The sequence below is a fragment of the Hippichthys cyanospilos genome, chromosome 12 (genome assembly GCF_059441005.1).
Source record: "Hippichthys cyanospilos isolate Australia breed blue-spotted pipefish chromosome 12, RoL_Hcya_1.0, whole genome shotgun sequence".
Lineage (NCBI taxonomy): Eukaryota > Metazoa > Chordata > Actinopteri > Syngnathiformes > Syngnathidae > Hippichthys > Hippichthys cyanospilos.
In genome coordinates this window covers 17,006,818-17,078,906 of record NC_142380.1, presented here as the reverse complement: position 1 = coordinate 17,078,906, position 72,089 = coordinate 17,006,818, and the positions used below count along the sequence as shown (strand labels likewise).

General features: G+C 40.2%; 1 protein-coding gene and 1 long non-coding RNA gene across 3 annotated transcripts; both read left to right on the top strand.

Moving 5' to 3' along the window:
- The first annotated feature begins 35,584 nt into the window (after positions 1–35,584).
- On the top strand, positions 35,585–57,119 carry LOC148415139 (uncharacterized). Of its 2 annotated transcripts, none has more exons than XR_015867473.1 (4): positions 35,585–36,619; positions 47,911–47,994; positions 48,452–48,560; positions 56,909–57,119. It is a non-coding gene; the product is annotated as an uncharacterized LOC148415139 (long non-coding RNA). The 2 variants fall into 2 exon arrangements; XR_015867474.1 differs by having other exon boundaries at positions 47,911–48,066.
- Positions 57,120–68,117: 10,998 nt separating this feature from the next.
- LOC148415138 (serum amyloid P-component-like) lies at positions 68,118–71,741 on the top strand. The gene is made up of 4 exons (XM_088429567.1): positions 68,118–68,330; positions 69,905–69,965; positions 70,099–70,201; positions 71,231–71,741. The coding sequence occupies exons 1-4, from the start codon at positions 68,328–68,330 to the stop codon at positions 71,739–71,741; spliced, it is 678 nt and encodes a 225-aa protein (XP_088285693.1). The 5' UTR covers positions 68,118–68,327.
- Positions 71,742–72,089: the final 348 nt, after the last annotated feature.

The following is a 72,089-nucleotide window of genomic DNA, read 5'->3' as shown; positions in this document are numbered from 1 at the left end:
CCATTAGAATTTAGGTAACTTGTGTCGCCAGGCTGTATGAAATCTGCCTGCAATCAGACCCATTTGAGGGCATTCCAATCGAAAGGTGCAAGCTTCTCATGCAGTGGGCAAAGGCATATGTGCCGTGAGAAAAGGCATACGTGAATGAGAATATACAGTTAATAAACAGTTCCAGTCGCCAATTGAGTCATAAGGTGGCCTAGAAGCCTCATGCCTTGAATGTGACATGATCGGATGCTCATTGCGGGAGGCGGTGCTATGTTGATCAACCGTGTTTAACGTTGGAAGTCATTGAATAAAGTCATTTAAAAAAAATAAAACAAAACAAAATAAACATGTTGCTCAACCAAGCATTGCCTTGCTTTTGTTTCATTTCTGCCTCACCCTCTTCCTCTATAACCACAACAGTATGTTATGCAATATACAATGAAAAAATGCATTTTAAAGTACCATAATTTCATTTTATTAACACACACCATGTGTTTTCATTGAAACACCATGATATGTGTATCTCTTACACTCAGGGGCAGACTCACAATTTAGTAAAATTCACCCAAATTGAAGTAAAAAAGTTTCGACTTATACGTGAGGTCAACTGGTACACGGAGAAATACCGTATTGCCACAGCATATAAAAACTGCTTCTTCCTGCCAGTCCCTGCCAGAATGTCTTGCTTCTACTGACACTGACCCCCTGATGCTCGCTGTCCTACTCTGTCTGTCCATACTCTGACCTCGCCTTCTCCAGACTACCCGAATACCCATTGTCTAGTTCTGCCTGCCTGGATTTTGACCTATCTTGTCCCTGACTACCCAACCGATTATGCCTGCCCCCTATCTGACTCGTTGCCTTGGCATGGCTCTGCTGCCTGTGTCACATCTCCGAGCCTCTCAGCGTCCTCCTGTTTTCACAATCAATAAATCAGCTCCTCTCCACTCCTAACTCTCTCTGTGTGCACTTGCGTTTGCTCTCTGGTTTTGATAATACTCTATCTGAAGAGATAACATGCACACATATGCGCACACATGTACACGCATCAAAGTTGAAGAATTAAAGAAAACAAACACCATCTTTTGAAACGATGACAGGCATCTGCATTTGGGATTCTGCATTCCAGAAGGTTTAACAATGCATAACCTGGGCACACTGAGATGTGTGATGCAGAAGGGCTTTTCACCGGTCTCTAAATTAATAATATAAGTCTTCACTTGCCTGTGTCAAAGGATATTTCTGGCTAAAATCGCAAGTGACAATTGCTTTAGGGGTATTGCTGCCTGCATGGGGAGTGTCGTAATGACTGCAAGCAGTCTTTCTAATCGTGTGACCTTTTTGATGTGTTGAAGAACACTGAACATTAATTATGATTTGATTCTGACTGATCATGTAAGCGTGTAGAAGTTATAAATAATCAATGACGTTCAGGTTCTGCTGTGCTCTGTGCATGCATGTTTATTTCCTACTCTCTTTAAGGTCAGAAGCACTCAGCATTTCTGTAGTGAAAGATGCACGTATCTGTTTATAATGAATGTGTACTGTAAAGCTTGAGCCTCCTGCTGTCCAATATGTTAAAAACAACTTTAGACAGCGAGCCCAAGGTGAAAACATCAATCGAGGCCATCCATTAGAGCAACATGAATCAACCGGAGCTCTCTTCAAGTTAAAGGGAGGGGTGCCGGTCCAGCTCCTGGCCTGGTTCTACAAGTGTAATTTAACACAGCCAGCAGACAGAACATTAAGCTTATGCTTGCCTGAAATGCGCTAAACTATTGCTTATTTCACATAATGAGAGAGCAGATAAAACAGACACTGCACAGCTTTTATTCTTTTGAGTCAGAAGCAGAACAACTGTTGAGTTTTGCAACATACCACATCTGCAAATTAGCATTGAAATTCAATCATTTACCAAGATGCCATCAAACATTTGCAACAGCTAACTAATAGTGTACCTCCGTCCCAGTATCAATATAAACTAAGCATGAATAACTTTTTATGTTATGGCTACATTATATATTCACTGCCTTTGAGAGTAATAATACACCACATTTCATTTTTTAATTGTTCAAACATTACAACCCAAGCATTCTAATTTATTCTTAACATTTTAATGCGCTGCAAGGACACGATGCATAACTGCTACACTTTGAATGAAAAAAATAATTACAGGCTAAAACCACAGGACTAGAATTGTTGCTCGAAGGAAGGAAGAGGCCCACCAATTATGTTGTGCTGCTGGTGAAAAATAATGAAGTGTCACGGGGGTGCACGGCGGGTGTGAACGCCGGCGTGGTTGCGGAGGACCCAAAAGCAGGGGAGCGTCGGGACAGGGGGTTGATGAAATCCATGTTTATTAATACAACGAACGGGAACAAAAAGCGGGAAAAAACAGGACGGCAAAAACTAAGGGCGCAGGCAAGCTGGAAAAACTGAAAACAAACACTACGGGCAGGCTGGCAGGAATGCACGAAACTGATGGGCGAGACGAGACGGGACTACAAGACGACAATGACCTGACACGACAGAGACAATGATCCGACACGGGCTGTAACAGACACTAGGCTTAAATACATTCACAAACTAATCAAACTAACACATGGCAGCTGGGCAGGGACAACAGGCAAAGGGAGCAGATTGGAGGACACGAGGCGCAGGTAACAGACAGGTGGACTAAATCAAAACTAACGCAGGCAGACGCGACAGGGGCAGAAACCGGAACTATAAACGTAAACAGAAACAGAACCCCTCAAAATAAACCCACAACCCAACAAACCATGACAGAACCCCCCTCTCAAGGGACGGATCCCAGACGTCCCAAAACAAACCGACAAGCAAACAAAACCGAGGCAGGGTGGGCGGAAGGGGGACCGGAGGAGGGCACAGGAGAAAAACAAAAACAGTCCAAAGGCACCCCTGGTGCCAAACGGGATGCACCCGAGGGGGAAAGTCCAGAGGACGACCCGGTCGCCAGAGCGAGTCAGGCGGGCGACCCGGTCGCCAGACGAAAGGTGCCCTGCGGGGCGAGTCAGGTGGGCGGCCCGGACGCCAGACAAGAGGCGCCCGGCGAGGCGAATCAGGCGGGCGGCCAGGACGCCAGAGCAGATGTGCCCGGCGGGCCGAGTCAGGTGGGCGACCTGGGCGCCCGATGGCGAACAGCAAGCCACCCCAGGTAGGCTTGTATCCCGGTTGCCCCTGAAGATCGGCAGGCGGGGCGTCAGGCGAGAGCGGAGACGTCAGCAGGGCGGCGTCAGGCGAGAGCGGAGACGTCGGCTGGACGCCGTCAGGCGAGAGCGGAGGCGTCGGCTGGACGCCGTCAGGCGAGAGCGGAGGCGTCGGCTGGACGCAGTCAGGCCAGAGCGGAGGCGTCGGCTGGACGCCGTCAGGCCGGTGCGGAGGCGTCGGCTGGACGCCGTCAGGCCGGTGCGGAGGCGTCGGCTGGACGCCGTCAGGCCGGTGCGGAGGCGTCGGCTGGACGCCGTCAGGCCGGTGCGGAGGCGTCGGCTGGACGCCGTCAGGCAGGTGCGGAGGCGTCGGCTGGACGCCGTCAGGCAGGTGCGGAGGCGTCGGCTGGACGCCGTCAGGCAGGTGCGGAGGCGTCGTCGGGGTGCCATCAGGGAACAGCCACTGGGTGCAGACCACAGACACGAGTGAGAGCACAAGACTGACCTGGGACAGGGGCGACCACAGGGAACCGTCTGGCATCTCTGTCGTCTGCGGCAATGGTGGCATGGCTGACAGCTCAAGCGACTGCGGCTGCCGCGCCGAGGCTGGCGGCTCAGGAGGCTGTGGCAGCGGCGCAGAGGCTGGCGGCTCAGGAGGCTGAGGCGCCGTGGCTGGTGGCTCAACAGGCTGAGGCTGCGGCGCCGTGGCTGGTGGCTCAGGAGGCTGAGGCGCCGTGGCTGGTGGCTCAACAGGCTGAGGCTGCGGCACCGTGGCTGGCAGCACTGGGAACGGCAGGCTGGACAGAGACAGCCACTGGGGGCCAATCAGAAACGGCGGGGATGCCAGGAGACTGACTTGGGATGACTGAGGCAGACGGGCGACTGGCTTTGGAGTCAGACGGGCGACTGGCTTTGGAGTCAGACGGGCGACTGGCTTTGGAGTCAGACGGGCGACTGGCTTGGGAGTCAGACGGGCGACTGGCTTGGGAGGCAGACGGGCGACTGGCTTGGGAGGCAGACGGGCGACTGGCTTGGGAGGCAGACGGGCGACTGGCTTGGGAGGCAGACGGGCGACTGGCTTGGGAGGCAGACCGGCGACTGGCTTGGGAGGCAGACGGGCAGGGTTCACAGAGCCTGGGGTCCGGCTCGCAGGGTGCACAGAGGCCGGGGTCCGGCTCGCAGGGTGCACAGAGGCCGGGGTCCGGCTCGCAGGGTGCACAGAGGCCGGGGTCCGGCTCGCAGGGTGCACAGAGGCCGGGGTCCGGCTCGCAGGGTGCACAGAGGCCGGGGTCCGGCTCGCAGGGTGCACAGAGGCCGGGGTCCGGCTCGCAGGGTGCACAGAGGCCGGGGTCCGGCTCGCAGGGTGCACAGAGGCCGGGGTCCGGCTCGCAGGGTGCACAGAGGCCGGGGTCCGGCTCGCAGGGTGCACAGAGGCCGGGGTCCGGCTCGCAGGGTGCACAGAGGCCGGGGTCCGGCTCGCAGGGTGCACAGAGGCCGGGGTCCGGCTCGCAGGGTGCACAGAGGCCGGGGTCCGGCTCGCAGGGTGCACAGAGGCCGGGGTCCGGCTCGCAGGGTGCACAGAGGCCGGGGTCCGGCTCGCAGGGTGCACAGAGGCCGGGGTCCGGCTCGCAGGGTGCACAGAGGCCGGGGTCCGGCTCGCAGGGTGCACAGAGGCCGGGGTCCGGCTCGCAGGGTGCACAGAGGCCGGGGTCCGGCTCGCAGGGTGCACAGAGGCCGGGGTCCGGCTCGCAGGGTGCACAGAGGCCGGGGTCCGGCTCGCAGGGGTCACAGAGGCCGGGGTCCGGCTCGCAGGGGTCACAGAGGTCGGGGTCCGGCTCGCAGGGGTCACAGAGGCCGGGGTCCGGCTCGCAGGGGTCACAGAGGCCGGGGTCCGGCTCGCAGGGGTCACAGAGGCCGGGGTCCGGCTCGCAGGGGTCACAGAGGCCGGGGACCGGCTCGCAGGGGGCACAGAGGCCGGGGACCGGCTCGCAGGGGTCACAGAGGCCGGGGACCGGCTCGCAGGGTTCACAGAGGCCGGGCGCCGGCTCGCAGGGGTCACAGAGGCCGGGCGCCGGCTCGCAGGGGTCACAGAGGCCGGGCGCCGGCTCGCAGGGTTCACAGAGGCCGGGGACCGGCTCGCAGGGTTCGCAGAGGCCGGGGACCGGCTCGCAGGGTTCGCAGAGGCCGGGGACCGGCTCGCAGGGTTCGCAGAGGCCGGGCGCCGGCTCGCTGGGACAGGGGCGGTCTGCCGCCTTGGCGCTGGGACAGGGGCGGTCTGCCGCCTTGGCGCAGGGACAGGGACAGGTAGCCGCCTTGGCGCAGGGACAGGTAGCCGCCTTGGCGCAGGGACAGGTAGCCGCCTTGGCGCAGGGACAGGTAGCCGCCTTGGCGCAGGGACAGGTACGGGTAGCCGCCTTGGCGCTGGGACAGGTACGGGTAGCCGCCTTGGCGCTGGGACAGGGGCGGGTAGCCGCCTTGGCGCTGGGACAGGGGCGGGTAGCCGCCTTGGCGCTGGGACAGGGGCGGGTGCCGCTTCAGCCCGCCGGCAGGAAGTTTGGGGAACAGAGACCGGTGGTACAGACGCGACAGGAGCTTGGGACAGGGTGCAAGAAGAGGGTGGTACAGGACAGGAGGAAGTAGGCAGGGCGCGGCAAGAGGGGGACACAGAGACAGGAGGGAACGGATCGGAAGGCTGAACAGATGGGTTCTGGTGGTCACTGGGGCGGTGGCCTTTTCGCGGGCCCCTCCACCGGCGGCCACGAAATGCCAACCGGGAGCCCACGAAAAGGTCACGGTCAAATAGGGGCTCTGAATCGGAGTCTTCGGACGAACTGTAAAAGGACTGGCCGGACTGATAGTCAAAATCTGAATCAAAATCATAATCAGAGGTGCACGGGCTCGAATACGGAATATGATAAAAAGTGTTGACGGAAGAGGGACGCGGGTAAACAAAATCAGGACCGGTACTGGAACGAAACGTGACGAAGGGAGGGCAATCCTCGATGTCGGAAAAATTAGACTCTAACGTGTAGTGAGGAGCGCGAGCAGGAGAGGAAGAGTGATCAGGTGGACGGACGGAAGGTGAACTACGCAAATCAGCGAAATCGGAACTACAAAAAACGTGCGGGGACAGAATCGTGTCGTAAGGGAGGTCGGAGGAACACGAGGGAAACGCGGAAGTGACGGACGCGGGGGACAGATCAGAAGCGGGGACAGGCGCGGACTCCGAGGGGAAAAACACGGAAGAAAAAACAAGAGGTCTTACACTGGGGGAACGGGGCTGGCCGGCGGGCTGAGAGCGGATGCGGACGGGGCGGCGGCGTCGTGTCCGCCGCCGCGGGCTTCCCGCTGGGTCCTGCGTTGGTCGGATCATTCTGTCACGGGGGTGCACGGCGGGTGTGAACGCCGGCGTGGTTGCGGAGGACCCAAAAGCAGGGGAGCGTCGGGACAGGGGGTTGATGAAATCCATGTTTATTAATACAACGAACGGGAACAAAAAGCGGGAAAAAACAGGACGGCAAAAACTAAGGGCGCAGGCAAGCTGGAAAAACGGAAAACAAACACTACGGGCAGGCTGGCAGGAATGCACGAAACTGATGGGCGAGACGAGACGGGACTACAAGACGACAATGACCTGACACGACAGAGACAATGATCCGACACGGGCTGTAACAGACACTAGGCTTAAATACATTCACAAACTAATCAAACTAACACATGGCAGCTGGGCAGGGACAACAGGCAAAGGGAGCAGATTGGAGGACACGAGGCGCAGGTAACAGACAGGTGGACTAAATCAAAACTAACGCAGGCAGACGCGACAGGGGCAGAAACCGGAACTATAAACGTAAACAGAAACAGAACCCCTCAAAATAAACCCACAACCCAACAAACCATGACATGAAGTTATACAAAAGGGCTAAAACGGGTGTGAGTGTCATGGTTCCCTGCAGGAAATGTTGCACTCGCTTGAGTCTTTAGAATTTGTACAGCCTCTACTATATTTTCAAAATACCTTTAGAGGGTAAAATTGATACTTAGATGTATAGATACTTCTTTGCACAGGTAGTAATTGACAATATACATATTTATCTCTGTTTATATCAGTGGTGCTGCTGCTCATTACTTAGTTAGATGCTAGGTACGTATATGGAATGAAATTGTTTTATTGATTATCGACAAATCCATGAGCCATCAACTAATCATGGTGAAGGAGTTTGTGTGTTCCAATGATCCAAAGAGCTAAGTTGTCTGGAACTTTGAGCACCTGAAGTCATCTGGAACTTTGAGCACCTGTCAGTGTCAATAGCAAACAGGACCAAGGTTAGAATTCAGACTAAAGACATCACAGAGACCCCTTATTATATTCAGTACTATGATGGACAGAAGTTTTAGTTGTTGAATTTCTTGATGCAAGTGTTGAGGAGGTCCTGGTTGGTGGTTTCAGCTTTGTACTTATCTTTGTGTTTTGCAGATGAGTTGATGCTGTTGGCTTGAGCTCCTCTGACTGAAACGGTTCACTGCTGAGTGTGAAGTGGCTGAGATGAAGATCAGCACCGCCATCTCTGAGACCATGGTCCTCAGTCAGAAAAAGGTTAGACTGCCCTCTCTTGGTCAGGGATGAGGTCATGCCCCAAGTAGGGGATTTAAACTATTTCAGGGTCTTATTCACGACTATGAGCAGGATAGAACGAGAAATCGACAGCGGGATGGTCGCGGTTTCCTCAGTGATGTAGACTACGAATCAGTCTGTTGTGGTAAAGAAGGAGCTAAACCAGATTATCCCAACCTCACCTTATGGTCCCGACCTGTGGATCGTCACTGAAAAAATTAGGTCATAGATACAAGCGGCCAAAAAATGTTTTTACGCCACAGGGTGTCCAAGTTCTTGCTTAGAGGGTGAGAAGTTCACTCATCTAGGATGTACCCAGAATATAGCCATTGCTCCTCCACATTGAGAAGAGCCCGCTGAGGTGGCATGGGCATCTGGTAAGACTGCCTCCTGAATGCCTTCCTGGTGAGGTGTTTCAAGAATGTCCCACTGGGAGGAGGCCCCAAGGATGACCCAGTATATGATGAAGAGATTATGTCTCTCGGCTAGCCTGAGAATCTCTGTGGATTCTTTTGAAAGAGCTGAGCCTTAGGAGAGGGAAGTCTGGAGTTCCCTGCGGAAGCAGCTGCCCCCTCGACCCAACTCCGAGTTAAAGCAGTAGATCAGGCATGTTCAAAGCCAGCCGCTATCCTGCATGTTTTTGATGTTTCCGTCATTCAATGCAGCTGATTCAAATGATCCAATCATTTTCAGGCTTCAGCTGAGCTTGCTTGATGAGCTGATCATTTGAATCAGGGATCGCAAGCCAAAACATAATCATTAAGGAGTGCCATGAGGATTAAAATTTTGACATTGCAACCCAGGAAAAAAAAATTCCTTCTTCCTTCAAATTTTCCTCTTGCTTTCCCTCCTCATTTTTCACCTCAATGTTTTCTTCCGCGGCTTCTTCTCATTTTGCCCACTTGTCATTTTACTGTAATTTTCACTCTGCTCACTTGTCCGACCCTTTAAATTTTATCCTATTTTAACCGTTTATCCATTCATCCATTTTCTATAGCTCTTTATCCTCCCTAGTGTCACTAGCTTGCCGGTGTCTATTCCAACTGTCTACAGGCAGTAGGAGGGGGACACCCTGAACCGGTTGGCAGCCAATCGCAAGGCACACAAGGATGAACAGCCATTGACAATAACAGTTTACCTGTGGCTTATTTAGAATGCTCAGTCTAATTGCAAAGTAAACCCCCTATCCCACTGAGGGGTGTACACTGGTGAGTGTCTGCAAAGATAGTGGCTTCTTTGACCTCCAGGGTTTCTTCAAGGCCACTAGAGGTCTTCACAATGTCACCCGAGGTCACGAGAGGTTGCGCTTGACGCAGTTGTTGTTGCTCTTGAAATTTTGAACATGTTCACAATTTTTGTGAAACAAGAGCAACATATGGTGACCACCGACAGCTTTGTATTAAACTCTAGCAACCTTGAAAGAAACCCTGAAGGATATCAGAAGACCCATTACATTCATGAACACTCGCCAGAGTTTGCCCTGTCAGTGAGATACTAGCTTTTTGTAATTATCGAAAACATTTTTCTCCATATCAGTTTATCTCTAAAAAAAAAATACATATTTTTTCAAGATATTAAATCTAGCATCTAGCAGATTTTTTGGTCAATATATATTTTTTTTTCATGTACAAGATAAAAATATGAATTTGAACTATCTTCAGCTTAAAACCATTACCATTATGTTTACTTAAATCTGCTATAATTATTAAAGCCATTAGAAAGATTTTCACTGAGTTCAATCTTCCAAATTACTGAGAAACCTACAAATTACAATATATTTGGGAGTATGGAAATGTAACAACATCTAAGTAGGCAGTAATCACACATATATGCATCCAGGAATAACTGACAGAGTGCCAGAGCATTACCACGCAACAGCCGCTACTAAGAGATAAAGTGTCCTTGATGTATTGCACTTAGCAACACTTTCTCCTCATTAATAAGTCGCTTGAAAGGGATCGTTTGCCCTGCATTTCAGAGTCATCGTTACGTGAATTATAATGGACTCTTTACACAATCTTGCTCAACATATTTATTGCACAGGCCTAAAGTCTAAAGCAATGTTTAAACTTAAATGCTGGCACATAGTTGAGCAAAGCATTCTGGGATGTCTGGGAGATGAATGGCATTCAAGTAACCAATGGGCACATTGCAAAGTGAAAATCTCACTCTGATTGGCTGTCAGGAAATGCAAGATAGAAGTTCCCTACCAAAAGTCAATATTTTATAAATTAAGCTCAATAAAATCTTATTTTTTACTTACAGTGAATGTGATGGATGACAGGTGTTCAAATGTGTATTTTGTTTTATTAAACCATTTCTAAAAAAAAAAAAAAAACCCTCAAGAGAGATAAGTGTGCCTGAATCACAGCGGTGTGTGCTTTCTTTTTAGTGGACGTGATTGCTAATTGCAGTCTAGATGAGTGGGAAGAGTGTGACCAGATAATATAATTTTAAGATCCATCCATCCATTTTATATAGTCACTTATCTTCATGAGAGTTGGTGGAGTGTTGGTGCCTCTCAGCCGCCATCCGGCAGTAGGCGGGGGGCACCCTGGACTGGTTGCCAGCCAATCGCCGGGCACACAGAGACAAATAGCCATTCACATTCACAATCACACCTAAGAAATATGTGGACTGTCCAATACACCTACCATGCATGCTTTGGAAGGTGGGAGGATCCCAGAGTGAGAAGACCTGTGCGAGCACAGGAAGAACTTGCAAATTTCACACAGGAAGGCCACGGTGAGCTAGAATTGAACCCAGGACCTCTGAACTGTGAGGCTCATGTGCTAACCAGTCTTGCACCGTGCTGCCTGTTTTAAGAACTTAAATTAGATGATTGGAATGAAGACAATATATTTTGTTTAACGCCAAGTTGTAGTGAGTATAGGTTATGATGACGATGGAAAATGGATGATTACAATTTTTGGCATCAAAAAATGTTGGACCAATGATGACTGAGGCAATGACGGAGGCAATATGGCAATGACGCCTGACGGACCAGCCAAAAAAAAAAAAAGTTAAAAAGTTAAATACCCTTCTCTTTTTTGGGGGGGCTGTTTCAACTGACTTCAATCAGTGCAACAAAGCTGTAAAATGCAAATATTTTCAGAAGAGACTGCTGCCGGCACCAGCTCTTGTGTAAGGTATTCTTATTAGCCATTTTTCATGTTCCATTCCAAGTAAATTGGTGGATCAGGGGCATAGCGGCAGATTTGGGATTTATTTGCTCATTAATTTTAAACAGAACCCGCCCAAGCATCACATTGCTTGCCCTGTGGACGTATGACCACAACAGCAGGACAACTACAATTGCTTTCAACTCAAAGAGGCGACAGCGAGTCGTTGATTGTAACTGGCAGTATTCCACCCCTTATATGAAGCATGCAAATTCCCGGAACATTTTACTCATTCTTGGCCTGCAAATCTGTCCCCTAAATGCCGGTGAATGTGCCGAAACAAAGTTATGAAAATACAGCTTTAGAAGGCTGGCGTGAAAGAGTCTGTTTACCCTGTTTCTTCTGTACGTACAAATCATAACAACTTACATTCAGGAACACTTGTCTTCTGTCATTGTTCTCGCCCTTGATGAATTTTTGTTTTGTTGTTTCAGCTTTTGTTCCTGTCTGCCTCACTTCTTTTCTCTTGTAGAAAACACAATTACTGTTTTGTTCCTGACAAGCTGCTGATGTTTTGCTGACATTTGGACTACGCAGGCCTCCAAGCACATACTGTGACTTTTGTCACCCTTTGTGAAAAGACATCATCAAAATATTTAGGCTTGAATGACATTCCACACTTTACAGGACCAAATAAAAAAAAAAATAAAGTGTTGTTGTTGACAAGTGATTTATTTATTTTAAGCGAGGATTAAAACAAATTAAAAACAGGTCTGACATCCATAGAGATTAATATAAACCAGGAGTGTCAAACTCATTTTTTATGACGGGCCACATTGTAGATACAGTTTCTGTCGGAGAGCCGTTATGACCGTGAAGTCAAATAAATTTGGAGTATGATCATCATATTTATACCTTTTGAAATCAGAGGCCATTAAAAAATGTTCAAAGGTCATATTGATAACAAAAACATTGTAAAAGTTGAAGACAACTTAAAAATGTAATATTTTTCCAAAATAATAATTTTTCCATAATAATTGGTATTTCACGGGCCACATAAAACTATGTGGTGGGCTGGATCTGGCCCCTGGGCTATGAGTTTGACACCTGTGATATCAACCAAGAGTAAACATTTTGCTTTTATTTTCAAGTGTTTAGATTTGGCTCTCATAGACAGAGCAGTGGAGTCAGCAAAGTCTCAAATGTGTCAAAAACATCTCTACAAAAAAGGGAATAGTCACATTTAACATGTTCAAAGAGCTGCCAACCTGTAGAGGTTCACACCCATAACAGTATGTCAAAGGTTATTTTAATTTTAATATTTTATTTTACATTTTGTTAAGACCATTACCAGAGGGCAGTTATTGGACAGTATGTAATATAAGATAAAAAAAAATATGCATGCAGTTCAATTGCATCACATGAACACTGCCCTTATTGCCTTATTACTGTTTTTTATTGCCTACTTTATTATCTTGCGGAATGTAAGTCTGCTCTGGGAAGTGAGCAGAACAAGAATTTCATTGTGTAGTGTTGCTATGCATATGACAATAAAACTATTGCATCTTGAAACATGACTCTATAACCATTAATACTTTTATGGATTAGATATTTGTTATTGTCATATATTTATTCATACGGTTGCAATCTGTCCCAAAGTATATGAAATTTCAGCATGCCATTGCCAAATATAGCTGAGTCTATGGATAAATGAGCCAGCTTTCAACTGTATGAAAAAAGTGAGAGCATTTAAATAAAATTTGCCATATCTCAAAGTTCAAAATTTTAATTCAGAACTCTAAACAGTCAAAAAACTTTGATGGTAGACTGGATTAAAATTGACAAAATGTTGATTTTGTAATTTACTAGAATGTCTGACATGCATTTTCTATTTACTGTTTTTAATATTTCTGGTGAACCAGAGCCAGTTTCAACCATTTGGAAATCATAACGGTTATCATACAACTCATTACCAATCTTTATTACATTAATATACGTACTTGTAATGGCAAGGCCTCTCCTCTTGCTTGACATGATTTGTGGTGTACTTTCTAATTCATTTCTCATCCTATGTAGCATAATCTTGTAAAACATTTTTTCTCCAGAAACGTGTTGATGTGCCTATTCAGTATAAAATATTTCCAATAACATGAATTACATTGTATTGTTCTCGTTATGCACAAAGCATGCAAAAATGCACCGTCCAACCTTTACTCACCATATATCACATCTACGTCCAACAGACTACTTGTTTCAGTTGTATGGGACCATAAAAGGTGTCCTTTATTTATTTATCTATTTGGCACCATTACATTACTCTTGTCTTTTATTCAGACTTGATTGATTTTGCAATGTCAAAGACAGGATGTAATGGATCAGCAGCCATTATGCACTCGATACACTAATGTAAAGTAATTAATCACCAAAGAGCCTACATGTGTACAAATTTTGAGGTAGAGGTGTTGGAAAGAATGTTAAATCTTTTTTTTTTTTTTTTTTTTTACAAACATTTCAAGGTCAGTAAAAGCTATGAGGTTTAAATCAATTTTAGTTTTTGATTTTTCTTTTGTTTGTTTTCAAATGTTGATGTATACATTGTATCGCTGGCTATGGCAGTACTTGGAACTTTCTTGTATTTATTAAGTTATGCAGCGTTCCCTTGTTTTTACGGTTAATGGGAACCGGAAACCCTCAGCAAAAAGTGAAGTGTGTGAAATACGATTGCGTCCCTCTACCCCCACCCCTCCAATGAACAATGTACGTACATAAAATTGAATTAATTAATTAATTTCAATAAATGAAAAACTTGAAATTTATGTGTTTAGTCATGTTAATGTTTTATGGTAAACAGTGATGTTGTGCTTTTACTATTTTGGACAGTAATAAAAAAATACAAACACAGTTAAAGTTGTTGTTTTAAAGGTACATAAATATATATGAGAGGCCCACTTGAGAATAGATTTTTCTTCATAAGGCCCACAAGCTAAAACGAATATGACATCCCAGGTCCAAGCAGAAAAAAAGTGCATCAAAGTGCTTGAAAAAAAAAAGATGCCAATCTTTATTTTATCAGTTACACTTCAATGGCTAAAACAAATTCTTTTCCCTGGGGTCTTCTGCGCTTCCCCTGGCATAGCCTCGCACCCCCCCAGGGGGGCCCGCCCCACTATTTGAGAAACAATATCTTAATAAAACCCTGCCTACTTTTCTTTCCCATATCCAGAGATCTCCTAACGGCCTCGTTCAGTGCACAAACTTTATTGTTCTTTTACAACACACAGCAGGAGTAAAATTAGAGCTCGGGAAGCATCGCTCACAGAGCGCTACTTGAGAGCTATACGAAGCTGAATTAGTAACTGAGAACCATTCCATTTGTCATTATATAAATCAAAAATTGCTATATAAGAGTGTCAGAAAAATTTTAAAATTAATGATTATACATTTGCTACAATCAAAACAAATGCTTACAATGAAGAAATGCTTTGCCGTGAGAAGTGATGTACGACTTGTAATGAAACAATATTTGCTGTGAGAAGGATGCCGTGAGAAGGTTGCTGTCCAGAACTTTGCCGTGGGAAGGACAGCGTTGACCAGCCTGCTAAAGCTTAACCGCAGACAGATATCACTTCACTTGTTATCTCCAAAATATCTTGCGGAATGTCTTGATACACAGAATGCTTTGCCACACATGTACTAATCATACACACACACAACGACAAGTACACAGGGTTCCGGCCATGTTTTTTTCTTTCTAGTGTGGGAACCCTCACGTAATTAAAGACTTCTGAATCAATTAAAAAGAGAGGGTTCGCAGTACAGTACAGTACAAATGGACTCGTGTAGTCCTCCATTCTTCTCATGCATGATCCGAGAAAGAATGCCTTTTCTTCTTTTTGTGTGTCGTTCCTCTCAAATGTCCAACAGGTGAACCTGACAAAGCCTTTGAAAAAGAGCATCTGTATGTTCTACCTGATCCTATCTTGAACTCTTCATGATTCTCTAAAAGAACAATACATAGTGCATTTATCTCACTCAATTACCAATATAAATGTTTACCCATTGAGCAATGTTCCCATTACTGCTCACGTCTGTGTGCAGTGCAGCAAATAATCAGTATCATTTACTTGTGCCTGAAAAGCCACAAAACAAGCAATTTAGGGAGCTGGTGGGTTATCATAAATAAATGAATACATTGTTACAGTTTTGTGCTTCTACGCAGCCGGTTCAGCGCTGTAAGAACTGATGACTGATGCTGACTGATGATGAAAACTCATGCAGTGCTGACTTTAACATTTAAAGTAGCTTCATTGTGACATGGATTGCTCTGTAATTTGGCAAGTTAATATTTCTGTTGTTAGAGCATCTTTTAAGTTTTAGTTTTTCAGTAAATTATTACTTAATGACAATCAGCAACTCTCAAACTGATTGTTCTTTGAACTTTAAAGGAAGATGTCAAAAAGTTGGCCTCTTAAATCCACTGTTGGAACACAAATTATTAATCATACAATACACTAAACACTTCATTAACTAAAAGACTGCATTTCCTCAGATGTGCCAATTTGTACAAAGCAGAAATATTAAGTAACAGCTAATGACTACAATCTATATTCTTTGCCGATTAGGATCATAATCGTAAATCTGAAAACTGACCAAGATAAATGAAAACCATAGAATCAAATTGCAAATGTGTATCATCTGCAAAAGCTACAAGATGTATAACAGATGAAATGAGTGATAGTACCTATAAGATTTGGCAAAGATTCCTTTTTTTATTTAAGCGAATGATTAAAAAAAAAAATATATATATATATATATACCTCAAAATGGGCCAAAATTATTTGACTATGCATTAATTTGAGTGCTAAATAAGTAATATCACATCCTTTACAAGGTTTAAAAGAATGTTATAGACCTCAAATTTGATATACTGTGCACCTGTTTTGGAGTGTTTGCCGAGAAGATTGCAAAATGCACTTTTGTCAAGTGCTGCCTAATCGCCTTTTTGTTGTCAACAGCGTGAATAATTTTTTTTGGCAGACTTATGAAAAGGAAAAGACAGCTTGACTTGTCTGATTCAGCCCTTGGACGTTTGCTTAAAGAAGACGGCATGGATGTCGGCAGGTGCGAGGAGAAACAGTGAAGGTCAACCTTCCACGCTCTGATCTCACAACAGTCCTTACTTGGTTAAAGAACATCCCAAGTAAGTTGATCAGCAAATCATATCCGAAGACCTCCATTTCAAATAAATTGGACGAGTCCAAAGATGAATATCTGAGGAGGAAGAGGACATTTGTGAGTTAAGTCAGATAGTGACGAGGACTTTTAGGTCTTCTAGACAAATTAATATTCAGCTGTGTCAAAAAAATAAAGCCTTGAAACTTCAAATCATTTTATTGTTGCAACATTAGCTCCGCGCATGTGTAGATTGCCTGGCAGTTTTGTTTCGTACTTCCCATAACCGCAACAAATGGCAAATGGACTTTCACTTCTATAGCGCTTTTCTACCTTGGGTACTCAAAGCGCTTTGCACAAACTAGTCATTTACCTACTGATGACATCGGTAGCAATTGGGGGTTCTGTGTCTTGCTCAATGACACGGCATGGTCTTGACGGTCAGGGGATTGAACCCACAGTCTCTCAGTTGGGAGACAACCACTCTACCACCGAGCCATGCCGCCCCAGTATGATACTCTATATATGATGTAGAAAATGCCTCTAAAAGTACTGCAAATTTGTTTTCATTTTAATAACGCACACCATGTTATTTAATTAGAAAGCCATGATCTTTCAGTGGATTTCAACCATTTTCAGTGATGTACCCCCTGTTTAATATCTTTTCAGCCGAGTACCCCTTAACCAGTGCAAAGTGTTTTGGGGTTAAAAAAAAAAAATCAACATTTCTACAGACTTAAAACATACAATCAGTGTAGGATTTATTAAACTTTAGACCATTTCAAACGCCATTTGTATTTGTCCACAAAAAAAATCAACCTAAAGTGACCTCTTTTGTATCATAGAAGAAATCTGTTATCAAGAAGAAGTACATATGTTTTCACAAAAAATTAATCAACATAGTGTCAGACCTGTTAAAAAAAAAAGAAAAATTGTCCTCAGAAAAATATTAAACATAAAGTTTCCTGTTTTGAGGTTGCAGTAGAGATCTGTTCTGGTATAATTTGTAATAAATATTTGTCCATGAAAAATAACAAACTGTCAGTCTTGTTCTCAAAAAGAAATAATTATAAATAAATATTTGTTCACAGAAAAATATCAAACATAAAGAGGTAATCAATACCTGTTTTGGGGTTACAGAAGAGATTTTTTCACTAAAATAAATCATTAACTTAATTTTTTAATACATATTTGTCCGACCAAAAAAATAATCAAGTGCCAGACTTGTTCTCAAAGTAGGTATCCAATCACAAATATAAATCATTACCTTGACAGGTAACGAGAGGTGGCACCATCTCCAACTATTCTCGTATGGGGTAGAGTCTGAGTTTTTACAATAATTAAATTGATTAATCTAACTGAACATAAAATGCGTTTTATGAACTATCTTTGCCTGAAACAAGTGATTCATTCATTAATTATTTTAAAAGGATTTTTGCTTGTTTGTTTTATTTAAAATCTTGAGTACCCCCGAAGTTCCTTCAAGTACCCCAAGGGCTACTAGTAACCCCATTTGAGAACCACGGATCTATGTAGCCACTAAAGTCAGCGATAGACTTAAAAAAAGGGGGGGTCGACTTATAAGTGAGGTAATTTTGTACTCCCGAGAAATACGGTAGTTTACTATGTTTGTGTTTGCATATTTTGTAACATCTACAAATTCATTAGAATTAAAATAATTAAACTTTCTATCCTGAGTAATATATTAATAAGGAGTTTTCTTTGATGAAGTAGAACAGTGTGTGATGTGGAATAAATCAATCACCTTGAGCAACAGGTAGACCTTTTTTTGTTTGTTTGTTTGTTTTTTTTAGCCAAACAATGTGATTAAAAGTTTTTAGTTCAAAGACAAACGGAAAAAAAGAACCTTTAAAAAAATGAAATACTAAAGAAAACACATGAACCAAGGGGAAAAGTTCCCAACTTCATCATGTTGGCTCATCCAAAAGATCTGTAACTACATAAATCCCTGTACATCCAAGATTAATAATCGCAATCTAAGCTTCGCTTCATCAGACATAATGTAATGGGAGTGCAACGTCAAGCAAAAAACATCCTTAAAGTTGATGCACAGAAGCCAGTGAGGGGAAGCTGACCATAAAATTTTTAAATGAGGTGATGAATGATTTAAAACAGCAGTCCCAATGAATTATCAGAGGGCTAAAGTTTATAAAAATACAGAAACCCTTCTGTAAACTTTTGTGTAGCCTTCTTTCATCGCTTCGTTAGGGAAGAGTTTTTGTTGTGTTCATAATCATTCATCAACCTCAAAACACAAAGGGCCATGGACTGTAAGCACTTTGGCTTTTAATTAGGATGTTGTGATGTGTCTGGTTTTTAAGTGGAGCGCCACCTGCTGAGGTAACATAGTTGAATGACTCAGCAGACTGCACATTTCAAACACACCTCAGCGGGTATTTCACAAAACCGCATTCTTCTTTTGTCCCCTCAGTTCACATTAACTGGAATAGAAATCCCAATTGAGGCTCTCTTTTGTGGTAATTGCTTCTTCAACCAGCTTCCCTCTGTGCTCATGGATACAAAATGGTTTAATGAAATTCACCCAAGTACCACTTGCAAAACTGCTGAAATCACCCTGAGAGGGTGCACGCAGAGAGTGTACAGAGGTAAACTAAAATATGTAGACAAAGATATTTATTGCGGACTTACCATAAAGAAAATGGAATATATATATATATATATATATATATATATATATATATATATATATATATATATATATGAATACACAGTGGACCCCTACCATATGAAATTAATCCATTCCAGAGTAAGGCATATACACCAGTGGACCCCCGCAATATGAAATTAATCCAATCCGGAGTAGGAATCATAAGGCGAAATCATCATTTGGTGAACAATAGAAACCTATGGTAATTAGCTTATGCATATAAAACCCTAGGTGAAAGCATTAAAATTGTAGATATGGTACATAATAAAAAATTGTAACAAAATAGTATAGTAGGTGCCTTTTATATATAACACACATGAATACAATTAAATATATACATAAAAAACATAAATATACAATGCATAAAAATATACATAAAAAATATATAAAGGAAAAATGACATTTTATCTACCTCTGAATGACAAGGGTAGCCTAGCCTAGCCTAGCCTTCTTCGGTTACTTTATTTCTTGATTGTCTCCAGGTTTGTTTCCTTACTAATCATCTTCTACTTCTACCTTTAACATCATTAGCAATCTTGGGATCCATGGCCAACCAATTAATGTTTGAATTAAGAACTGAAATGCACAGCAATTACGATATTGTAAGCACTCAAGATCAAGTCTTTTGCATATTGGCATTTTAGTGAAACCGTGATGCCGACCAATAGCAGACCAGCATCTCAGTGACGCCGACCAATAGCAGATCAGCATCTTAAGGATGCTGTGATGTTGACCAATAGCAGATCAGCATGCAGGATGTGGGTAAGTAGTATGCGGCATGCCCACTCTGAAGTGAATTTGTTTTTATTGTGAAACTATAACCGGAACAGCATATGCTCCATCTACCGGAGCAGCTCCCGCAGTAGCATGTGCCCCAGTGAAATATCAGGCGCTGCGGCTACTTGTAAAGGAAATCAGAAAATGCTTCAAGTTAAAGCATAGGCAAAGTAATGTTTGAAACGAAAGACATTGGGAAGATATTATTTTGAAGTTACTTCCGGAAGTATGGTCATGACAATGATCTAGTTGTCGTCTTCTTTATTATGCAGTGAGGCTCATGGCGTGAGCAGAATTTATTTAGCAAAGCTGTATTCTTTTTTTCTTTATTAACTTTCTTTTTCAAACACGTTTTTTTTAACAAAAGAGTAGCTGAATGATGATTAATATTTTGGTGTAAAAAAAAAAAAGATGTAGTAGTATGCCTCCCCCATCAAAAGTTAAAAATGAAAGAGGCAAACGAGAGGCAAATGAGAGCACTGATACATTATTATGCTTTTTGAACATGATTTGAATGAATAAATCGATTGCACTTAGTTGAGCAGAGTGTTTTAGAGTGACAAGCTCAATCTAATTGGCTCTTAGCCAGAAAATACAAAATGGACAATTTTATATTCTAAAAAGTTAGGTGAGGAATCACATGGTCAAATGTGGTTTTTATTTTGTTTCGTGACTGACAGCCATTTATAAGCCACTAAAACGGATGGTTGGATGGTTGGATCACAGCGATTAAACGCTATTTGAAGCACAATAATGCTCCCTAGAGGATGTGATTACTAATTGCAATCCACAAAGAACGAACTGACAGCCACTGACAGCAGCATTTAATGCGCTTCATTTGCACCGGCATTTTTCACTGTGTTAATGTCCTTATTCACAAAAGATATTGCAATGAATGACTTACCAGTTCGTCAGGTTGAGTGCAGTTTGCACCTGTTTTCATGCCACACAAGGAAAAAATCTTGCATTGCATCAAGAACACTGTCACACAGCAATGACAGTTAGGAAGAGAACTGTTTTCACCATTTTTGCTAACCTTTTCTGTTCGGGATTCATTTAGTATTTCATTTCACATTTTATTGTTGTTTTAGTTAACATAGTGCACACATTTAGATACCCTTCAGGCACCTTTGGATAGTATGCAGTTTTCTTCACCATCCATCCATCCATCCCTCCATCCATTTTCTATAACTGCCTATCCTCATTAGGGTCACTAAGATGCCGGTGCCTATCCCGGCCGTCTTCGGGCAGTAGGTGGGGACACTCTGAAATATTTATCCATTACTTCGACTTGAAAACCAAAGTGTCGCCTCACAGGGGATTTAAAAGTAATCAGAGCATCTTGTATTTCTCTTGTAGTGTTGCAGCTATGGGTCTTTTGGTTGTCAGTAATTGTTGTTAGTTTGGTTGTTGTGTTCTTGCTCATTTTATGGCTCTGTCCATCACCTTTTGTAAGCATTACCTCTAGTGTTTTGTTAATGTTATTACGTTACTTCTTTATTTTTCTTGAACTGGAGTTGTTTGGTCGTGGATTAAACTGCCCCAGACAACTATTCCCAACACTCTCATAACATTATATTGTTTATGTGTATGTCTGTGTTTGGTACATGCAGCATCCACTTCAACCTGTGGGCCTGGAAGGGGGCTCCTCCCACCTGTGGTCCCTTCTGGAGGTTTCTGATTTTCCCCTAATTGGGGTTTTTGAGTTTTTCCTTCCCCTTCTGGGAGCTTTGACAGGGGATGCTGTTGTGTACCTTACACTGAAAGGCATCTGTGAAGCCCTTTGAGACTTCGGTGATTTAGGGCTATACAGATAAAATTTGATTGATTTGATTGATTTGATTAGATAAGTTTGAGTGTATAATGATGGGCTGTTTTGTTTAGTGGCGGTTCTTTGTGTCCGACTCCTTCATGAGTCGGAATTGCATGTTGAGGAAAGAGGACCAGATCGGATCTGTATGGGATTGTATCTTATTGGACTTCAGAGATAAACCCGGAACAAAATTGAACTCTACAGTGAGTGTTTTCCTTGATTTTTTGTTGTATTATTGTTTTATTAATTACCTTTGAAGAATAATAAGAGATTAAATCATTCGGCAAATAATTTAGTTTGGTAACAGGGGAATGGAATCTACTTGAGGCCTTTTAAATGTCCCAGTGTGGTCCTTTAGCATAATGTGCATTACACTGAGGAGCACTTCTTTTACACCAGCTTCCTGAATGCGTTATTTGTTCCCACAAAACCACCTATCACAATTTGCATCAGGACATTTTTTTATCAGTGAGGCTAATTTGCACAAATAAATGCATACTAACTTATTTAAATACGAGTAAATCCCACCTTCACACGGTGAGGCATTCTGCTTGCCATTTTAGTTTGTTATGCATTTTCTATGCATCCTTTGTGACATAGACACTATCTAGTTGCTCAATTGTTATAGGTCAGCGCCAATCAAAGCCCACACAACGCTTGGGTGAATCTAGCTCTGATTTTTTAGACTTGATTTGCACTCTCTCCTGGTGCATAGTTGTCACATTCATGATAGTTGTTACATTCGGGAACTCCACCTTTGTCACAAGGTTAGTTTACCAACCATCAAGAGTTCAAAATGGTATCTATCCATGCTCCAAAATATAACTTTTGCCAGAATATAAATGTGTATATTAGTAGTTTTTAATTTAAGAAATGTTAACATTCTCTGAATTACAGAAAACCACAAATGCTTACCTTGCTTCTAGGACGCATGCTCTGACAACACTGTAATTGTTCCATCTAAAAGGAAGACTACAGATTTACAATGCACTAGGGTAAATGTCACTTATTTTTAAGGAACCATAGAAGGCCATCAAAATGCTTAACAGTTGACTACTCGTTCAAGTACTAATGACGCAGTATCACAGGCAGCTATCATGCTCAGAAGAAACTACAGCACGATTGCCATGGTCAGGGATTGAATTCCTCTTTGGTTGGAAGACTAGCACTCCTACGACTGAGCCATGCACCTCTGTGGTTCATATCACATTAGCTATGGTCTACAATGGTTCTGAGATTTTCAAGGTTGCAATCATCGATTGCCTTTTTTCGGCCGAACTCAACCTGGTGATTTCTAATGTTCTGTTCATACACTGGGCACATTAATGGAATGGGATTCATTATCTCCCACTCTGTGTTTACAAAATGTGCTGTCACTGTGAGCTTGCGCTCAGTGGTCATCCATTTGTTGCGAGTACAATAGCAGACGCAGCTGACAACTGTTCAGTAACTGTTTGCTTACACCTGTAAAGGCCAGGAATCACCAAAAGGCTTATGTGCACATGATATGAGATACTGAAAGGGTGGAGCACTTTAAATGAATACTTGATAATACATCATATGTACTTGAATCATGGGTCTTCTACAATTGCAAATGGGGTGCATTGCAATATACAGTGATCCCTCGCTACTTCGCCCCTCCTCTATCACTCCCGGCGGGACCATTGACCAATCACGGCAGGATTAGATACAACTCTTAGGCGAGAGTACATTACAACTCTTGCCCTCATTGGTCAATGGTCACGCCGGGAGCCAATCAAGTGCATTGTAGGAGTTCCCCTCTCCCTTATGAAAAACACACACTTTTAGGTGTGAAGGAGGAGGAGGAAAACACAGCACTGCACCAGAACATTGTAAATCTTTTACCTAGATATCTTTTGTAATTATTTGGAGTTTCAAGTGTAAACTCTAATTAGAGTGAAGCCTGTAGGTGACCAAACATGATAACAATCAGACTTCCGGGTGCCACGAATATAACCGCGACTCTCCGTGAGACTACAGCCAAAGTGATGGGAAAGGACAAGAGTACAGTTACTGTATAAGGTTTTATCATTTAGGATTTAAGTAAATATCTGTACTGCAGTAATATGTGTCTTAAATATTTTCTCATTTAAAGAAATTCAGGTACCCACATAGACATGCATGAAAATTCCGTCGGGGGTGCTGACGCTACTTCACGGTTTTTCACTTATCGTGGGTGGGTTCCAGTTCCCATTAACCACGAAAAAATGAGGGATGACTGTTGATACAATATCTCTGTGTGCATTATACCTGTTTCATTCACATTTATCTCCAGTAGTATATCTTCCACAAACCTGAGGCAGCAGGCAGGTGCGTTTTTTGATATTTGATCAAGCCAGTGAAAGGAAACCAGAATCGGTGTTATGTGCGCCCTCTGTGCTAAAGCCTATTTGCTTTACACACACTTCACCTACGACAGAGTCACCTCCCAAAACAACATCAGCATAATTAAGTATGCAGATGACACTACAGTCATCGGGCTGACCACCGGTGGGGTTGAGACAGCATATAGGAAAGAGGTGGCAGAACTTGTTGCCTGGTGTTGCAGCAACACTCTCCACCTCAACACAGACAAGACCAAAGAACTGATCATAGACCTAAGGCGACAGTTGGAGCCGCACAAACCACTACTATTCATCAATGGGACAGAGCTGGAGAGGGTGAGCCTTCAAATTCCTCTGCACTGACGTCCCACAACACTCTAAAGATCATCAAGTAGTCCCAACAAAGACTGTGCTTTCTACAGAGACTGAAGACTTTTGTCATGTCAGCAAAGGTGATCATCTTCTATAGATGTACAATCCAAAGTGTCCTCTCCACCTCCATCACAGTCTGGTTTCCTTCACTGCAGTACATTGACCACTCCAGGGTCCTGCAGAGGACACACAACCTCATCAGGGACAATACTCACCATCAACACAATCTGTTTGAACTGCTGCCATAAGGCAGACGCTACAGGAGCCTGAGGGCCAGGACTGCAAGGCTAGTAAACAGCCTCTACATACAGGCCATTCGGATTCTGAACAAATCCCTCACGCGCTAATCTGCCACTTATCACATGCAGTGCAGGAAAGCTGCTAAATACATAATATTTGCACTACTTATATTTTGCTCTATCTTTCTCATATGTATACAGTTTCTTCCACTCAATCTACTATGTAATATGCTCAGAATGTAAATCTATTTATTTATTAGAGGTTCATTATTACTGCCCTTATTGCTCTAGTTTTTTGTTTTATTGCCTACCTTATTATTTGCTCGATTATGGAATGTAGTCTGCTCAGGGGAGTGAACAGAATAAGAATTTCCTTGCATGGTATTACTATGCATATGACAATAAAACTCTTGAATGTTGAATCTCTTGCGTGCTCCCATTTAGGAGGTGAGCGGCAGTATTTTGGACCAACTGGAGTTGCTGCATGAACAAACCTTTCTTGTCCCCTGCAATTAACCTCAACAATCTGCAACTCAATTACCGAGGATTTTGATCATTTGTAGATTGTTCCTCTGCTCTTGCACAACTTTCCAAAAGTTGTCTCTGGACTGATCCGATTGTTGTTGACCCTGTCTGACCCAACTTCAAAAAATTGATTTTTTCTGAAGCTTTTTCAATTGCCTTGTTGATCTCTCAGCATCTCAATGAGTTTCTTGCAGCATCCACCACACTACCATGTGGCGGCAAAAGCCTAAGACATGGTGTCAAACTCATTTTTGTTGTGGACCGCAATGTAGTTATACAGTAGTTTCAGTCAGAGTTCCGGAATAAATTTTAAGTGTGTTTGTCATACGCTTAGTTTGAAATCAGAGACCGGGAAAAACTGTTCAAACCTCAGATTGGGAATGGAAAAATGTGTTTGTTTGTTGTTGTTTTTTTTTTTTTAAGATAACTTCCAAGGTTGGTATTTTAGCCAGAAACCTGAAGTCAAATCAACATTTCGTGGGTCACATAAAATGATGTGGCGGGCCGGATCTACCTCCTGGACCTTGAGTTTGACACCTGTGGTCTAGTATAAGGATAACATTCTTCTTCCAGCTTACCCTGCCAAGTACATTAAATGCCATTGTATATCATCTAACTATTCTAGTGCTTTTAGTGAGTTGCATTTGAATCCAGTTTTCATCTTGTCACATTTAAAGGTTTAATTTCATTTTATACCAGCTTGTCCTATGTTTCTACAACAAGACTTACTTTTGATCCCATTCTTTGATATATCGCCTTTAGTATGAATCTTGGAACTTAACTAATAAATGATTAATTTAACTTACTATTATGGTAGCATCCAATAGCACCTTCACTGATGAGTTTATTTTAATTTGTTTTGTGCTGCAAATCACTTATAGTATATCTCACATCAGCAATCAGTAGATGGGGGACACCCTGATCTGGTTGCCAGACGATCGCAGGGCACACAGAGATGAAAAAAACATTCACATAACCCAGTCACACCTGAGGACAATTTAGTATGTCCAATGCACATGTCGCAGGGCTCGGGGAGAACATGCAAACCATACAAGAAGACAAGAGCAAGGAGGATTTGAACTTGGGTCCCTGAACTGTGAGGCGGACGCACAAACCCCAGAGCCGCTCGATGAGAAACAATAATACTGTAAATTTTTGTCGTGTATAAAAGAAACAAACTATTCGTTAGTGTAGAACCCAATGTTGGCAAAAAACAAAAAACAAAAAACGCACACAGAAAGGGCTGAGCCAGAAACAAACCCGAGACCTCTGCATGTGAGATGGATGTGCCAACCAGCCTGCCACTGAGCCGCCAACAGAAGATAAATAATTTAGCTAAACAATCAGGGAATTTAATTCTGTGTGAATGGTGTTATTGAACAACTCATTTGTCAATAATTGATTTACTCTATGGTAATTGCGAACCAAGCAAAGCAGTAATAATCACAATTTATTGGTGACAGAGAGAGCACTGCTGATAAAGGAATATGTTTGCCAGAGGGCTCAATGAAGCCAACAACTTGTTTTTCTCCTGAAAATAAAGTTTTTATGCAACTACTAAATAGAAATAAAAAAACAGATGCAATCACCAGCTGCCACCTGTAAATGCAAATTGCAATTCATACACTACAATGAAATTATATCTTATCGTTAGTGCAGCTTGCAAAATAAATAAAAAAGACAGATTCAACTTTGCTCTTGTGCATGTTTTCAAATAGTGTTATCAACACATCCTAGATGACTCAGGAGAAATATTTGGAATAGTCAACAGCATCAGTGTCATAATGCCATAGTGCCTATAAAATTTGAAATGAAACACAGTTAAGACTGTTGGACAAGCTGGTGGGTTGTGGAAGGTGCAGAGGTCCTGAGTTCAATCCCAGCTTGCCCCGTCCTTCCTGTGTGGAGTTTGCTTGTTCTCCCCATGCTTACACAGGTCTTTGCCGGCCACTCCGGTTTCCTCCCACATTCCAAAAACAAGCAATGGTAGGTTCTCTATTGTGACTTATCTTCACTAGGGTCTCAGGCTTGCTAGTGTCTATCCCATACAGGCAGGAACAAGCAAACTCTACACAGGAAAGTCGGAACAATCTGGAATTGAACTCAGGTCCTGGACACCCACAAGAATGGGGTGAGACCAAACTGAGTTCCACCAAAAATGGCGAAGGCCTTTCAAATAGCCTTATTACACTGGTAAATCAAGGTTCCAAGGTACAGCAAGTGACTCAGGCAGTATGCGGGGGACAACCTGAACTGGTTGCCAGCCAATTGCAGACTCAACAAATTGTTGATGTGCTGATGGAATGAAGGGCTTATTTACTTTAAGTGTCCTAAAATTGCCGAGGGGCTGCAGTACCAATCAAATTCGCGGCATTATTGATATTGCAAAATGTTTGTGTATGGTACTGCTCAAGTAAATTTTGTTTACATGTGAGACGTGAGAACCACCAAATTGGAAATTTGTTTTAATATTTTCATTGAATAAACTTCAATACAAATGTAAATTAACCATTCAAATATATAATCACTTTAAACTATATGTAATCTTTTACTTATAATATTGAACTTAAACACATGATGTGGTTGCAGTAGCATGGGTTCCTTGCTAACGGTTACTGGTGAGTGGGCACCAGAACTTTGACTGCCGTGTCCTGTATCGTATAATTTTTTACATGTTTATGTTTACGGTGTATGTCAGTGCAGTATCAATTAGATTTAAATTCATGAGCATTAGCATGATTTAATTTTCCTCCCAACGCCACCTGCAGGGTCTACCATCCTTGCATCATGCCAAAACGATGTGTCAAAAGCAGCCACACTAGGCTATAAAGTCAGGCCCAACAATAACACATTTTTCAAAATCTGCCTATGCATGAATCCTGACTAGGGTTGCTCACAGGCGTGCTGGATTTTCAAATATTAACTTGAAAATTTTGCAAAACAGTCTTTGGCGCTTGTCACGCAGCTTGCTATCCAGACATAGACTCACAAATGGTCATTTAGTGAACGCATGCTGTCCCGTGATGTGAAGCCATACACAATGAAGCCAGCATTTGCTCCACTACGGCTCCAATGACTGATGGCCTTCGATGGTCTCGATCAGCGGTCCCCAACCTTTTCATCACCATGGACCGGTCAATGTTTTATAGATTTATAATGTGGACCGGATTGTGTGTGCAATATCACGATGGACGGGGGGGGGGGGGGGGGGGGTGCTGCTGGCTGCTCTAAAAAACCACATCATCCTTCTCACTATGTATGTAATATCAACAGCGGCCAGTAGCAGCCAAAAAAACATAGATCAAGCATAGACATATGAACTGTTACACTAAATAATTTCCAAAACATTATTTTGGGTGCAGCCCACGTGGCCCGGTACCAGTTGATCCACAGACCGGTGGTTGGGGACCACTCGTCGAGATCGCTGCGCTAGCAAGGTCGCTGTGGATAGTAGCGTACGGACGTAGCATACAAAAGCTAGCTGTCTGTTGATGTTGATGTCTTTCGATGTCTGAAAAGTGCTGGCCATCGCCATCCGATTTCACATTCACATTCCTACTCCTATCCACCTCAATGTGTAAAAATATAAAAACAATCACCAAAATATGAGTTTTGTAAAATTTCGTCAACGAATAATCTTTTACTCATCGGGATTCACATTTACAGTCAATAAAACTCCAAACATTGTGATCGTTTTTGTATTTGTCACAGGTTAAGTGGATAAGAGTAGGAATGAACATTTGAAACGTACTAGTGAGTGCTCACCGTTTTCGGTAATGAGTGAACGTGAACAAAGCCAGGAAAAAATGGCTTGCCTCCTACCTTTAGTGACGGTGTCTTGTTGATGTGTCAATTAAGCAGTCTCCTCCTAATTTTAGGGCATGGCAGAAATCATTGAACGCTTCATATAGTTCATCCATCCATTTTCTTATCTTCACACGGGTCGCAGGCTTGCTGGTGCCTATCCCATCTGGCTTCGGGAAGTAGGCTGGTTGACCTGGTTGCCAGCCAATTGTATACATTAGAGAATGCAAAAAGTCTTTACAAGAACGTTTGAATGAGTTTTCAAATTAATTTAAGCTATTTTTTGAACACATCTGACCATATTTGAAAACTAGTTCAGACATTACATGAACATTAGAACTTTTAAATATGTGTTAATTAAAAATTTTGCTAGCTACATTTAACCTCTAATACTCATTCAAACATATTTTAAAACTTGTTCAAATGAGTTTTCAAATACATTCCATTGCACTTGTAAATACATTCAAAGCAGTTTGCAAGTTCATTCAAGCGAGTGTGCAGTTCAAAATGTTTAAACCACTGCCACCTCCACACTTAAGTAAAAAATAAATATTGGTGGTGAGAATTCCACTCAACACAGCAATTACATTTTTCATTAAGGAAATACAATAAACAACTTTTTTTTTTCTCCACAAAATGACAACCTATAGGTTTATATATCTAATAAAAAAATAACTGCAAATACAGCAAGAAAGTTTTCCGTTTTTGTCTTTCTCAAATACTTTTAGTACATGGGCCTGTTGTGGTCATTTTAAATGAGTTGAATGACCATTATTACTTATTTTCGCCTTGAGGTAAGATTTACATGATATCTTCATTGTCAAGTTTCACACCCTTTATGTCTCCCTCATTACTCCTATTGAATATAATGCATGAAAACATTTGAACCAGAAATAGAACAAAGATGTGTTTCTCAAATGCTCACCTTTTTCTCCTCACGGCTCTCAAAGATCTCTAAGTGACGAGTATGATTCCATGTAACAGTTTTTTGTCTCACTTATTTCTCCCTCTGCAAATTCTGTCTCACTTTTTTCTCTGACTGAGTTTTCAGAAGAACGCATTAGAGAGAAAGAAGAGTAAAATAGGACCAGTAAAATCATCTCACAAGCCAAATCCCAGCAAGCTTTGCGCAGTAAAAATGTCCTCTGAGAAGCTAAAACAACAAAAATCTACTCAATTTACGACAACTTTGACTCGCTTCCATCACGTACTGTAAATACAATCTTAATGTACTAACTTCACAAAAGTATGTGCATTCATGTGCATGTACAGCATCAATCATATTTTTCTCATCATGCAAGATATAATTTGTACAAATAACTATATGTTAATTCCAGTGGCAGTCTATACATTTCACACTTATGCCTTCAGAGATGTCTGACTCAAATAAATATCCCTCATAATACTCTTCTTTGACACCACGGCAAGAAAAATCATGTACAGAAGCACATGTACACATACAGTAACTGGCCGTTGCATCACCTTAATCATGCACAACACAGGCTATTTTCCAGAGCATTTACTGTAAATATCAATAAATCTGCATCGGCAATTAAAACTTCACTGGATGTGATACAGTCAAAATTTTAAAATAAAAGGGATTTCAAAATTAGCTGTCCTTAAAGTCCACTAGGGGCAGGCAGGCATTAACAAATTACAAATCTTAGTTTAATATAAGAGGAACATTTTATATATTAAGGATCATTTTATATATTAACCATTAAACTAACAAAATATTACAAATGAAAAAATAATCAATAAAATGCTTAAACTCACCAAAACGGCTGTCCCCCAAAAGAATTAAACATAAAAAACAATTCTTCTTTCCTTCCTCAAGAAGACGTTATTAACTTGATTGGACAGTTTGTCTGTGTGTTTCCGTGCCAACAAGAAATCCTTTTCTAGCGTATGTTTTAATTCGCTTAAAAAAAAAAAAAAAAGCAGAGATTGACGGCTCTACAGGACACAGTTGATTGTCACAGCAAACAGCCAAGCTTGCTTGACCCATGCTGAGTATCCAGCCACAGAGCTCGTACATGTCATGTTTGAAGTGAGGCTTTCTAGCTGGCTTTACGGTCACCAACTTGTGATCTGATTGGCTTTTGCAACTGTCCCTTAACATTATGTGCCCATTCATTCACAGTGTAAAGAAGCCCACAACTGCGTTGATTGTGAAGGCCTCGGGCAGATTTCATACAGCTCGGTGACACATGTTAGCTGAATTTTGATTGGATAAAAACTTAAATCTACAACGCTGGAAGGAGTGTAACAAAATGGATATACTGTACATGAATAGAACAGAGGATGGATACATAAATACATTTATGAAAAATAAATAAAAATGAAATTGACTTTTATTATATGTATGATAATGATGTCAGGTTATGTTAGGCTCGCAGGGAAGGCCTAGCTGGCTCTGATGGCCCACCACTGGGTAATACCATAGGTTGTGGAAGTAATATTTACTATGAGCCCTGATATTTAATATTGCTTGTATAACTAATGTAGTCGATGGATTCACAATTTTCTGTGAATGGCCCGAGTTCCCAATAAAGGTTTGGAATTACTGTTCTAAGCAGAATTACTATGCAGATGTGCAGCGTTTTTAATGTATAACACAAACGTACATAATTATACAGGAAAATCAATGGCCAAGCATATTGAGTTGCTATAAGAAGTGTGTGTACTCAATAAAAACGGAGATTAAAAGTTTACAAAGCACTGTGCCGTCCCTGATAATAAAAAGGAAGAGTGCTGTGCTGACAGGGCAAAGAGTAAAATTACAATGTTCATTAAGCATTCACTAAATCCTCACTCAGCTGGGAGCAACATCTGTCTTGCTGGTTAATACCACTGTACATCACAAACACACATACACACACTTTTACACATGAATACACAAGCCAAGACACACATTATGGTATTTTTCAGACAAAACGCCTCTAATAAATATATAGAATCAATGAAATTATTGGTCAAAATGACACAGCAAAAAAAGATTTTACAGTGAAATATTCACCGAAAATTGCAAAATAAGGCATGGAAAAAAATCAAAATATTTTTTAACGGTGTTCCTCTGGTGTCCCTCTTCAAGGGATTGATGGGGTGAAAAGAGCAATATAGTATAGTTTGCAGGGGTGGGCAACTTTCAATTTATTTGCTGGTCCGACCGTTGTCATTTGTCAGAGCCCCACCCTCTTTGCATCATCACCACTAGAGGGAAACATTAGACTTTGTTTTTTTTTATTTTCTGGTCCATCATTCATCAGGCGCTGGTCTACTTCTGTCTGCGCTCATGACAAACTGCACTTATACGAATTGTTTTTTTCTGTTTTTGTAATCACACAAAGTTAACACCCTATCCATAGTTGATACACTGCAATTGAAACACAACACATTAGTGTAACAGGTGAGGGACTTAACCCTAGACTATAATACACTGAGGGTTTTGCAGGTGGGACGACTGTGCAATTAGCAATCATGTGTACTGGATGTTATTATCATGCATTACATGATACTCAAATGATGGAAGTCGGTTTTCATTTATAAGTGCCTGGCCAACTATTGTTGAAGACGATTTTCAAAGCTTCTCACTCAAATTTGTCCAAATTTGATCTTTCATATACTTTACAAGTAAAACAAAGGTATTACCAAAACAAAAAAAACATCTATCTTCTATCTTACATTGCCTAGCCAAGAACCAATCAGAGAAAGATTGCATTTTTTTTCTGCAGCCAATGGTGAAAGAGTGACCGCCTTGCAGTGGAAACTCAAAGAATGCTCTAATCAGCAAGCAATTTCTTTATATAAAACATATTGAAAAAGCAAAATAACACAGAAAAATTCTTAAAAGTAATGTTTAAAACTAATAATTAAATCTAAACATTACTTTCAAGAGATTTTCGGTCAACAAGATTGTGTACATTGTACAGTATGAGTTGTGGTTTATGAAACCAGGACTTAGAGAGGGAGCAACTACCAATAAATCTCCGGTAAAGGGATTTGTGTTATAGCTGTAAATGACAAGTATTTAATTAAAGTAACCCTGTTTATTCACTCAACTGAACATATGTATCCACTCCTTGGTTGTGCTGTTTAGTGACTATTGTCACATTGACTGCAGGCTGATTGCAGTTTGTACTAAAAGCATGCAGCAATTTAGCAGATTAATATGTAAATCAATTGTGATTCAGTTAAAAAAAAAATAAAAAAAGGGTCTCTGGATGATGGAAATCTGACATAATGTTTATCCCGATGATTACAACAGTGTATGAAAATTGCAATTCCGACACTTGCAATCCGCCTTTTTTTTCTTGCATTCCCGTCATTCGTCAGTTCGTCGTGTCGGTCGGCGACAGCGTGATGGACAGTCTGTCATACCGATGAAGTGCCCACCTCTGATAGTTTGACAAATAGTACATCGAGTGCTCCCATTTTTGTGTCTAGTATTTTATTTGCATCAAGTCGTTCATTGGACTAATCCTTGCACCCACCAGTTGCTATTGAGTACTTATTTGTTTTTGTTGTTGCTAAATGACACGCACACATAAGATCAGGCCTCTTTGGCAAATGATGAGATATAGGTCTTGAGCTCGGCCGTCGTGTTGCTGTGACCTTCCATGATCTCCATTTTCCTATCTATTTGCACCCAGACAGAAATCTACTTGGAACCAGTTAAGATCATAACTTTCTGTCAGATGGGTTAGGCAGAGTCTTCCTCCCTAAAATTGTCTTTCGGTGTGATTGGGTGCGTGAATGGTTGTTTGTCTCTGTGTGCCCCGCATTTGGCTGGCAACCAGTTGAGGGTGTTCCCCACCTCCTGCGCAAAGTCAGCTTGGATAGACACCCTGCGACCCTAGTGAAGAGAAGTGGCTATAGAAAATGGATGGATGGATATCCATATGCCTGAGAATGGCATCATGGTTACTTGGGAATTAGGCATCGACCAATCACGGCTCAGTCCAGTCATTTGACATTTCTAGACTAATCTGTGAAGGGTTATCACCTGAGTCCTCGCACATGTGGTCTTTCAAAATATGTTTTCCTTGACTTATAAGCTCGCTATATAAATAGTTTTCCTCGATAAACCATATTTATGTTACCTTCCATGGTTTGGAAGTACACTAGGAAACTTTGTTTATTTGAAAATGGGCATTTAAATCTTCACTTTGGTGGAAGTTTACTAGTTCTTACAAGCTTTTTTCGCCAAGCTTTATGAAGTCTGTATTATCCATCCAATCTGCCATGTGTCTAGAATTTGCTCTCTTGTTGCTTGATTGACTGCTTGCGTCATTGTTTGTCTTAACCTAGTTTTGTTGTAAAATATCTGTTCTGTCATAGCTGTGCTATGGGTACAAATCATGTTTCACTGAGCTATTACAGTCAGAGATCCCAGTCAATCTTTCCCTTCGGTGTTTACAAAGGGGAAAGAAAATACACCCCTTTTGAGGTTACTGCTATTTCCTCTTTGATCCTGTTATACTGTACGACATATGGCACAGGAAATAAAGTCACGGTCACAGGTTACATTTTATGCAAAATACTGTATGCGTAGTGACCATCTAAACCCAACTTACAACTTTTAATTTTCCAAAATTGCTCATCGAACAAATTTTAATTTAGTCTTTTAATTGATCATTTAAAGCTTTAGTTTGTGCATGAAGGATGCATTCAATACAGTGTGCTCAGTGCTTTGAAAATCAAGTCATAATTGACAGATTTGCATTAAAACTATAGTTACATAACTGAATACAAGGAAAAAAAAACTCTTTTTTTAAATTTTGCATAATGACTACATTTAGCAAACAGGTTTGTAACCATATTGCTGTCTGACAACATGAAATGAGAAAAAACGATTTCCTTCAGGATCATGTTTCAAGGACTGAATGATAGATAAGCAAGCTAAGACAAAGCTCACAAAGTTATCATGGCGTTGCATTTAATTTAGCGTTTTTATTGGTTAATTATCAATTTAGCCACACAATTTAGACTGCACACATCAATCAGATTCAATGTAATAAAACTTTACAGTTAGTGTCAATCAAATACATGCTCAATATTCAAGGTTTTTTGGGACTTGATCGAAACAAAGTGATGACAAGCAGTTCTTTTCTTGTCGCTTCGAGTCTTCTAAACTTCAATCATCCTTCGTATGATATAATAATGGACAGTGTAAATGTTCAATACAGTAATTGCCATATTTAATGCACATTTAGAGCCCAATTCACTTAAGGATTACATGGTGCTGACTGGAAAAAAATGCAATAGGCAAATTAAACCTAATTCACAAAGCATATGCAGATGGTGTAAATAAATAAATAGATTTGCATATATTTAAATAAGGAAACATACATATATTTGGCAGAGAAATGACCCACCTCAATTCAAATGTGGCTTATTGATAACATCAAATTCATTCCATATCAAATAGTGGGGGGGGGTAGGACCCTGGGAAACGGGCTATGTTTTTGCTTCGCAAAGTGTGATTGGAATAAAACGTAAAACAAGGATTGGCCATTTTTTTTTTTCAGGCACTTTGATGCACTTGGGTATATATTTTTTATTTTTACTAACTTGAATCTAAACCTTGTTTTTTTTAGTGTTAAAAATGATACAGTTTTAGGTCTACTTGTACCAGTTATATACATACCGTATTTTTTGGACTATAAGCCTAGACTTTTTCCTCATGATTTGAGCCCTGCGGCTTATAGTCCAGTGCGGCTAATCTGCTGATTTCCCCCACCAGTCAAGCAAATGTGTGTACCTGCTCAAGGAGTCAGGTTCAACTATGAAATAGAACTGAAAAGATGTGAATGAATGGCTGTACTCAATTTTTAAAATATATTATTAAAAATACTTTTAAAAGATGTCTAAATTGAATAAGATCTTGTATAAAAGTTTGTGACGTGTAAATCTGATATCCGATATATAGTATAGATGAATGTTGTCATGTGATGAGGGCAATGGCGACACATAGTGGTGAACGCAGGTAGTGCAGCGATGTGATGGAATAATGCGCCATGTTGATGTAACATTGAGCCAAATTGATGTAAAATTACCATGTAAATTATTGGCTTAAGATACCAGTCAGAATTGACCTCGACTGGAATAAAACAAGTAAATGAATAAATATAATATAAATATAAATATATTATAAATAAATATATCATAAACAGCAGACACCAAATCATCTCTGAAGACAACCAACATTAAAGAAGTCCATGAAGTCAACTCACAATGTAGACACATTGTGAGGCCATAAGATCAAAGCAAGCTTTTAGCAATAAGTCATGCTCAATATTACTCTGTAACTGCCATTGGAAAAAGTGTCAATTGATCACAAATGTTAAGACCTATGTTCATGTTTATTCTGTAAATGTGCACATATGATATGTTATTGCCTTTTTTAGCCTGATTTGAAATATGCAACTTGTTATTACCATTTTAAACTGTATCTTTGATCAAGATACAGCTGAATCATATCGGAATGTTCGTGTGTTCAAGTGGAAAGTTACTAAACGGCCAGCACAGACACTGAGCTGCCAGGTCAGCATACCAAAAGAGGAACAAATGCCCATGTATGCTTATTTTTGGTGGAAAGGCTGCTGCCTGGCCTTGAGTTGATATTAGTCATGTCCGATCGTTGGATTAAAAGTGCTCAAAGTGTCACAGTGACACTTTCACTTCCTCCATTTAAGGCTAAGATCGTTCATTAAGGCTAAGATCGTTCAAAGTCCTCCATTTAAGGTTAAGATCGTTCAAAGTATGTTCCATTACGCGTACATCGAGTCATGGGATTGGGGTCCTATAAAAAGGCCAACACCCAAAACTCGTGGCTTCCTTTTTTGCCTTTGCCTGCCAAAAGCGTGAGGATCCTCTCCAGGCTTCGGGTGTAAACCACCAAGTCGGAGTAGGACTCTGTCACTCTCAGAATTGGACACTTTTTAAATTCTTGCGACGTTGTTAGCCTTCGGAGGATTTCAAGCAGCAAACCGGTAAGGAAGTCATTCTAAATTCTAAATCCATCCGATAGCCCAACTAATAATGTCATTAATTCGCAATGTAGGAGGATTGAAACTGATCACTTTGGTCCTCTTTCAAAATTGGTATTAGACTTTTTAGAAACTTTCCACTCCTTTCATTATGTTTTAAAATCTTTATTTCATTATACTTGTTTTTGTGCATGGTTTTTCATAGCCTTGGACGAAGTTTTATCTTAATCATTTATTAGCTGAAAGACAAAATGTATTGAATGTGTTTTTGTGTATTATGTATTAAGAGGGCATGGTAGGCCCAGCCATGTACTTTTTGATACTGTGAATAATTATCCGCTTTGCTTTCGCTAAATAAATACTTCAAAATTTCATTCTTTATTCTATCTCTGTCATTTTTATAGACCAAAATTAGAGAACCTCCTAGTCTTTTGTAAGTGAAATAATTATATTGCCTTTACATCGGCAGTGCCATTCTTGATTAAAGTTTAGTTACTCAGAGTTGGTTGAAGTTAAAACAAACGTACCCGAGTGGTCGTATAAGACTGCTAAACCCTATTCTGGTCTTAACAAGTGCAAATGATCTTTTAGAGTGAGGAGCAGCCATATATAATTTGCGTATTTTTTCTACCTTCTCGTCTCAACGGTTACTCGACGAGTCGGCGGATTAAAGTAAGATGGGTAGACGCTTAAAAACTTAAAGGCTGTGAGCACCAGAACGTATCCTCCTCGACACCGGCTTACGCAGATGTCCGTCGCCTGGCGATACAGCGTTAGAGCTGTGCTGGACTAACGGGACGTCTTAACCCTTTAATTGGAGAGTCGGTCAGGACTGTTAGTTGTCCTCAGATAGCTGACAGGACTGCGGTAAGAGCAGATCAGTCAATGTATTTATAATATTATGAAAGTATATATTATTTATGTGCAGTGTGTGCAATGTTCAATAAATTAATCTAACAATTAAACAAAAGGGAGGCAGAATGCTATTGAATTATTGATTTTGAGTTTGAACTGCTATTTAACTCTGCAGTATTCTGTTGGTTGTATTAATCTATCCATTTTCTATAAATATAATGTTGGGACTTAAATACCGGTGCAGTTATAGTCCAGAAAATACGGTAATAATCGTATTTGTAGTTGGGGCTACAATACTACCTCGGACATCTGATTACCGTAACTCCCTGATATAAGACGCACATTTGTTTCCCCCCAAAAAAAATGAAAGTCAAAAGTATGGGCGCATCCTAGAAATGTTAACTTAAAAATGTGTGTGTGTGTGTGTGTGCGTGTGTGTGTTTTTCTTTTATTCAATACCGTTCGAGGAAGATTGACTTGTCAGCCACATAAGCCACATTTGGACTTACAGATGTGCATTTTTATATCGGCCGTATTCTTACTTACAATGATTGCCGTAATCATTACGGCTCGTGTTAGCTGAGGTTGGTACGACATTATTTTCAATAAAACAAGCCAATAAACTTAACCACCACCTGAGTCCATCCTTGTTCAAACTTGTTTACTAAAACGGAGAGGATCATTTAAACATTATGATGTCTCCAACTGATTCAATTAAGAGTGCAACTCTTAGAGACCACGGAAAAGTATTCCATTTGACTGTCTGCAAATTGCCATCTTTTGGCATATACACACAATCATGAACTTGGTAAATCACAGATGCTGCTCAACAGTTCAATTTCATTTTACCATAAATTTATGGTAAAATGAAATTGAACTGTGTGAGGGAAAAGAAAAAAACAGCCTGAGTGCATTCTACAATAAACTGGCGAGGTGTTCACCAACCGCTCATGTGTGTAAAACTCACTTAGCTTAATGCGCAACAAAAATATAATAAATATAAACATAAAAAAAAATCTGAACATTTTACAAAAGATCATATTTTTTCTGTTATTTTAATAGTTCTTCCATTGTTGCCAAAGTGTTGATGCCTTTTATACATGATAACATAGAAAATACCAGAATCTGACTCAATATTAAGGGTGCATCTTATACACAGGAGCGTCTTATATTTGGCTCCTGAAATCTACTACTTTGCATTTAATAGCATGCTATATTTGTTGTTTTTTACAAAAAGTTCCATGTACCTTATTTCAATTTAGATGCCCCACCAAAGGGCTCTTCAAATCCCTGCTTTCCTCTATTAAGACACTGCTCAAATCCCCACGTCCAGTTTTTCTGATGTACATAGTTGAACCCCCCTACCTCTGAAAAGAAGATTGTCACCCCATCGTTTTTTTTTTTTTCTGCCAGAGGCAATAAACTCTATGCCCCCGCCCACTCTACTCCGCTGGTCTGAAGTGTGTTTAAGAGTGTTGGACCTTATTTGACTCAACCCAGACACACAGACAAAGTACAAGTTCCCATGGTTACATAGATTATGAACTGAAGAACAAGAAGCACAGATATTGCGGAGGGAATCAAATCTCAGATGTCATTATTGAGTACTTGAGAAAGAAAGCTCTCTGTAGTCTCCAGTCATAAGACCATGAACCTGAGTTTTGCAAGATGAACACCGCACTGCCTCCATTTATCCACATGACTAGATAGAGCCTGTTCTCAAGAGAATTGAATAGAATTTTGAATAAAATGCAACGCGCTATATATAGTAGTTAGTACAATATGGATACATAATTGTCGGCTGCTTGAAAAGCTTCATTATTTAAATGTAATCATTCTAAATCTAAAGGCCTTGCACAGTAGCTCTCAAAGTGTCTCGCTTGTGGGTGCTAGGTAGGAACCAGCCCAGATTTGTCACCAAGCAATCAATCGCTGAGCACATGAGAAAATGATCCACATTCACAACCAAAGTGAAAATAACAAATTATGTCACTAACATCGAGCGGAAACCTCATAAATAGGGTAACAACTGAATGGATCTTTAAAACTAAAAATCAGGGCACTAGAGTTTTGCTGAAAATGAAATATTGCAATAAATTATCACTAGGTACGATTTATAACCATTAGTCAATCTCGTGGTTATGTTATCACTTTAGCTAACACTAAACTGGATGTTGCTTGACAGTGCAACTGCACTAAAGAAATAATTTCACTCACAATTATTGTTGGGAGTAATGCATTACAAAAATAATGTAATTATTGTATTGCATTACTTTTTGCTGTAATGCAGTCATGTAAGGAATCACACACCAAAAACAGGTAATATTTTACTCTGTACAAATGAAATGGTACACAATAAAATACACCCCCACCCCCCGGCCTCCCCTCCAAAAAAGATCCTAAACCCTTTAAAATTATAATATTAATTGAAGCAGTTGATGACATGCCTGCAGGTCATTTGGTAGCCTTAAGGTGGTGCTGTTGTATTGTTGGTATGCAGAAAACTTGGTTCAGGTTGTTTTATGTGTACAGAAAAGAAAGTAAGTTCTACCTTATTCCATTCTTTAGAAATCACTGTTTGAAAATAGGTCATTTGTGTGGCACCATGCTATTTTGGACACACAAAAAAGAGCTATTTTATAAAAAGATGTGTTTTCTGAACAACAGTGACTTTGACACACACACAAACACAAAACAATAGTAGCATCTGAAACATCTTCCTTTCGATAAAACATGAAGAAAAAAGTAAAAAATGTTTTCGACGGCAAAATAAGTTTGTCTATGCTCTTGGGTTTTTCACATTTAAGCTTAGTTTTGATTGCGGACCCAGTTGAATAACACTGTTCAGGTATGAGCCGGGATAAACACACATGCACACGTTCATCGCGTCAACAACACTTTGAAGATTGCGCAGTGAATAGCACGTCCGCCTCACAGTTCAAAAGTCCCGGTTCAAATCCACTTGGCTCCGGCCTTCCCTTGTGGAGTTTGCATGTTCTCCCCGAGCCTGCGTGGGTTCTCTTAGAGCACTCCGGCTTTCTCACACTCCCCAAAAACATGCATGGCAGGTGTATTGGACACACTAAAATAGTCCTTAGGTGTGATTGGGCGCGCGATTGGTCGTTCATCTCTGTGTGCCCTGCGATTGGCTGGCAACCAGTTCAGGGTGTCCCCCGCCTACTGCCCGAAGCCAGCTGAGATAGGCGCCAGTAAGCCTGTGACCCCTCTGGGGATAAGCAGCTATAGAAAATGGATGGATTGTGGACCCAGATAAATAATGCTGTATTGTTTACATACCTATGTGAAAGATTCCTGCACGTTCATCGCGTCTACAACACTTCAATGATTTATTATTACCAAATTGTCTAAAGCAGTTAACAAGCAAATTGTCCAAAATAGAGATCTCTGGATAATTCCCGTGTCACAGTGAGAATGATGGCGGTCTGTCTTCCGCTCCCATCTTTGTATTCGCCAATCCATCAAAAGGGGTGGTCCCATGACCAGGTTCGTATGTTGAGTTGTTTCCGCTCCTTTGCTGCCCCCTTTCGAGTGGAGGGTTCGAATCTCGCCACCTCAGCACCTCAGCGAACGCTATTGGAGATACATTGGAGTCCCCCACAGTCCGAGACCTGTGGGCGTCAGTTGACTGATATGTGTATTTGAGGTTGAGAATGAAACAATGCGCAGTGGAGACGCTTTCCTTCACTTCTAGGTGTTATGGCGTCCGTCACAGCAGGAAGGCCCTCTGGGGGGTGACCAGACCACAATAACCAACTGATCTTATTACAGGTCAAGAGTGAAGAAGAAGCTACCAATCTGTATTACACTCTATATCTCCAGGAAAATTAATGAAAGCTTCATTATCATTTATAAAATTACCGTATTTTCCGCACTATAAGGTGCACCAGATAATAAGGCGCACCCTCAATTAATGACATATTTTAAAACTTTTTCAATCACAATATAGTAATACTCAAAGTAATAACAATAATAACTCTAAACTCTCAATAGCATAATAACTCAATGACAATATGACCAACCTTGTTCAACTGTAAACACACAAAAGACACAGGTAAAGCTTACTTTATCAGTTCATTCCCCATCTACGAATCCCAATCTCAGTATGTATCCATATGTAAGGCGCACCTGATTATAAGGCGCATCATTAGCTTTTAAAAAAAAATAAGGCTTTTAGGTGCGCCTTATAGTGTGGAAAATATGGTACATAAAGCCCTTATACAACGGCATTACAACAGTGGTTGATTAGCATAATATGAAGAGGAGCGCTGGCCATGAGTGTCATCTATCCATTCATTAAAAAAAAAAAAAGACATTGTTGATAAGAATTCTTGTCACTGTGTGTTGTAAAAGAAAGCCAAGTTTATGCACAAAAGAGACATATTTTCAACTTTTGTTCTAGAGAATGACTTAATTATAAGGTAAAATAAATGTTAATATTTGTCGGCTGGTGTGTAGTTAACGCATTTTCAATTTGAATTCAACATTAAAATGTTTTCATTTATTACGTATGGCAAAATGTCCTGTTTAAACACAGGGAGGAGAGGCACTATGAGCCAACAACTTGCTGTGCTCATTAACTTGTGTAATCCCTCACAAACTATGCAATTCTAGCAGTCTTTTGTTATCCTTCTGTATCTTGTGGATAAAATGCTTTCAAACACTCTGGTTTAATGTTCTGGCTTTCCAGAATCATAATGATGTATGAAATGTAATTCTGTAATGTGTTTAGGCACACGGTTTGATTATAATACCACAGTAAAAAAGTCACTGGGTGCACCAAACAGTACCAGCGCCAAAACCACAAAGATCATCTTCTTCGTTCTTTTTTATGTTGCATTAACCATCCGCTATACAGATATACAAGCTGAGAATCATAAAAAATCAGGACTTTCAATCAAAACAAAAGATAATAAATAAAAGAAGACTATCACCAGAGCTGAGACTACTACTTCAGACCACGGGAAAGAACGGTACCTGATCTTTTCAAACTGTGTATTACACCCAAAGCTGGCTGTGGGTATGTCCACTAAAAAAGCACCCTTTCTTGCTTTTCTTGCCTTCTTTTTTCATCAAGTCGCGACAGTGTCTGGGCTCAGACGGGATATTTTGACCTTAAAAATTTACGGCGAAATATGAGTCGACTTGAGCAGCCGATCACCCACATCCAAAGTCGGATCGCACTGAAAACCTTTGGGATGTCGAGGATTGACTTGGCTTTGGTCGAACAACAAAGACATAATATCAGCATTCACAATGCTGAGGTAAGGGAAAACCATTTGAAGACATCCATTTTCTTTTATGGATTGTCAAATTGAATACAGAATGATTTAATCGAAGCAGTCTCAAACGTCATTAGACGCGAACTTCATTACATCAAATTTGCTTTTTTTGTGCTACATGTTGTATGCGGCTATGAGACTTTAAACATAAATAGTTAACTGCTGCCAATGAAAGGTGAGAATACACTTCTCTGGAGGGCTCACATGATAATTGTAAATTTGATTGAAGATATCTGTACCTCCCCGGCCATGGACCTCACCACATGTCCTTGGATTTGAGTGAGTACAGTACAGAAATCCCTCGTTTTTCGCGGTTAATGGAGAACCCTCCCGCAATAAGTGAAAACAAACGCGACATATTGTCTCGCGTATGAAATATTTTGCCATAAAAAAATCATGGGAGGAATTTAACAGTTAACGCCTTTTTAATCGTTATACCAGATTAATCTGTTGTATATCAGGGTTCACCAACCTTTTTGAATCCGAGAGCTACTTCTTTGGTACTGCGTAATACGAAGTACTAGCAGTATATGTGAAGACAATGATCATGTTATTGATGTCTCACAATAAATAAGAAACAGCTGGAGTAAATATGTAAATCAAGTGTAATATGTAATGTCAATGTCATATATGCATAATTGTTAGTAAAATTCCCAGAAAATCACAATGTTCTAGCACTTGTAAACTATTTGCAGAACAGATCTGCGGGCGACTCATGTGATCCTCGGGGGCTACCCAGTGCCTGCGGGCACCATGTTGGTGACCTCTGACCTATATGATACACAATTTTGTATGATTGTCATACACATGGCTCAAACAACTGGCTTGCTGACCGGACTAAAAAAAAAAAAAAAATGGGACGATTGGTTGAAACCTTCATAAAAGTGAGACAAAGAATGGAGCTGGTGAAATCTTTTGGGACCTGGAACACAATGCTCAAAACCTGAACTGTCCTGGTTAAACTGACTCGGAAGTCACATGTCAAACCACGTCATGTTTTTTCAAAAATGCAATGGTTTTTAAACTCTTTTTAAATTAAAATGAATTTCTAAGAGGTAGTTTAAAACTTGGTCCAAAAATATTTAATAAGCTTATGAGTAACTTTTGGGGTTCGGATGTACAAGTAATGACACACCTCATGTTACTTCCAGTCTTTCTACTATCCACATCACACTAAATGGGCTGACTGGCCAGACAGTACATAATGAGGTGCCATGCACAAAAGAAAAAAAAAAAAAAAAGAGACTTCTTAAAAGCCTGGCTTTATCAGCAGAGCTCAGAAGTCTTGAGGTGAACAACTAATACGTAAGACAAGAAAGGTGTGCATCTTATCTTTGTCAGAGGTCAGCTCGAGTGAGGAAAAATTCAGCAGGGACAAGACGGCGGGGGATTAACTCCAATCCTAATTACGGGCTGCCTGGAAATGACGTTCCAGCCAATCAATGAGGGAGGTCACAGCAATTCCTGTTGGAGTCAAAGCTGGACATGAAATTTAAATTGGTCGCAAAGATACTTGCCAACCTCACACATAGAGGAGTAATCTGCAGAGACGAAAGGCATGTTTTAATCATCTTCTCCATAATGTAATCAGATAACACATGACAGTCACTGCACTTACTCATACTGTGTACATTAGCATTAAGCAAAGGGAGATGGCAAAGGGAATTGCAGTCAACACAAGAGAGAGAGAGTGAAAAATGAAAGAAAAAGATGCAGAGAATAAAACATGTTCGTTCTTGTGGTAAATATTTGATTAACTAACCTATATGTATGAGATGTAAAGTGGAACGTGACACATTTGTGATAACTGGCAGTTACTGCTGGAAAGTTTTCCATGTTCTGTTACATATGAGATATAAAATAAGTAAAGTATTGTGGCGAGGCGAAGAAACCACACGTTGCTGTGCTAGTGGAGATCTTTACTCTTCGCATGCCATCACAAAACTGATACAACAAAGTCCAAAACAGCAAAGACAAAGCCAACAGGTTCAAAGCATCAAAGGATCATAGCGACATGCCTACTGGGTGAGAGACATGGTCCTAGTGTCCGCCACACAGCTCCCCCCCGAACACCCAGAAAGGCATAACGGAAAACCCCACAGGGTATTCACCAGTCTGGCACCCTGAGACTCAGTCCGGTCCTGGGCGGTGTATGTGACACCAGGGCCCCAGGTGCGACGGGAGTAAGGGTGAGACGCTCAGCGTGAAAACCATGAGGTAGCGTTGGCAAAGGGATGTTCTGAAGTTCCGCAGGAGCCGAGTGGCAGTGCTGACCCGCATGCTGGCAGGCACAGTGGCTTCCGAGGGACGGCCGGTCACGGCTGCGTCCCAGTCTGTGCCTGGGCATGAACCTGCTGCGGCACCAACACCAGCTGACCCGCTCCGATGTATACTCGGACCATACTTGCGGGCATGGTGAATCGGAGGGGCGGCTGAATGATGGTGGCTGGAGGCCTACTGCTGAGGCCGGACGGACATCGGTAGTAGATGTTTTAAAGCTTCAAGCATAATAGTTTTCTGTCTTTACATTGCACAGTTTTTCAAAGTCTGAGTGATTTTGTGACATATACTCAGAAGCAACTTGTATACAGTATATTAAAACTAGAGCTCAGACTGGCACCAAAACTTCTAGTTTCCTAGGGAATTTTCTAAATTCAGTGTGATGACCACTCTGAGAGTCGATGTGGTTGGAAATACTCTTCAGAGCCCGGACTACTTTGCTCTGACCATTTATAAACTCAGAGTGTTGATTGAATATTCAGAGTGCCCCCCAAAAAAGAGCGAGGCTGCCCATAACGTTTAGGCAGTACAAAGGAAGCAAGCCATGAAAGTGCTGTGAAAAAATGTCTTCTCTTTGGTCTGTAAGAGTTGGAGATTGGAGCCTTTGCATTAGTTTGACTTGGAATTAGTTTAGCTTCAGAGGGAGGATTCACAGTCAACTCTTTCCCCTTGTTAATTGGACGCACTAGTAACATCATTGTTTGGACTCCAGGGATGCGTGTTCACTGAATTATTTTACTAAATTATACTATAAGCGTGAGATGCTGCCCCGAGTTTATTGCTGTAAGCTGGAGGCTTGCCTTATCGTCATTGAAAAATGGATCTTCCAATTTTCTGCCCCTGTGCCTTGATAAAACGGAGTGTTGATTATTGGCCCCGCTCATCATCGGCAAACATTTAAGAACACCGCTCTGAGTCGACAAACGTAAACAAAACAAATCTATGGCACTCTCTTTTCAAATGTCCCAAGATTTCTAGTGATGTTAAAGAGAGAAGTAAGAATTTGATTAGTATGGAAACGAAGCTGGAGATAATTGTGAAACACGAAGAAGGCTTGGCTATTCTCGCTAGCAAATATGGCCGTAACAAGCTCGTCAGGTCATTCAAAGGTAAAAAATCCTATATATAGTTTTTTCATTGATGATGTTATATAATTGTATACATGTATATGTATACATTGTATACATGTATATTATATACATGTATATTATATATATATATATATATATATATATATATATATATATATATATATATATATATATATACACGTACTATGCAATTTTATTACCAATTTTTAATATGTATATACAATTTTAATGTTTTTATCAAGAGTTTTATACACATTAGCTAATTACCAAAGGTTTCTATTGCCCAACATATGACGATTTCGCCTTATGATCCCAACCCCAGAACAGATTAATTTCGTATAGCGGGGGTCCACTGTAATGTCAAAATCTACAGTATTCGATGACAACAAAATTGTGAAACTTTAGTTTACCCCCCACCGAGTCTACAATAACAATAAAAATCTCAAGCGTTGACTGGTCTGTGGTGATGCAAAGGCTGGAGACCCCAGCTTATATTTTAGCGTGTTCCACTTCCTGCAAATATTCAGCGACTCTGCATCACCATAAATAGGAGTTAGCCAACATTTCACTGGCCACAATTGAAAACCTGATCAACTCTATGTGAAGAAGGTGTGGAGATCTGCAACACTGAGCGAGGCTAATGGTTGTCACACCAGATACTGACTGGTTTTCTGTGGATGTATTGGGCTGGTGTGGTTACTCTGACAAGGAATGGCTGACAAACAATGTCCAATTCAGTTTGCAGGTCAATACTAAACCAAAATTTAGTAAAAAGATAAAAGATTTTGGTTTTTGCAATTCGCATCTGACTGTTGGCTCTACAGAAGCCCAAATATATTTATGAATTTAATAAAATAATCGATCGTCCATATTCTCCTTAAATCCTGTTTTTTAAGACAAGGCAAACAGTAAAATACTTAAGAGATTTCAGACTCTCTCTGCGATGAAGAAACACACTATTATAAAATAACAACCAACAACCATTTTTTAGATGGCGGTGGCTCGGTGCAGGAGTGATTAGCATGTCTGCCTCACAGTTCAGTGGGTCAATCAGGCCTTCTTGTACTTTGGTTTCCTCCCACAATCCCAAAAACAAGCACGGTAGGTGAATTATATTGGAACTATAAATTACCCTTAGCTTGATTTGTAATCACAAACCTACTTCAGGGCAATTTGTAGTCGCTGTGTGTCTGGTGATCGCCTGGCGACCAGTTCAGGGTGTACACCACATACTGCCCAAAGATGGACGGATGGATAGATGGATGGATGTTTCTGTTATGGCAGCGAATCCTGTGTTAATGCAGTGCAGAAGAGGCATGCAGGTGGATGTGCAAAGTACATATGGAATGAACTTTAAGAACATCTCATTTTATGGATGATGTAAAGTTTAACACTGAGCAGAAGGTACTTTCAAATCGTGGATAGACAACCCACTTCCCGTCCCTACAAATAGCTGTGCCACGTTGAGGGCTACGCTTTAGAAATTATACAATGATGATCACAATAATGTAATCCGTAAATTCAGTTTCACATTGACTCAGAGGGATCGATGTATACTTTTGTCATTTTTAGGAATTAAATCCTCCTCACCAGTCTGTGGTCCTCAGAATGTACAGTGAATGCCTTGCTAAGTCAAATTCACACATGCACACACACACACATGCGCAAATGCACACCCACACACAAACAAAACATCACTTGTGACACAAACTGGACCTGCTTTTATCTGGTCTAATGCCTAGTCTACTTTCTGTCACTACATTTTCAGATGCGCTCGGGTTGTGTAATTGGAAATGTCCTTGGTCCGACAGTGACAGTATGGCCAGCGCGATCTCTTCAATTTCCAGACAAGGTAAATTACACAGGTTTGCCTGTCCACACAGATGGATCCCCAAATGTGATGCTGCACCATCTTTCTCCCAACGTATGTGAAATTCAACCTTTTAAACCGGCTACTATGTTGAGCTTGACAGCAAATTGTCAATCAATGTTTCCTAATAAAATAATGTAGATGGCATTACTTCTCTAATCTAAAGATTGATTGAATTTCAAGTTAGTATTTAAAGCAAATAATTTGAGCGATTAAGTGACCCTATTGCTGAATCCAACCATCCCTGATATGTTGAAATTGTGTTTAGTGAGGCACGACAAGGGCAATCTATTATCACACTTAACTGCCCTCTTGGGGGAAAAATATGTTTTGGACTGTTGTAATTGTGTTGGACTTTAGAATTTTTTATTATTTTTTTTTTACAATGTGTCCATGTTTCTTATGTCTTTGTCTCATTATGGGTTTTACCTGTTTCTAGGACTGTAACTCAAAGGGACCTTTCATGTCTAAGTACATGTATAAAATAAAATGGTCCTTCTTCATTTGCTGTACTCCTTTCATCTAACCCTATTCTTCACTCAAATCAGGTATATCACTTGCCATTACTCTTTTGATTTGCTGGTGTATGTTCAGTTGTTTTTAGGCCCTTGTTCTGTGTGTGATAAGTTTGCTTTTGTGTGTCCTGTTTTTCACAGTGTTCCCCAAATTGCTCTCCTAATTTTTCATGTCACTCTTTGTCTTAGTCTTGTCCTGCCAACCTTTCAAGGTTTCTTTATTGTCGTTACACCTGGGTATGTTTGACATACCGCACAGGAAACACTTGTAGTGGCTAACTGAGGTGCGCGAGTAATGGCGGTCATTGCTCTGTTCACCTTGTGTCCTCATCACTTGTCAATGTCTCAAGTTGTCCCAGCCATCCCCTGTGGACCAGTCTCGGAAATCCCTATTTGTTTGTTGTCCGCTTTGTCCTCCTGACAGGCCCCAATGAGTACCTTGTGCCTGGCATCTTAGCTGACCCCTTGAAAGCCCTAAATGAGCCCCCTGTGCTTGGTGTCCTGATATATCCCTCCAGAGAAAGTTAAAAAAAAGTTCATTATCAAATAAAAAATGTATACATTCCTGCAGTCATCAGCACATCATTACGGACATTTGAGCAAGGGTTTCGAAGCACTGTTTTAAGTAGTCTATCTCAGTCGGCTGACATGAACTTGGGAGTCCAGACGCCAAACATCCCATCTCTAATTGAAAAGAAGACTGAAACCTTTAGTGTTGGCTCTTCTTTGAGGATGACCAGAGAATGGAATACATAGACTCGGTGTAACAACTTTTCCCATTTATACATAACTAACTAAGGAAAATGTTACATGAAGTTCCATTTTAGATGTAATGGTTTTGTTCTTATCAGTGATATTTTTTTGCATTTTCTCCCAAGTTTCAGTTTTGCTCTCTCGCTCACCTTTTCTTTCAATGCAAATCATATTTCAAATCATATTGTGACTGCATTGCCACAGCCAAGCGAGTAGTACTATTATAATTGTAGCCAACAAATTAAGGGCTATATAAAAAGTACAGCATAACAATTTGTTGAATTGTTGGAAATTACTGTAACAAAAAAAATGCAAAATATTAACTATTACATGACGTTAAAATTTTGGAACTGAGTTTAGCAAGGGTCATGGAAATTTGCTTGATTTGCTTTTCACGGGCACATAAAATGTCGTGGTGGGCCCTGTGTTTGACACCTATTGTTGTGAATTAACCTCAGGACGCAAGATGGAGGGGGACAAACAGACAAGTCATTCGGGATCCAGTGTTGAGAGTTTATTACAAACAAAAGGTGCACGCCAAGCGTGGCGGAAAATTCTGCGGCAAATAAAGTATAAAAGAATGTCTAAAGTACAAATAAAGGTGAGACGAATGTGTCAAGGAGGGCGACTTAGGCCAAAGTAGCATATTAACAGGAAAAGTAACGGGCTAATGCCTGGGATACAAAGTAGCAACCAAAAGAGACCAAGAGGGTATGCAACTCGTGAAGATACTTGAAAAATAATGAATGACATCTCGGAGTGCAATGTGCCAACAAAAGATAAACACAAGGCAGAACGCTACTCGGAAGGACAAAAGGAAAAGGTACACGTGGGGATGATGCTTGAACTGGTGAGGAATAATCCTTGGCCGCCCTCCGGGCTCCAACCGACTTAAAAAGGGACCTGATGGTGGATTACCAGAATGAGAACCAGAATGAGATTAGACTCGAGTCCAAATAAGACCTCTGAGTCACCCCGTTTCTAACTTGAATATGTGGTCATACAGACACATTTGGGCTACCCGTAGTCTATCTGCAAAGAATGCGCGTTTATTTATTATCAATACAAAAGAACCGTATTTCTCAGAGTACAAGTCGACTTCGCTTATTAGTCCACCACCGCTTATTTATTTCATTTTGGGAGAATTTTATAAGTCCAACCCTGATATGGCTGTGTAATTGTAACAAACAGTGAGTGTACATATTATATATATATATATATATATATATATATATATATATATATATATATATATATTGTAAGGCAGTTCAGATGTTGGCGACCTATACTTGTGTATCAATTCTTGTTTTGGTTTTCCGAGCCAAGTTTGGTCATTGAATGCAACATTCGTGTCCAGTTCGCGGTTGTCATCGCGAGACGAGTTGTTGTTCTATGGTTGTTTTTTGGTACTCACGGCTCACTGCACGGATACTGCTCAGCGCTGTCTGTGCCCGAGCTAGAGGCCAAGAACAACGTAGAGTATGTTAACGAAACGTTCACTCGTGCGTGTAACTTGTGTGCGTATTGAAGACAAGTAAAGTGCACTAAGGAGTTATTTTTGTCGTGTGACTCTGTCCACCCACGCTTCGCCATCACACGTGGAAGGTAACAGCACGACAATATATATATATATATATATAGAGAGAGAGAGAGAGAGAGAGAGAAAGAGAGAGAGAGAGGTATACTTAACAAAGAGCTCCCACGAAATACTAGATCTGAGGGTGCGTGGTGTCAAAATAGTATCACACCATCATGAATTGAGTATTCACTGACAGTAACTCAGTCTGCTGTATGAGTATGTCCCAGACTTTGTAGAGATTCTCTTCTGCCACGCCTGCCTACTGCAATTTCTGGACTAATTCTGACTGTTGTGACTCTCACACCTTCACAAATGATAGCTGCAGTATGCTTCGCTGAGAAAAGAAAGTTGGCTCTGAAATCACCGCTCCATTGAAAAATTCAAGGAGTCTAATTGTTTGTCTGTGTCACGATTGAGCATGGCGGCTCGAAGCAGTGTGGGTCGTGGGAAAGGTGGAACCAAAAGGATGCAGGACAGACTGGGATGTGGCTCAAAAGAGGATATTTAATAACCAATGAAAGCAGGGTTGGAAAGGACTAAAAAATACAACGTACAACAAAAAAATGCTAAACTCAATTTACTGGGGCAACAAGGAGTGGGAGGCAGCACGGGAAGGATGGATACAAGGGAGCGCGAGGCAAGACAGCGGGGGGAAGACGTACAATGACCCGACAAGGGACAGGGCAAAACACTGGAACTTAAATACTATCCTAACTAATCAAGAGACGCAAGACACCTGGGAACAACAAGGGGCGGGGAAAAACTGACTGGTGGAAACACTTGGCTGGAACACACGGGAGACAAGTGAGGCTAATTACAGTGACGACACACGGGGGAAACACAGAGAACCTATAACTGAAACTACACAACCCTAAACCCACTACAAAAACAGACAGAACGTGACAGTCTGGGATTGGCTCCAACAAAGAGAATGATTGGTAACAGAAAGACATTCCCTGCTGCATATTTGCTCTCTCGTGATATTTACAATAGGAGGAGTGGCTCTCTCATGTGAACAGAAAATTGAAAAATTGCTCATCATTAGCCACATGCCTTCTTAAAAGTTATACAAAAGAGAAAGTCACTGGGACTCGAAAACAATGGACTAGTATTTCCTGTTTTGGCAGCCGTACTTACAAAGACAAAGAAAAAAAAATAACGGCAACCGTAACAAAGATTGAATTGACAAAGACACTTCTGAAAAACACTTCAGATTAACACTTTCTTTTTAAAGTTTTGTGGTGGAGAAAACTCATCGGGCTCATTCAACATTTTCTTTACGACTCGGTAGACTACAAAAAAGATACCATTAACACAAGAGTGATAATAGCCAACTATTTGTTATTATTCCAGAAATAAATCCATTGAATGAATTATAGTATTGTATGGATGGATCGATGAATGGATCATGCGCGCTCAGCGAGGAATTCGGTGGTCTTCAAAGCATGCAAACGTCGCATGCACAGTAATCATTCAGAAAGAGATACAGCTGTGCAAACGTGGGCCATTTTGTCAGCGTGTCTACTTAGACAGCTCAATGTCAAACTTGACAAGCGTTTCCCACGCTTTGATTCCTAATACGAATGAAGGATATCGCCAGGTTTGGCCCGGACTCGGCTGGTTCAAACCCACCGAGGTGCTCAGAGGCGCAAACCCAATTATGCCCAATTCTCTAAGATCGCTGTCAAAAAGACATGCGTGTTTAACAATTTGTATGAGTACGACTCTAAATTGTGTTAAGGTAAAGAATTGAAACCTTGCGAGTACAAGGTTTTTTGAATACAACTACACGACCATGACCTTGCGGGACACCACTTCACGTCACTGCACGCATCTCTCCTTTGGCTCCGTGGTTCTGATACTTTGTGGATCTGGATTTACAAATTAAAATGACGTCATGCCAAGCTACCAAGCAAAGTAAGTCGATCTGAGAGTCATCACGGAACAATTTATATTTGGGCCATGAGCAAAATCTATAAAAAGAGAAAATCCCACCCAAGTATACAGTTAGACTGCACACTGCGCCAAACCTGAACCTGAGCACCAAAACAGGGTCAAATATGTTTCGGAATCTTGTATTAGGTTACACTGCGTACCCAATGAACATTACATTAACAAAACGTAATCCTTTCATCAATATTTTAGGCTATATTGTTATCATTATTATTATTATTATTATTATTATTATTGTTATTATTATTATTATTATTTGTGAGGAAAATGACGATCCACCTGAAGACATCACACTGTTGCATTGTCACGTTTGCCAAATAGTGTTAATCAACAAAATAGCTCAACCTTTCGACCTTTTTTTTTTGTATTTTAACTTGGTTATTTGTGGCCAAAGTGATCAAATAGCATGGTGGTTCTCAAAGTGTGAGGTCCGTGGACTGACTGCGAGGACCTGTTGTCAAATTGAATCTGTTGGCGAATAAAAAGGGCACTTATGCTTGGCTTAAATATTTCTTTTGTTTTGTTTCTGAAAACATTTGCAATTGGGGTCCTTGGAAATGTTGTTTTCTAAAAAGGGTCTCTAACTCTGCACCCCCGACTTAGAAAACCATTAAATCACAACAGGTTCTTTTACCGGAGTGAATTTTAGTCCTGACCATTTTTACATACAGCCCAATTATATAACCAGTGCTAATGCTCAGGTCAATGAAGTGCCTCTTTAATACACTTTACTGGTTCTGAATCTGTTGTTTGGCATAGTATCGAATATCCCTAGAGTAGACTCTCAGTTAATTTTGTTTTGAACTTATGTATTTATTTATTTATATTGAATATTCCCTCACTTGTCTCTTAATCAGATTTCATCTGCCATGTTCTTTTTGTATCCTTGGCCAACGAAGTCCCTGCCAGCACTTGTGTTCTCCTCAGAGTGTTTACTGTGAATAGTGAATGCTGCTTTCGTTAGTCTTCTAATCTTTACTTTGTCTGACCTTTATTCAGTCAAGTAACTTCCATTATTTAGTTTACCTTTTTTTTTTAAGTTTACCCTCATTCTTTATTTAGTTTGCTTTTTTAAACGGTCCTGTCAATGTTCTTGCTTATCTCTGACAATTCGTGTGCTAGCCTTTGCAGAAGGTTGCATCATGTGAAAGCCATCACCACAGTATGCACAGATTGCTATTGTGAAAATGGACAATCAAAAAAAAAAAAAAAAAAGTTTCCCTTCCTTGGTTTGTGCCGGGAACTATATACAGCTTTTATGTTATATTCTTTTGTTTTTCTTTTGTGTTGCTCTTTATTTGCAAGAGTGAACTATTTCTGTGGTTAAAATGAGAACAAATAGGGTATGATTTTTAGAGCAAATGTCATAAGCTCTTGTGTTTACCGCTTGGTTTTTATCTTGGCAGTGGTACAGATCATTTCAGTTCCCTGTTGTGATTTTTTTAAATTTGTTTCCTGTCTCATGTTCATGCCTTCTGTGTTCTGCTAAGCAAATTTGATCATAGGCACTGGAGGCGCAAAAATTTGTAGTCAGTCTCAAATGTTGTTGTTTTTCTTTTGGCTTCTGGGGTAAGTATAGTCAAATATTTTCTTTAGAAAATGTTCTATGCATCCCCTACTCTGAATAATGTTTCATTTGTATTAAATAGATTATGCAGTAAAATCCACCAAATTGTCACCCCATAAAATCGATGAAAATGGGTGAATTTGCTGCTTAATATTCCACAAATGCAATATTAATCTCAATGGTGCATTTAAGAGTGGCGAGGGCAATATAAAAGACATGATTACAAAGGGATCTTTTGACTTAATTACTCCTTTAAACTATACTCCTCAATACCGTATTTCTCCAGGTACGTTAAGTAAGTCGAGTTCTTTTTTCCTCGTTTTCAACCGCCATATTGGGGGGTTTGACTTCAAATTCACTATCAGCACTGTCAAAAAATAAAGCATCAAAACTCCAAACCATTTTACTGTTGCAAAATTAGTTTTGTGCGCACACACATTGCCTCACACTTAACTCTATTCCCCCCCCATAACCGCAACAGTATGCTATCCGATATACAATAAATTGTGTGTAAAAGTAGCGTAATTTCATCATTTTAATAACACACACCATGTGTTTTGTTTGGAAAGCCACGATCGATGCAACCACCAAAGTCAGGGAGAAAATTAAAGGCATGTTTGTGTCAAATTCACCAAAATTGAAGCAAAAAAGTGGTTAAAAGCAAGATCGACTGCTCTGAGCAATACGGTATTTTAAATTTCATTGCACAGGCAGAATGATGTACTTCCTTTGTAACAAGGAGCTTGCTTAGCTAGTAAGCAGCTCAATTTTACCCTCCCACATAGACGCAAACCATTTGGCTGCAACTGTAACCACAGCTAACAGCGACAAAAATGCTAAAGTAACAAGCAAAGCTCTTTGCCAAACTAAACTTGAGAGCTCTCCGCATTAAAAAGGACAATCAGTAGTATTTAGCGATAAATAAAAATAATATTCAATTTTAAACCCTACTATATCTTTCAAAAACCTGCACATGAATGTGTTATAACGCATCAACATTTTCTTTTTAATACAAAAAAACTGAATGGCTCTTCTCAATGGTTTCTGGTTTGAATGCTGACTGTAAATAAAACAGGAATATGAAGAAAAAAGTTTGTATGCAAATTATAAATAAAAGAAGGACAAGGCAGAGAAGGCCTTGCAGAAAGCATTCAAAAGTACCATATCATGGAGTGGTTTAAGAGTTTATTTTATCTCTAAATCACAGGTGTCAAAGTCAAGGCCCGGGGGCCAGATCCGGCCCGCCACCTCACTTTTTGTGGCCCTTGAAATGCTGATGTGACTTCAGGTGTCTGACTAAAATACCAAAATTGCAAGTTGTCTTTAAGACAAGAAGAAAAACAAATATTTTCTTATTTTCCAAATCTCTTTTGAACAGTTTTTGCCAGCTTCCGATATCAAATCTTGGTAAATGTGTGATCAACACACTTAAAATGTATTTGAAGTCACAGTCATTCCGGTCCTCTGACAGAAACTAACACTACAATGCGGCCCAAAATAAAAATTAGTTTGACACAACTGCTAAATGAATTATCTCTATTATTCAAGCTGTGCATTTGACGTCACCTATTGTGCACAAAAGAAAACACCCTGATCGAAGACAACAGGGATTTACTGTACCTTGGCGCTCTGGAAAGAGCTGAAGAGAGAACGTGGCCTGGAAAGTGTTGGAATTTTGCAATGGAGGAGTTTGTACTGTGCAAACGGTTGTGGCTCCCTTGTTGAGTCCACCGACGCCCGGGGTGACCTCTGCCTAAAGTGCTGTTATTCTGCGTGTGCCAACACTGAATTTTCCCAGCATATCGATGTTGTTATTGCTGGTTTGTCTGAATGCTGCCCTCGCGTCTACTTCTACTTGCTTTTCTACTTGACTGGTGCATTTGTGTCCCTTTTTATCCTTGTTATGTTTAGTGAAAACAGTGTCCCTGCATCACAACGGTATGTACAGTAATTGTCGACGAGGAGTCACTTTTCAGCCCAACAAATGCTTAAACACTGAATATGCAGTCCCATCTGGTGTAGAGCCCTTGATGACATAAATTTGCTCAAGATTTCAAGATTCTGCACCATTTTGCACTGAAACCACACAACGCAGATTTTCTCTCTCTCTCTGACAAAACAGATCAAAAGCTTGTGAAGTATGGTCTCTGAGACACCATAGTACATGCTTTGAAATCACTCGATATTGTTGGATTTCACTCAATACTGCTGATTGTTCCTTTACGCAAGTCTGCGGATGTTGGACAGTGTGGACAATGTTTTTTTTTTCCTCTTCAGATTACAGTAAAATCATCGATGTAACTATTTGCAAATCTCTTTTTTTTTTCACTATTAACTGTTATGTGAAACAAAGTGCCTTATTTTAGGCATAATGATTGCCATAGCACTCCTCTACTGCTAAAAGAATGTGCCCATGTTAATTATTTTGAGACATACTGGAATAAATATGCATCCATCGAAGTAAACAATATTTTATAATTTGTGGTGTTTTTTTTGTTTTTTTTTTACCCTCTGGTATATCACTGAGAGAATGAATGATGTGGTGAAGCGCGCAAAGGAGGGCGACATACCATCAGAGAGAAAGCCATCACCACTTCCTCTAACAAGCGGCTGTGACTACGCTGGCAAGAAAGAACTTGACAAGCAGCACAGAACCCGCTTCATTCCTGACAAGAAAGCCAAGTCATGATAATAAATCACCTCAGAGACTTTTTAATAAAGACCAGACTTCCCTATGTCAGCATGGTTTCATCTCTGAATTTATCATGTACATTAAGCGTGACAAGTATAAAGTGATCTGTTCTTAGATGTTCATGGAAATATACAATTACTCACAAAATGAAAAGGGAGATGACTGAAATGTAAATGATGTTATTTATGCATTAAGAAAACACACGAAATGAATGTTGTTCTACGGCTCCTGAAAGCCACGAGAGACACCTTATCCTGTTCATGGTGTTGGATGGAAGAGGTACCCGAATTGTGCATCCCAGGAATCAGCAGCAACATCTCACCAGCTGCAAAGGCAAAATATGTATTCCCCCTGAAACAAGCGTAAGCATGAACATTTCGTAAGAAGAATAAAAACACATTGATTTTGTAATACAGTACTTTTTACATCGTTGTAGGTTAGTAAGTAAAACAAATGACAACATAAAATCTCATCCCAGCATCAAAATCACACTTTCTTTCTTTCTATTCTGAATTATTCGATGCAACTGTGTGAACTTGAGCAAAATATGTAAAATCATCTACATATTTATAAAATGTAAATGAATACAAAAAAGTATGCATTCAAAGGCAACACCTCCCTTCTCCAGAATGCAGGGTCTTCCACTAGTAGTTTGCTGCTTTCAGTGCATTTTTGTCTTTGCAGATTGTAGAGAATCCAACATCTCCTGTGATGCAGTCCAGCTGATGCGGAAAGCTATCTATCTTCCCCATCACTCATGGATCTCCTTGTACCAAATGTTCTGATCCAACCGTCAGCTTTGGGGAGCTAATTACAATATGTGAACTTCATACATGCATCAAGTTTTCTTTCTCCAATCCATTGATTGGGTAAAACTACATGGTCGTGAAAGCACTGGGTATGGGCTAGTGCTCGGTGATAATGTCAGCGCAGCAAGTATAAACCAAGCTAGACTTTTCCCGCAGGCTTGTTTTCGCTGTGGTGAATTTCAGCGCAACGCAAATGCAGAAAAAAACATTTTGTATTATGCATCAGGGGGAGTTTTCCTTGTATGAGGACGTAAGAAAGAGGGAAAGGCTTCAATGCATGGATTTTTCTTTGCACAATGGGGGATTTTCTTGCACATGCAGCTTTCGTTATAGAGGTGTTTTACTTTGTATCGAATATCAGTTTTGAAACACATCATTTTCATAATATTTGTGCTTTCATATCATATTTGATATTCATATCATATTATGAATTGTGTTTGTGTGTAAATCATTCCAAGTGCTTCAAAAACCACAGTAATGTTACAATACATTAACATACGAGTGAGGCGATGCTCCAAAGCAAAAGTGGTAGCAAAGGATGAGGACAAACAGCAGAAAAAGAAAACTTTATGATACAAAGATAACATTTCCTTTTTTTATGCTGGTGTAGTCTTATCTTGGTCTTCCGCACAGTGTTCAATTCATCTGTGGTAAACTCCAGTATGTGTTCCAGAAAAGCGCAATAATAAATGACTCCTACTCCTCATAATCGAGCTGCCACATCAACGAGCAGGAGAATCTCATGTTGTGTTTACAGTCATTCAAATGGGGATTTTGAGATTTCAAGGTTTTTTTTTTTTTTTTCGTTTTGTTTCTTTTAGATGCTAAGTAATTTTAGGAATATGAAGAAGAAAAAAAAACCTGTACAGAAGCGAACATATCTTGAGGTTTCACTGTATATGATAAAGTATAACAATAGATATGTGTCTCACCAATGCAAGTGATGTAACAGATTGTTTTTGTTGACAGTTGAAGAGCAAAAATGGCCGAAAAAGTAGAGTACGAAGTGATGCGCGATAAGAGGCATGTGTGGCAAAGTGCTATCTTTGGATTTCTGCCACATCAGTGCCATGTGAAAGAGTATTCTCAACTGCTGGGGGCATATTAACACAGTCAAGGGCATGCTCGGGGTTTGTTTCTAGTTTGTTTGTTTTTTTCCAAATATTGCCCAATGTATCACAATATTTATCGCAATACACCTTTCCTGTTTCGGGATATATCGCAGAACACTTTTAAGACACAATACCCAGCACTAGCATGGGCTGTACTGTATATTGACACGAAATAATACAGAATTGTAGATGAAAATTTGCGTCAAATTTATTGCATGGACAATTTTCATATATATTGAAAAACAAAAAAACAAACAAACAAAAAAAAAGAGCACATCGCCAACAGCCAGGCAGCTTATTTGAGGTGATGCGAATTAAGGAGGAGAGACAACCACGTTTGGAGTCACACAAAAGAACATCTGAAGTGTTCGTAACTTCTTTTTCTCACCAGTACAGGCCGCAGAACTGCATTCTGGGTACTAAGTAAAGCTTGGAAGCCTCTCTAGTCCAAAACCTGGGCCCAAGTGTCACTCAAACTCATGCAGACATCTTTACTCATTTCAATTTCAATGTTGAAAACATCCCGACTGAAGCTTCATTCCCAGGAGACAGCCAAGAAGCAGCTTGCGAGTGTCCTCGCAGGCTGGATATATGGAGCGCAGCCGGTACGCCTGCTCCACATTTCCTCACTCTCATAAAAGTCAGACATTGAGAGGCTAATCATTGCGATACTTTAAGAGGTTCAAGTGGCCATTATTAGGGATGGCTGCATAAATGTTGGGTGCCAATTGAGAGCCGTTTTTGGACATTTCAAGGGGTGTAAGTACAATCATTTCCAATGGATAAGTTATGACCAATTCCTGCTCTGACATCCATCAAGACGAGGAGGGAGAGAAGACGTGTTAGGCCAAACTGACTAGTTCTAATTAGGTTTTTGGAATTCATTAGGTATTTGTAGATTTCTTTAAAATTTATCAAATTTAAAAAGCAACCTAGTGTCATATTCTTTTTTTTTTTTTTTTTTTTTTTGCAGATCTAGAAAATTGGACAGTCCTGGGCCGAGTGTCCTTTTAAAAAGAAAACACAACTGAATTAAGATATTTTGTGGGGGAGTTTTCAGTACAAACATACTTTGAATCATATTGCATCAGCTATGGTATTAGACCTTTATTTAAAGACACGTTTCTTTTATTTTTTAAGCCTTTTTGTGAGTCAGATTTGAGTTAAGCTTTCTTGAGGATCAGGAGACGGAAGCCAATGCTCCATCTGCAGTAATTATTGGAGTACCGCGGTTCACTGGGAAAACTAACTATCCATAAAGAGCCATTAAGAAAGATGACATTTATATATCAGTTCACAAGAGAAACATATTGCACTTGCATCAGCGGATTTATTTATTGTGATAGCTCTTCCATCAGCCGCTTGACTAGCAGAGAAAAGCCCAACATTAATGTAGGCCAGCCTTAAAACAAAAACAAAGTATATCTATAAACCCAATACCTATATGTGTGGGACATTGTGTTAAACTCAATAAAACGTTTGGGAAATGAGGATGGTAATTATTGAAGCTTTGGAGGTGGAACTCTTTCCCATTCATGTTTGATGTACAGCTATCCCATTGATGTATTATTTTGCCACATAGTGCACCACTAACTCAAAGGGAGAGGGGTCAGAACTATAGGCATCCCGGTTTTGTACATGGATTCTTTTACTCCAAAGCCACACAGTTGTGATGCATGCAGATTGCCGTTTGGCATTGCTGGAATAAAAATGTTTCTCGGGTGGCAGCAAATTATTCTCCAAAATCCTTATATTAACACATTCCCATACAGTAACATTGCGGGCTTTTGATCATTGTGTCCACAACATCTGCCGCAATTTCCAAAAACAATTTTAAATATGGACTCATCAGAACACTTTTTCACATTGGATCAGTCCATCTTCGATGAGATTGGGCCCTGGGAAGCCGCCAGCATTTCTGGGTTTTGTTCAAAAATTTCTTTGCACAAAAGTTTTGTTTCACTATTTCAACTCTGGATGGGCGGACTGGGGAGGTGGTCCATCAAATTGTTGTAGTTGAGGTTGACGTTTTCATTTATTTATGAATATATTTGCTACTTTTTTTACTGTTCAGTCTTAAAAGGAATAGAAATTGCAGGAAAAATAGCAATACAAATCGGCCTTCCTGTGTGAAGTGTGCATGTTCTCCCCGAGCCCGCGTGGGTTTTCTTCGGGCACTCCGGCTTCCTCACACTCCCCAAAAACATGCATGGCAGGTGTATTGGACACACTAAAATAGTCCTTAGGTGTGATTGGGCGCGCGATTGGTCGTTCGTCTCTGTGTGCCCTGCTATTGGCTGGCAACCAGTTCATGGTGTCCCCCGCCTACTGCCCGAAGCCAGCTGAGATAGGCGCCAGCAAGCCTGCGACCCCTGTGGGGATAAGCGGCTATAGAAAATGGATGGATTGTGGACCCAGATAAATAATGCTGTATTGTTTACATAGCTTTGTGAAAGGTTCCTGCATGTTCATCGCGTCTACAACACTTCAATGATTTATTATTACCAATTTGTCTAATGCAGTTTACAAGCCAGTTGTCCAAAACAGAGATCTCTGGATCATTCCCGTTTTACGGTGAGAATGATGGCTGTTTGTCTTTCGCTCCCATCTTTTGTATTCGCATCCCATCTTTTTGTACCACCAAAAGGGGTGGTCCCATGACCAGGTTCGTATGTTGAGTTGTTTCCGCTCCTCTGCTGCCCCCCTCCGGGTGGAGGGTTTGAATCTCGACACCTCAGCACCTTGGCGAAAGCTCTTGGAGATACATTGGAGTCCCCCACAGTCCGAGACCTGTGACAAGACCACAATGCCCAACTGATCTTATTACAAGTCAAAAGTGAAGAAGCGACCAATCTATATTAGACTATATATGTCCAGAGAAAATTAATAAAAGCTTCATTATCATATATGAAACTCCATAAATCCCTTCAGGACATAAATGAAAATTAGCTGAACCGCGATGTAGCAAGGAAACACAGTATTGTCTATTACACCCAGTAGCCACACATATTATTGTCAGTCTTTTTCTGACTCATGTTCCACAGCAAAGAGAGAAACAGAATTGACCTACACAGACCCAACTACACCATGGTGTTTTATCTCGAGAGTCTGTGCGAATGAGATGTTTTACCTTCAATTGGGGCTAACTTGATGACGACTCACAAAGTGAACATTGACTTCCGGGAATAAGCAGTTGTGTACACTGTGATTTAAAATTCTGATCTGGTAGGCTGAAAATAAATCATCCAAATACGTAAACTGGAAAACAGACAGCCGACTGTCACAGTGTAATAACTATTTAAAATATAAGCATGTCTTGGCTGGTGATGTATGACATTCTTATCAAATATCTTTTCTCCTGCCACTGCAGGACTTGTGAAGTCATTTATTTATAGTGTGCCAATTCACAAAGGTATCTCAAAATAATTGCCATATGGTGCTGTTCCAAAACTTGGCTCATCATACTCCTCAAGAAAAACAACCCCTAAGGTGAGAAAAACGCTTAATACCGCAGACGACAATAGTATTTTAACATAGTGTGGAATGTGGGCATTCATAAAACACAATATACAGTGCAAATGAAAGTATTAATAGCGCCTCACTTTTTCCAAATTTGGAACCACAATGACTCTCATTTTGACCATGCATGTCAGAGCACAAACACCAAGCATGAAGTCTAAGGAATTGTTTGTAGACCTGTGAGCCGGGATTGTCTTGAGCCACAAATCTGGGAAAGGATACAGTCAAAATTTCTGCTGCTTTGAAGGTTACAATGAACACAGCAGAATCGATTTATTTGAAAATTGAAGTGGTTTGGAACCCCCAGCTGTAATAAACAGAGGACGAAAGGAACCTTCTGCTTCTTCTAGTTTAGGCCAAGGATGTGTCTTACATAAGAATGCTGTCATACAAAAGTAAAAAGAGAACTTTTCTTCAAGTGGTGGTCTAATCAAATGAATGTTGACAGTCAATCCTGAAATGTTTGAAAATAGTAAAATAACAAGATGCAGTGACTACAAAAGGTTTAAGTGGAAAATTTGGATGCTATTCTTTGTTTATTAACTGTCCACACATATATATATATATATATATATATATATATATATATATATATATATATATATATATATATATATATATATATATATATATATCGTATTTCTCCAAGTACAAGTCAAGTTTTTCCATCATTTTCAACCCCCATATTAGGGGGGTCAACTTATCACTGCGTCACTTAAAATTCAAAACCAGACCAATTTTCTCGACTTCTAATCATTTTATCGTTGCAACATCATCTTCAGCATTTACGTCTATTTGCATGTGTGGATTGTCTCACAGTCTTGTCTCCCCATAACCGCAACAGTATGATACTCAATATACGATGTAGAAATGCCTCTAAACTTAATTTCATCATTTTCATTGCACACACCATGTGATTTAATTGGACAGCCATGATCTATGTAATGTCTAAAGTCAGGGGAAGACTTATATTTGTGTTTTTGTAAAATTCACCCAAATTGCAGTAAAAAAAAGGAGGAGAGTCGACTTATAAGCGAGTTTGATTTGTACTCAGACAAATACGGTTATCATAGGTGTCTAACTCCAATCCTCGAGGGCCGGTACCCTGCGTGTTTTCTGGTCTTCTCTCCCCAACACACCTGATTCAAATGATTAGCTTATTAGCAGGCTCTGCAGAAGACAAGGTGACAATGTGTCAGAAATCTATGAAAGAAGACTAAGACAAGCCCACTCTAGGCTGAAAAGTAGTAACTCAGACCAACCAAGGTTGACTTTTCTTGCCGGCAAGGGAGGACTCAGCTTCCACTCTTGTGTTCACCTCAGATCCGTCAGAGCCCAGCCGTCCCCGCCTGCATTTTATTCATTCAATGATTAGCTTATTAGCAGGCTCTGCAGAAGACAAGGTGACAATGTGTCAGAAACCTATGAAAGAAGACTAAGACAAGCCCACTCTAGGCTCAAAAATAGTAACTCAGACCAACCAAGGTTGACTTTTCTTGCCAGCAAGGGAGGACTCAGCTTCCACTCTCGTGTTCACCTCAGAGCCGTCTGAGCCCAGCCATCCCCGCCTGCATTTTATTAATTCAGCAAAGCATTACACAATGCAAGACATAACAAAAAGACACAGCCAGGCGCTGCCAACGGCTGGGCCAAGGTTTTAGTTTACACTTTCCTGCGTCAACAGCTTCATCGAAGGACTGTGGCGAAATGAACCAGGACTGCATACAGTAGATGGGTAGCAATGCATGCTATTCTCGACAAGAAATAAACACATAATGATAATAACCTAATATATGATTTCTTCACACAAGTTCACTTTGATTAGCTCTTAGGCAGGAAATGCATGATGCAGGTTCTATTAAATCCCTAATTAAAGACATTATTTTGTAAATTCAAGTTCAACAATAAGTTGCTTTTTACTTGTAGTGTATGTTACATTAAATTCAGATGAATGTGACAAATTTAAATGGAAAGTTCACCTACAATGGTTGGTCAAGCGGTTATTAATGATTGACGGACCTGCAGTGATTGAATATCATGATAAGCATGATAATGCCTCACAGTAGACATAATTTCCATTTGCAATCTAGTCCCAACTGCACACCTATATGCAATTTAGCTGACATGATGTCACAGGGCTTAGTTTATTTTGAGTTTTTTGGCTTACAATTTTTCTCAACATGAAGTCTCAACATGACCTCTTTTCACCTGTGAAGCCCTTTGAGACTTTGGTGATTCAGGGCTGTACAATTAAAATTTGATTTGAGTTGATATTTGGCTAGATTTCATACGGGCCAGAAAATCTGTGAGTAATTTTAAACTACCGGTACTGGTTTAACACCCATTAAGTCATTATATTTTTGTTTCCAGTCTTGTGACACTATTTATTTGTTCCTGTTTTATATATTGTTGATACAGCTTTTCACGTCAACCCTGTTCACAATCAAACAGCTCTAATTTGTGACGAAGGAAAAAATAAAAGTTGGACTGGTTTTACAACTGGTAAAACTTTATTACTTGTCTTGTGATGTATGAAAGATTTTGTTTTCCTTCTCACATTGCCTCCACCTATTCTCATCAGCCCAGTTCGTTTTGCGTCAACGAATTGACTCTTGAGCCACTGGTGTCTTAAGCACAATCTATTGAAAATCAAAAATATTTCAATCCTTCCCTTCAAGTCAGTATGATAGGAATTCCGAAAGGAAAACAAAGATTCCGGCTTGAGGGTTCTTTTGACCTCATATCTGCAAATAAGACGTAATTCATTGTGGACATTTTTTTTTCCACTTACCATGCCTTGAGGTTTGTGAGGTTTAGCTCAATGGTCAGTGCGTTGTGATACGTTTTTTTATGCTTACCATAGAATAGGGTTAGGACTAGTCACTTTAGTATTTATTACATGAAGTGGTAACTCAACTTACAGAATTAATCAGCAAGTGATAATATGAATGCAGTTCCTTTCTTTGACTTGAGGTGGCGCTGGTGTATTAGTGGTATGTGCAGAGAACTTTGTCGTTTTGTGAATTTTTATTTTACATTTCCAGGGATCCAGGCATCCTTTACAAGTCCAAAGTGCAATAATATTTATTTAGGGATAATTTTGAGCATGACATTTTACATAAGTTTATTACAGTCGTGCGTAGAACATCCTGAGTGTTATGTTGTTCAATCTTCTCACTAACTTCCAACTCGAAAAAGCAGCACCAGCCTCTACTGCTCGCACATCAAGGCCCCAAGCAACAACCGGCCATCCACACCCTCTCCCTCATACCCAAGGGAGAGAGAGAGGTTCTTTCGATTAGACCATCTGGCCTACATGTCATATTCGATTGACTGAGGTCCTCCAGTCCAGGTGCCTTTCAACTGTCACTTAGGTCCAGCTGATTCGGGAATGCAATCAGGCATACACACATGCCAAAAACTCTTGACTCACAAAACAGTAGAATCACACATTAAAATGACATCATTCTTACACCAACGTCATCAATGACATCATTTGTCTTTTCTGAATCACCCTCCGATACGCACTTCAGAAATTCTAACCTGGATTGCTTTAAACATGCTTTAAAGACTCCACACATTTTGGCCTATCAATATCAAAAAATATTATCGCTATGCTAAAATACTATTCATATCTTTGTGTCAGTCATTTATAACAAGATGAGTATGCGATTAACATATGGTGAACTCCCAGATCAAATAATTTAGTTTACATCAGGGGTTGTCCTCATACCTCAAAAATCACTGAATTTTCAGAAGAAACCGAAAACGGCATGGTTGGTCAACAATTAAACTTGGATCGCTAAAGAGTCATTTTCAATACTTAATATTGGTCAGTATGTTTTAGAAGAAAGAAAAAAAAAAAACACGGAAAGGTGAAAACTCACCAATGGTATGGTCTTGTTTAAATGAGTAACAAAATAACCAATTTATGAGCATTGTGACGCAGGATGTAAATTGCTTTTAAATGATATGGTAGAAACGTACAGTATTTTGCCAAATTCCATACTCTACCAGAAAATCTTTGAGTAATTTGAAACCACTGGTTTAACAACGGTGCGGTGGTGAACAACATCTGCCTCACAGTTCAGGGACCCAAGTTCAAATCCACGTGGCTCCGGCCTTCCTGTGTAGACTTTGCGTGTTGTCCTCGAGCCTATGTGGGTTCTCTCCAGGCAATCTGATTTGCTCCCACATATGCATGGCAGGTGTATTGGACATACTAAATTGTCCTTAGGTGTGATTGCGTGAATGTGTGTTCATCCCTGCAATTGGCTGCCAACCGATTCAGCCTACTGCCCAAAGTCAGCTGGGATAGGCACCAGCAAGCAGCTCTAGAAAATGAATGGATGGATGGTTTAACAACCAGTAAGTTGTCATGTTTCTGTTTCTAGTTTTGTGTTATTGTTTATTAGTTTTTTTTGTTTTGTTTTCCTGATCATTTTCTCGTTGTCTCTAGCTTTTCTTGTCATCCCTGCTGCCCTGGTCTCAATCAATCAGCTCAATTTTGCTGTAGAAGTTAAAAATAAATGGACTAACCGGTACATCATCATATTTCTGTTTCTAGTTTTGTGATTTTATTTTTGTTATATACCCTTCTCATTGTAATATTGTCTCTCGCTCAATTTTTGTTTGAAAGTAAAAAACAAAACAAAAAAAAACAGTTGGACTGGTCTTACAACTAGCATTATCTCATCTCAATTTTGTTACACTTGATGTTATGGTTTTGTTTTACTTCTCAGATTGCCTACACTATTCTCATCAGCCCAGTTCTCCTTGTCAAACAATGAGCTCTCGATCCATCTTACATTTTGGCCTATCGCTACAGAAATATATTAGAGTAGTACCTCTACTTATAAATGTCTCTTATTATGAAAAATTCAGGTTTGTAAACCACCTCTTCAGAAATCCAGGGTACAAAATTAAAAAATTGTTGGTGTATAATAATGAGACACAAGACACCAGTGTTTGCTTGAACCAGACTGTATAGACTGTAATGTAATAGCAGCGTTGGGAATAATGCATTACAAAAGTCATATAATTACTGCAATGCATTGTAACATTATATATATATATATATATATATATATATATATATATATATAGTATACGGTATATATATATATATATATATATATATATATATATATATATATATATATATATATATATATATATATATATATATATATACAAATGAGAATTTTAACTTTTTTTTTTTTAACAAAATCACCAAAATTACGAAATCGAAGGAAAAAAGGCTAGGGCAAAATGTTTACTGGCTGTTGTTGGCATCTACTACAAAAGAGATTAATATGGAATATGGACAATATGTACATAAGGTGGACATACGCTCATTGCTTTCAGTTCGTCAGCAATAAACACAAGAAGAATATCATAGTTAGGTGCACTTAGTGCGCGACACCTAACGAGTAGTCCAATACCATCAGTAATTTGACAAACCAGTTTGAGTGGAGACATAGTAAGTTATTGCTGTAAGTAGCAGTACAACTGTATTTCTTTACTGCAAATACTAATAATATCTTTGTACACCTATACAAGTCAAATATAGTGCCTGGCAGAATAAAGAAAAAATTGGACTGGTCTTACCTGTGTTACCCGTGTTGTGATGCATTAATGGTTTTGTTTTCCCTCTCACATTGTATAGCTATTGTCATCAGCCCAACCAATCAGCACTTTACCCACAGGCTTTTTAAGCAGATGTGCCTTGTTGTAACCATCGCTTCTACTACTTGCCAACCGCCAAATCAACTTCACAAGAAGACTTCTGACACATTGCACACCAAGTGGTTGTAATGGTGAGTACATATTAATTTTTTGACTTAGTACCAACATATGTGTGTGTGTGTGTGTGTGTATATATATATATATATATAATTATATTAAATTTCAGGGAAAGCTATATGAATTACCAACCATTCAAACTAAATTAAACTAACTAATTAAACATGCTCAAGTTCTAAGACTTAGTTGAAATGAAAACAGCACAAATTTATAAAGCATATACAGTACTCATTTTACCCGTGAAAACTGTTGAGTCCCCGGGACTCGCGATACTAAGAAACTATGAGTCGGGCCAGAAATGTTTGGAGTCCCAAAACTTGTGCAGTAAAAAAAACAAAGTAAGTCTAAGGTTCAAACTGCATTTACAAGACGTTAGCAAAAATCAACATCAGATATTAACAAATGTCACAGATAATTTTATTAAAATAGAATGAACATGCATGTAGCTTCCGTCACCATTTTATTAATATCACAACCACTAAGATAATAGTCCATTTTGGTAGAAAAGTCTGCTTTTTACATTGAGTGTTCATTTGTTTGATTTGTCACCGATAGTCCAAGAAAATTGTAGAGTGTACTGCAAGATACTTTTTAGAAGGCATTTTTAGACAGGGAGCACAGATCCCAGGATTTTTGTCAGGACAAACAAGTCCACTGTGCAATTTTCTCTGAAATAAATGTGAATAGGTTAAACATTTAACCTACAACCTGTTGATAGGAAAAAATGTTTTTCCTCACGAAAGTAGACCATTTGAGGACCGCTGTAAATGAATATGGTTATATTGACACAAGGAATAAGGTTCGCTAACGTTCGTTAGCATGAACTTGAGAGAGACTTGTGATGCTTAGCTAGCTAGGACTTCATTGACTCCATTCCTCGCTGCTGCGGGCAAATAACTTTCTAATATCCATCTAGGAGTTACTCTTTAACACACTTAGAGTTCTTTTTTTCTCGGGTCACGTAATTCTTTTTTTCGCAAGATCAAAACAAAATGGCGGACGAAGTTGTTAATAATGTTCGTAAGTTGATTCAAAAGTATGCATCCCCTGGCAAAAGGTACTGTATGTGTCGCACACACAGGGACGCAGGCAACCTAGAGCACTGCATACAGTAATGAACTTTGCCACAGTGTTTTGTGTGTGTGAGTTTGTTTATAGATAAATTTAACATTTTAATTATACACATAACCCAAGTGTCTAAATAAGACATGACTAATAATATATACAGAGAGAAAAGCGATAGGAATTAGTAAGTTTTTGAAACTCTTTTGCACATGTACATGGTATTGAACTGTGATACATATTAATAAATAAATATCTTTCTTCCTTTTAATTTTCAGTTTTATTTTTTGCAATAAATTATATAATCACCCCCCCTCCCCCACACACACACACATAATTGATTTTATGCTGTAATGCGTTGACTTCAGAATAAAATTCATTTTATTCGCCAAATAAACAGAGTGATTCAATTATCTAAACATATATGGATAATAATTTTCCAACCTTGGCTCGTATCAATATCAAACACAGCTCTTGTATATATGTGAGGTCCAATCATGCAAAAGTGACTTTCTTTCAATTTCAGATGGCGAAACTCGTTTCGGTTTTCGTGTTGCTGTTGGCATTATATTGTGCATACGGGAGAGGTAGGAATGTGTGTGCACTGCACACAGGCAAAAAACAACAAAACACAGTGCAGTTAATAAAATGTCTAGCTAAATGTGTTGTGTTTCTAACTTTGCTGTAGTAATGTTTTAATCGATCTTGATGTGTGTGTAGATCTGACGGGCAGAGAGTTCATCTTGTCTGGGGCGACTTCCAAAGATCAAGTGAGATTGAATACTTCTATCACATTCTTCAGGGCGGTGACAGTTTGTCTCAGGTAACCAGAGTCTTACCAGTGGCCCTCGCCTTACTTTCTGTCTCGTTGGATTTCGGGCTAAATCTGGTCGGTCTTTAGCCTTGAAATAGGTATTGAAACTGGGTTCTAGTGTGGCCCAACATTTAGTACAAAATAGTCTTTTAAAACTGGGGTGTAATTTTGCCCGTCCACTGCAATTCAAATTTTGTTTGAAAATAGTTGTTAAAAACTGGGTTTTCCAAATGTAGTCCAATAACAGTCATTCTTAATTGAGCTATGTTTAGCCTGTCCAGTGTGGTCCAAATTTAGTCAAAAAATTGTTCTTCAAAACTGGGGTGTATTTAGCTGATTGAATATGGTAAAAACTTTGCTCAAAAATAGTCTAAAATTTGTGTGGTCCAAATTTTCTCTAAAAATTGTTAATGAAAACGGTTGTGTGTTGTGTTGTAGCCCAACCAAAGTAGTTCACATTTAGTCCAAAAGTAGCCATTCTTAATTGGATTGTGTTTAGTCTGGCCAATATGCTACCCAAATGTTGTCCTGAAAAAGTCCTTCAAAACTGGAGTGTATTTAGCTCATTGTATGTGGTAAATATTTTGCCCAAAAAGTCTTTAAAATTGGCATCATTTTTAGCTAGTCCAGTTAAATTTGGTCAGAAAATTGTTGGTGAAAACTGTTTTTGTCTTAGCTCATTTAATGCCGTCCAAATTAGGTGTAAAAAGTCATTTATATTTGGGTTATGTTCAGCCCGGTCGATTCAAATTTAGTCCAAGTGATTACGATGGACTTGATTTAAAGCACAGATATTTGTATGTACTGTAAGCATATAGTAGAAGATTGTGAAATGTGTAAAATAGAAAAAATAATTTTAGAAATTCAGCAACACTTGGTAGCGCTTGGCTGAACTTCAAAATGTGTTCAAATGGCTTTGCTATCAGCTAATATGGAGCATTTTTTAAACAGTTTGTCACCATTCATTCTTGTAGTGACAAACAATTCACTTCTGGGAATATTTGTGCTTGAATGCTCACCTCTGGCATGTCTGATCAGGTTTAAGACGGATTTAAGCAGAACCTACTCCCTCTTCTCGCTGGCCACACCGTCAAACAGCAACGACTTTTTGATCTACAAGCCTGGGCAGGAAAATGTCTTGAGGATTCATGCTAGTAGTGCTGCCACAGATTTCCTGTCATTGTCTTTTTCTCCCAACTACTGGCACACTTTGTGCGTGACCTGGAGCTCTTACACTGGCATCGCCCAGTTGTGGCTGGACGGCAGACCAAGCATCAAGAGATTTGTCCACTCAGGGCGCCCCATCAGGGGCCTTCCCATCACCATCTTGGGCCAAGAACAAGACACTTATGGGGGAGGCTTCGATTCGTCTCAGTCCTTCATTGGCCAAATTTCGCGACTTCACATGTGGAACCGCATCATCTCTCCAGCGCAGATTCGGCTCCATCGATGGAACTCAAAAAACCTCATACCCGGCAACGTGTACAACTGGAAATCCCTGAATTATACAACCAGTGGCAAAGTTTGGGTGGGACGTGAGGGCCAGTAGAAGCATGTTACTATATATATATATATATATATATATATATATATATATATATATATATATATATATATATATATATAGAGAGAGAGAGAGAGAGAGAGAGAGAGAGAGAGAGAAGAGAGAGAGAGATCTGTGAATAATTTATGCAATAATTCCCATTTTAATCTCAACCTCAAAAGTTTAAGTAAAACAATAAACCATTTTTTTTTATTTAGATATAATCTGTTATGTTGGTGGGTCAAACTATTAATATAAAACAACAAAAAGCTTCACTCATTTCTTGTCTTTCTACAGATGAGCTCGTAACCATTTACCTGCTGTATTAGCCAGTAGTCCCAAGTACTGACTGCT

Bases quoted from the DNA above. Each gene is read 5' to 3' on its own strand.
- LOC148415138 (XM_088429567.1), top strand. The intron at 69,966-70,098 runs GTAGGAATGTGT...ATGTGTGTGTAG, and splicing joins ATATTGTGCATACGGGAGAG to ATCTGACGGGCAGAGAGTTC. The intron at 70,202-71,230 runs GTAACCAGAGTC...ATGTCTGATCAG, and splicing joins GCGGTGACAGTTTGTCTCAG to GTTTAAGACGGATTTAAGCA.